Source organism: Tribolium madens, unplaced genomic scaffold, assembly GCF_015345945.1.
Source record: "Tribolium madens isolate multiple individuals breed KSU strain unplaced genomic scaffold, Tmad_KSU_1.1 Scaffold_91;HRSCAF=231;Tcas5.2_LG7, whole genome shotgun sequence".
NCBI classification, from domain to species: Eukaryota; Metazoa; Arthropoda; class Insecta; order Coleoptera; family Tenebrionidae; genus Tribolium; species Tribolium madens.
In genome coordinates, this window is record NW_025401063.1 from 8,930,356 (window position 1) to 8,990,786 (window position 60,431).

General features: G+C 32.8%; 6 protein-coding genes across 9 annotated transcripts; 3 read left to right on the forward strand and 3 right to left on the reverse strand.

Moving 5' to 3' along the window:
* Positions 1-26,308: 26,308 nt before the first annotated feature.
* Positions 26,309-27,111, forward strand: LOC123011311. Its single transcript, XM_044408684.1, has 2 exons — positions 26,309-26,653; positions 26,698-27,111. Exons 1-2 carry the CDS (start codon positions 26,490-26,492, stop codon positions 26,927-26,929), a joined length of 396 nt encoding a protein of 131 aa, XP_044264619.1. The 5' UTR covers positions 26,309-26,489; the 3' UTR covers positions 26,930-27,111.
* Positions 27,112-27,555: 444 nt separating this feature from the next.
* LOC123010586 (MIP18 family protein galla-1) lies at positions 27,556-28,752 on the forward strand. 2 transcript variants are annotated; one of them, XM_044407598.1, is made up of 5 exons: positions 27,556-27,969; positions 28,058-28,126; positions 28,180-28,259; positions 28,309-28,492; positions 28,538-28,752. In XM_044407598.1, the coding sequence occupies exons 1-5, from the start codon at positions 27,936-27,938 to the stop codon at positions 28,633-28,635; spliced, it is 465 nt and encodes a 154-aa protein (XP_044263533.1). In that variant the 5' UTR covers positions 27,556-27,935; the 3' UTR covers positions 28,636-28,752. The 2 variants fall into 2 exon arrangements, with proteins under 2 accessions (XP_044263533.1, XP_044263534.1); XM_044407599.1 differs by having other exon boundaries at positions 27,564-27,969; positions 28,061-28,126; positions 28,538-28,751.
* Positions 28,753-29,041: 289 nt separating this feature from the next.
* Positions 29,042-32,865, reverse strand: LOC123010584 (protein fem-1 homolog B). 2 transcript variants are annotated; one of them, XM_044407595.1, is made up of 8 exons: positions 32,588-32,865; positions 32,326-32,509; positions 31,629-31,840; positions 31,235-31,575; positions 30,247-30,712; positions 29,979-30,196; positions 29,706-29,929; positions 29,042-29,637 (listed from the first exon to the last, which is right to left on the reverse strand). In XM_044407595.1, exons 1-8 carry the CDS (start codon positions 32,711-32,713, stop codon positions 29,477-29,479), a joined length of 1,932 nt encoding a protein of 643 aa, XP_044263530.1. In that variant the 5' UTR covers positions 32,714-32,865; the 3' UTR covers positions 29,042-29,476. The 2 variants fall into 2 exon arrangements, with proteins under 2 accessions (XP_044263530.1, XP_044263529.1); XM_044407594.1 differs by having other exon boundaries at positions 29,703-29,929.
* A 561-nt stretch (positions 32,866-33,426) lies between these two features.
* Positions 33,427-37,158, reverse strand: LOC123010585. The gene is made up of 5 exons (XM_044407596.1): positions 36,929-37,158; positions 36,636-36,875; positions 34,366-34,433; positions 34,008-34,308; positions 33,427-33,953 (listed from the first exon to the last, which is right to left on the reverse strand). The coding sequence occupies exons 1-5, from the start codon at positions 37,111-37,113 to the stop codon at positions 33,722-33,724; spliced, it is 1,026 nt and encodes a 341-aa protein (XP_044263531.1). The 5' UTR covers positions 37,114-37,158; the 3' UTR covers positions 33,427-33,721.
* A 272-nt stretch (positions 37,159-37,430) lies between these two features.
* Positions 37,431-42,133, forward strand: LOC123011062 (lymphocyte expansion molecule-like). Of its 2 annotated transcripts, none has more exons than XM_044408325.1 (5): positions 37,431-37,603; positions 41,106-41,326; positions 41,373-41,682; positions 41,733-41,861; positions 41,907-42,133. In XM_044408325.1, the coding sequence occupies exons 1-5, from the start codon at positions 37,599-37,601 to the stop codon at positions 42,118-42,120; spliced, it is 879 nt and encodes a 292-aa protein (XP_044264260.1). In that variant the 5' UTR covers positions 37,431-37,598; the 3' UTR covers positions 42,121-42,133. The 2 variants fall into 2 exon arrangements, with proteins under 2 accessions (XP_044264260.1, XP_044264259.1); XM_044408324.1 differs by lacking the exon at positions 37,431-37,603 and adding an exon at positions 40,719-41,059.
* On the reverse strand, positions 38,775-39,342 carry LOC123011063 (endo-1,4-beta-xylanase A-like). Its single transcript, XM_044408326.1, has 2 exons — positions 39,108-39,342; positions 38,775-39,048 (listed from the first exon to the last, which is right to left on the reverse strand). Exons 1-2 carry the CDS (start codon positions 39,278-39,280, stop codon positions 38,817-38,819), a joined length of 405 nt encoding a protein of 134 aa, XP_044264261.1. The 5' UTR covers positions 39,281-39,342; the 3' UTR covers positions 38,775-38,816.
* Positions 42,134-60,431: the final 18,298 nt, after the last annotated feature.

Below are 60,431 nucleotides of genomic sequence, written 5' to 3' on the forward strand. Positions count from 1 at the left end.
ACATTAACTAAGAAAGAACACTAAGAATGAATTAACAAAAAAATTACATCAATGAAAGTTGTACCACTAAGTAATGCCTTTTTATGTTCACAAACCTTTAAATTCATTTCAATTTCTTTGATAACATTTTTGGAAATTATTTTAGTTTATACTGTCCAGTCAATAATTAAACTTCCCGGCTTCACTCTAAGTCCGGGAACCATCAGAGCTGATGAAAACACAATACAGAAAATTAAACTAAGCATAAAAGAATATACAGGGGTGTCAATTTTAAAACTTGTAATCAGCAATATCTCTAGAACTGAAAAAGTTATTGAGAATCACTCAAAACCGTTTTGGTGGTTCCTAGGGGGAACCAAATGACTTGGTAAGTGACGCACCTCCACCCACCCTTAAAGTCACAGCTACCTCAAGTTGAAAATTTTAAATGGTACGACTCTACTTGTGATACATCGTTGGAAAGCTCACAACAAGCGCTTTTGAAAAATGTCATACAACAGCCTATTTGGTAAAGCCGTCTTTTTAATTATTCAAAAATGAAAACTTGCGTCACTTACCATGCTATTTTAATTCCCCTTTGGAACTACCAAAACGGTTTTGAGTAACTTTTTCAGTTGAGAGATATTGCCGATTGCAATTTTTAAAATTGACACAGTGTATAAATTATAGTTTCACAAAGTGTTGATTGCTTTTTTTACAACTAATAAGGACAATATCTTGTATTAAAGAGAATATAAAGGGTTAAATTTTTGTGAATATGTGTCGTCAGTAAAAGGATTTAATAATACTCAAAACCCGATTAGCGAAAAACATAACAAATTCTTTGTGTAGCAAACTTTATGTAAGTACTTTAATTTGTTTTTAATAAAAAAAATTAATATGTTCGAAAAATTATAATGAAATGCATAGTTTTGGTTTCCACTGTTGGTTTTATTGAATGAAACGGGTTGTCAAAAACGTGACCAATAGTCAATAGAGATGAATGAAACTATTGGAGCAATTTATGACTGCGTTCGTAACAACATAATGGTGTTAAATCTTGTTTAGATCGTGGTTGAACACATGAAACTGGTGTGAACTAGCCCCGTTCGTTGGTCCATATAGAGTGTTGTTTCCGATCCCCGCACATGATAAAACGAGCAAACGCGAAATTTAATTATTCCAGCAGGGAGCCGCCGAATTATATTCAAAACTAGATTTCAAAGCAATATCTCAATTAAAGTGGATTTATTATTAAATACACATAATCCAAGTCTGTCCGAAACAGTCGTTAATAATTGCTTTTAACCTCGGAAACTCGCGCTGTAATATTTCTAGAATCCTTGCAGCGTAATTAAATTTAAACAAATCGGCGAACAGTATCCAAATGCGGCCACATACTGAGCAAATTCCATATTATTATATCAAAACAAGTACAAACTGGAATTCCGGTTATAACAATTAAATCTACCATTGTAATCAGAGAATGCTTTGATTTACGAATATTCTGGAATCCTGAGTGTGTGCTCCGACGGTTACTGTTAACAAGGATGACCATTCCAACATCCATTCAATAACTTTCAAACTTCCCCAGTTAGCAGTTAGCCTGTTTACTTAACTCTCCTTTGCACAGAACACCCCCAAATATCTAATTGCCAGACCCTCCCGGGGTCCAAAAATTAAAGCAACTTCTAAACAACGAACACGCACTACGCTTATTTGTCACACAACCAAACGCTAAAGTTTTTAAACTAAACCACAATTGGCCACACAATCAAACACTACTTAGGCTAGTCAGTCTCTCTCACAGGGTTTAAATCTTTTCTAAACAACAATTCCAGCAAAGCACCACTTTAAGAATATGTTTTTAAGGTTCTCCAAACAAATAAAAGGTTACTCATGAGTGGGGTATTTCTGATTTTTTGCCTACATATATACCTACATATTGCAACAATTTCTTGATTATAACTGAATCCACGATGGCTATTACTAGTCTTGTCTCTTTGATATTAAAGGAAAAAATCATCCCTCAAACTATGCAACATGGTATTTTAGTGTTTACCAACTGATTGGACACATGTTTAGAAGCCGATAGTAGACACTTCAAACACCTTTTACTTCAATTTTGATTATCTGCTAATCTGACCGTTTCTGACAAATCTATACAACTTACTTTGATTTCTAATTTAAAAGAAATAACATGTTGACTTTGAGATTTTAGTGATTCTGAATTTATTGGTTGCGGCAATAAAATCAGAAGTATTTCCTCTTGTAAATAATACTGTATATGAAAAATACATTAATGTTTTTATGTAAAAGTACTTGTATAAAAATAAAATCTTTTGAAGTGAAAATAAGAACATGCTATTTATGTATATTTGAAATATGATCTGAGTGTGTAAGCAGGTTAGATTTTTTAAATTTTTTGGTAAAAGGTTATGCTACGTAAATCAAAACGCATAACAAAAAAGGTTAATTGCTGGAGGGCAACAAGAGTACACAGATATATGTTGCAAAACATTTCCGTTTTCCATTAAGAAGATTGTTATGAAGTTTGCCATGAAATGAAACCGCTGTTCGTCTTTAGTGTTCATTCCCAATTTTAAATTGAAATTTTACTTTGAATTTGATATGATCAAAGTTGGTTGCTCGTGAAAGAGCCCGTAAGAAAATGGAGAGAAGAGTTTTATAACATATAAACTTCAAATTACGGTATTTCACGAATGACTTGCTTATATCGTTTAAAGTTTTTGTTTTTGGAAAGAAAGAAAAAAACATCATTAACAATACTACAAACAGCTTTATTTATGAAACGGCGAACGCTTAGATAAACTTTACCTTCAGGTTGTCTAAAAGCTACAACGTCAAAGAAAAAAATATAAGAGAAAACTTGTTTATGCTTGTTTGGAGTGTATGCTACATAATGTCATTTGCAAACTTTATTCCGACACTTCGGGCTAACTATTAATTCAAATATAAACTTTTGGTTGCACTGAAAACATTTTAAAAATGGTGGATGCGCCGGGATATTCTCTATTTCGTGCTTAGCGAGCCAAAGTGCACTTGTTATAATCTTAACGATGAAGTAACATGATGTTAAGGTAACAGGAAATGAACATTAACCATGTCAATTCTCTCATCTTGGTTTAATAACAGCAAGAACAATGTAAGCAGCGCAGGCGGAAGTAAACCGGAAGTGTGCAAAAAAGCTAAAAACTGCAGCCGTCAGATCCCTCGTTCTTTTATCTCATCGCACCGTTTCTTCAGTAATTTTCTCTGGCTACAATGGTGGACTTGTTTGTTTATCCACGAGAACACGGCACTTAGCTAAATGACAACAACGGCTTTTAACAATGACTGCCACCGAGCATATTGTCATTCAACACTTTACTTCTTTCTCATATCCTGTTTACGTACAACTAATAGTCGGATCTTTTGTTGGCGCTTGCATTTCGTTAATTTTTTATCGCGTGCTTAAATATTCATAACGCAATTTGTGAGACTTTGCCGAGCACTAAATCATAAGTAAGTAATTAGGCGGCTACTAGAGGATATATTTAACAAGGTCAGTGGCCAGTTGTGAGGGCAGGTCTTCGTCCGGAAGCGGAGCTTCCCTAATGCCATATTGGCTTCGTATCGCGCAAACAATAAATCAAACAGAACGTTATGCTCCCATAACCATTTGGCATCTCTGGCTTACTTTACATAATATCTATTTGTAAAGTTATGACCAGGATCGACGCCACTTTTATGGACTATAAGAGAAATCGAGATTTTTTTCAAACCACATTCAAACTTTATGCATCGAACCGAGCTTTCTAATTTTTACAAAAATTATTTTTTGGAATAGTCTTATAACAGAAAAAAATGCTGGATGCACAAATATTCCAGGAAATGCTCTGAAACATTAATGTTAGTTTTCAAAAGTAATTTATTTTAATTGCGTACTTACTGTTATGTTAGATCGCAATCGGGGTAAATTTGCATACGACTTAAACCCGTGTCGCAAGTAAAACTCTTTTAATCTTGAATCAAAAGACTCGTGTCCATTGAAAGTGTTCCAGTGTTGACATTAACCGATTATTACAGTGACTAAGTAAAGATTTAGCAATATTAAGCTCGAGGAAGTTTTCTAAACACAGAACAAATTAGCCGTTCACGTCTGCGGACGGATAAGCTCGTCAAAGAAAGGTCGTTGCAAGAGTAGATTCCATAAGTATCAGGCGACTAATTCCAAACACAGCACCTCGCCAGAAGTTGGGCCCGGGCCAAAGCCTGGCCAGCAGACCGGGATGATTCATGACGGTATATAAGCGGACATAATCACAACCGTTAAGCGTCTCGGAAATGCTTTGCAGCTCCACTTACACCAGTACACATATCGAGATGTATCTACCTAGCTACCAAATATAAAATAATCTCTAATTACACGGACTGCATTGCTAGAATTATCTTTCATCTCAAAAGGAAGTTTGGAGTATCGTCGGACTCATCTGTATAATTTTTTAAAGGAAGAAGTTAAACTAAAGTCATCAGTATTAAATAATATTAAATAATATTTCATTTTTATTTTGTATTTCTTTACAATTCTAGGTAATACGTTTTACACTCTACAGGATGATTCAAAAGTATGGGTGATAAACGACATCTAACTGAGTTAAAAGTTGCCATGACAGAAACTTATTTGAACGTTTTCTCACAAGGTTCTCTTCTAAGGTTAGATTTTGGTTTAAGTTTTTGACCGTCCAAATCACGTATTCTTGACTTTAGTTAGCGGAAACGGCAGATCTTGCAATATTAAATAGATACCCATCGAAAAAAAAACACCAATTTGTGTCTTATGGTGTACAAAACACTTAACAAACTATAACAAATTCAACAAAAAATTAAATTTGACTACATCAGAACCAAAAGAAGTAAAATGCCTACGTGATAATATGGAAATCAACGGTTCGGTAATTTTTTATCAAAAAGAGGCTTGAAAAATCTCTGCATTTATTTTTATGCTTAGCTAAAAATCTTCTATCAGCATTAGAGAGTTGGCCCGACATTTTTAAATCATTCTGTATATTTACAGGCTCTTTCAAAACTCGCGCCCTAGAAAAAAATTCTAAGTAACATGGAACATGGAAAAAAATGTTTAAAAAATTCTATATGTCAAACAATTTTGACATATATTATATTTTTGACATTATTTCACATTTTTTTTTCTACTTAAATGTTACTGATAAATGATGATCTTGTATATGTGTTTTTATAATTATTTATTAAAAAATATAATATTAGCAATAAAAGCCACAAATAACGTTAACATAGTTATAATTTAGGGTGCAGCTTTCTTGTTTCCTAATAGCCTGTAGCAAAAAAAGTTAAGAAATTATCAGAAATTGTCAAAGTGCAAAATTTGAACTTCCATAATTTCGATAGTAATTTATAGATTTATAGATTTTTCTATATTCCTGGTATCCTACCTTACAAACGAAAACAAAAAACATTTCCTATGGTCCAAAAATGCTTCCTAAGGGGGTTAAAATCTCCTGAAAAAGGGGGAGCAAAAGGCTTTTTTTAATTACCTTAGTAACCGGTAGACACAAATTTACAAAAGTTTGGTTTTGGAGAAATTTTTTGGCGCTGAATCTATTTGTGGTATCAAAGTTATCAAGGTTTGTGATACCTGAATTAGAATTGAGAAAACACTAGTGTCAAGGCGTAAAATCATGCTTTGAAAAAAGTTATTTTTTTTAATAATTTACATTTATTGACAAATTTTCCTTAAAAAACGGCTTTTTCTCTTATTTTTATACGACGAACCGTTTTCAAGAGAAAAAGATCTATTTATCGCTGTGCTAGCTCCTTTAGGAAATATTTTCGGTTCATAAAAACTTTTTTTATGTAGACATAAAGAACTACCCTCCAAAATCTTTCAAGGTTTTTTTTGAACACTCACCAAACATCATTCTGTTATACCTAATCAAAATTTGAATTAAAATAGGAAGCAAAAAATATCAATTGAGTGCTAACTGGAAAATTAATTCGATGAATCAAATCATTTATACCTAGATCCTTGTTTTTACAGCGTGATATGTTTCACAAATAATATCTAACTGTCTTAAAAAAAGCCAAAGTTGCGTGTTTTCGTTAACTGCTTATTGCTTTTCAGAGATTGCCACCGAACTGTACACTTAAAAATCCAACTTTGAAAAAACTCGCAATTAGTAAAGCAAGCAAACTTCTGTTTGCACATCTGCACGAAAGTTAGGCTAGCCAAGTTGTGATCGAGGAAGAGAAAATCAGCGATTTTCAAACATTGTCAAGAATTTGCTCAAAAACGAACTCAGATTAAAACAATACTAAAGAAAGTTCTTATTTACATACAAAGCAGGACTTAGAAAGCAGCGATCGTGCAAAGTGAATTTACTGAAGCGGTTGATGGCTGTTCCTTTGCATGCCCTGGTTTTCAATGGCTCTCGTCTCTTTTTCGACTTTACTGTTTACTGCGTTCATTTCATTAAGTTGTGTGCACCCTTGCGCCGAAGAAATTACGCTTATTTTAAACGTCGGCTCCACATAATGCCCTTGGAAGAGGCTGCTGCGGTTAACTTACTTTTCAAAGGCCGCTTTGACGCCATTCTGGCTCAAAAACATACCTCCGGTGGCGTGCAATTTCGACGAAGTTTTCCGAGCAATGTTATTACGTCGAATCGAAAAGAGATTTTACTGTTAAATGGAGATAGAAGACGGTCTGGTCAGGTTGTTAATATGTCCTTCACAAGCTCTCGGTTAATGTGTTCATCAGGACTAAAGAGACACTTTATTGAGAAAACGAAAAACAATAAAACAAAAAGTCGTATTAGTGTGAGTCGTATCATCAACGATACCCCTCGAGTGTAATCTTCTCTCTTATTTTCAACGAAAGAGGGAAACTTTTGCAGATAAGATAGATGAATCCGACAAGTGTGGACTTTTAAATACGTGCTGTTAACGACCTTAGCTTTAATGGCCGGTTTTATGAAACGTAAACCGTGTTTTTAGACAAAGAAGTAAACGTCAGCAATAATCGTATTATTCAAAAAGTTCTGAAAGGTTTTATTGGAGACTATAATACTTTCATAGATTGGTAGTAGATATTTTCGATTCAACGGTTTTGTTTGTTCAAAACTTTTCAGCGATTTGTTTTGAACTGTGTCGAGCTAGCAGGTCTTTTTCTTGTAAAAGTTTTCAAGTTAGACAGAACCTCAGCTCCATCATATATACTGTACAAGAAATCCACTCGGTTACCGATATTTACTCACGGCTCCATGGCGGCGTGTTTGTTTTCAACTAAATTACGCTCACATGCTATATCCTACGTTCGTTTATTGCACAAAAGATATATTAAAATGTCAACTTTATTCGCCTTTCAGCTACATTAAAATATCGTAACTTTTTAAACGATGCGGGCCATGTTTACAATGTTGCGAACAAAATTAAAATTTCAGTGAAAAACTCATAAAAATTGATTCAGACACTTTGGATAAGAAAAATTCTCAAACAGTATTAAGTTAAGTGTTTTTGAGTTTAGCGAAAAGAAAACTAAAAAAGAAGCAAAAGTACAGTTTTAATAATTACTATTAATAATTTTCAGTCACACTTTTCCAATTTTTATAAGCTACAAGAAATTCTAAACAAGCGCGAAATTGCAATTTTTAATTTAAAATGTTGCCAACAAATAGTTTTTAAGTAATCATATTTTCTACAATTCTGTGAAAATTTTGAAAAACAAAATAGCAACCAAAAAAAAATTTTTGGTGTTTTGAAAATTATTGACCGATACAAGAAATGTCTATTTATGTTTTCGAAATTTATTTGCTGATTAGTAGTAATAATCCTATAATCTTTCTTTATGTAGGTAAGTAATGGGAAAAAAAGTAAGAAACGCAATCCATTATAACCAATAGTTTTACCCTTTATAGCCTCTATTAAGTAAAACAAATAAATAATGATGTTTGGCAATCTAGTGTAGCACATTAGGTATTTATTATTGTCTCAATTTGTCTACCAATTACTACTGAAGTTATAACTGACAACTGTTTATAAGCTTGTAACTCTTTCAAAAGAGTATTTTATAAACCTTAAAAGTATTGTGAATAGGTTAATTCTCTAAACTAAAGAGTAACATAGCCACAATAATTTTTTTAAATTAGAAGAATCAAAAATGATTTTGGTAATATTGTTTGAAAAGGACACTTTAACTGTACAAATAAAAATTTTATATTGTATATTACAAATTCGTTATTTCACTGTTAAAATAATTTCTAGAGTAAATCAATATAAAATGGCTGTTTGAAATAACTCGGCGCATCCACCAATTTCAATTTTTGTATTATATAATTGTGAAATTCATGAATTATTATTGCTACAACAACTACGATTTACATTATTATATTATTACCTTAAATAAACAATCATTTCATGAGAAATAAGGTAGGTTTTTAACAGTTTTGCTGTAGTTATGGATGCTTCTGACATATAACTGAATCCACTATTTTCAGAAACTTAACTTATAATTGAATGTTACTAATTAAAAAAAACTGGCAATATTACACTGTTTTCAGTTCATAGATTTGCTATTTGAAAATTATTAGCTGTGATTATTTTATTAGTATAAAATTTTTAGATCTTAAAAGTTTTAATTTTTAAAAAGTTTTATATCTAAAGTAAAAAATAATGTAAATATTGTCATTAGGCGACAACAAATTGGTTTACTACTAGACCTGTCATGTTCTGATATTCATAAAAACAAATTATCTTCTGTAATATACGTATTAATACTTTTTTTTCGATTTTTTTTGTTTTATTGTTATTGACTGTATACGTAATATATCTACAAAAAAAAAAAGTTTTCAATCACCTTATTTTGAGATTTGTTTTGTGAGAGGTCTAGTGTCTCTCTTTTTCAAATGATAAATTAACATCATCATGCAATCGCCTCAAGAAAAACAAGAAACAAAAATATCAATTTCAATAAATCGTCAAATGACAGAACGTAATTGATTTTCCAATGAATCATTTGTCACCAGAATTGCGCATTTTCCGCATTGACATTTTTTCTTCAGATTCATCACCCGCAATCCGTACTTGGGCAAAATTTAATCGAACATTAATTATCGCTTATTTTGCCATTGTTTAAGTTTTGATTTGGGAAATAAATATTCATGTGTTTACTCATACATGAAATAGCTAGCGCATTTGAATTTTCCTCTTATGCAAAATCAGGACGTGATCGACATTAATAATGTGATGATTTATTGTTCCAATTAGCCGTACGTAAAAATCATAATTAAATTGAGAAATCGACGAAATCAAAGAGTTAACTGGCGCCTTCAAGCTGTAAACAAGGTGATCAATAACGCTACCTGCGATCCATAATTCAACGAAAACACATAAAACATAGTTCGCGATCAACGTTTCCTTAGCATTAACATATTAGTTTGGGGTCGACAGCAGTTCGATAAATTGAGACAGTTTTCTTTGGCAGTTCGTAATAAATTTCCGCGTGTTTGTGAGTAAATAAGTCGGGAATTATGTTATCGGGGTGCACGGACGGCCCGCAAGTCGGATAAACAGACGAGGTTTGATAAATTCGCTAAAGAGAAACGCACGAACGTGTTTGCAGAAGAAGAGAGGGGAATCACTGACATGAGAATACCTTTCTTGCTCTAGTGCTGTTTTAAACCCATTTGCAATTCGTAATCCTATGAAGCCTAAAGCGCCAATTATAACAGATGATTGTTGATGACAGTCCTTTAATTGACCCTCCTTTGAACCAACAACCTCTAAAACAATTACTGCAGACGGGAATGCATGCGGGACATGTACGCGATTATCTACACAACAAATCGAACACCACCATCGACATTATTAAACGTTGCGCTACATTGTTTTTGCATTCATTTAATGATTACCAGCAGTAAACGTCAAGTGATTAAATACGAAGTATGTACTCACACAAACAACTAATTAAAAAAAAAACTTGTAGCAAATCATAAAGACATTCACAATATAAATAAAGTTTCAAACAAACATTGCCACATATTACATTAAAATACTCTGAAAGAAAAAATAACACTAGTTCACAAATAATATAACTTGTTTAATATACCTACCTATACCTAATCAAATGATAATTTTTATGTCAATTTACCTTTAACTAAACAGAAATAATTGTTAATTTTTTATCACGTCACAGTTTTTTGTTAAAAATGATAATTTTCCTGCTTTCTGCACAAATGTCTCCGATTGAATATTTATTTAAAATATAAGTTGTTGCTAAATTATTGCAAAATTATCATCAGATGGGTCTAAACGGGTCCTAAAATACATTTCTTGAACCGCATTTGGACTTTTTCTAAAAATTTAGACAGCATGAGTGACAAACAGGGCGAGCGCTGTCAAAGATCTGAAAGGTTTTCAAAGGTCGGCACAAACCTTTTTGGGATGAAAATATGTTACGTTATTAGGTTACAGCTGAACTGTTAAGATGAAGACTGAAAACTGATAATAAAACAAGGTAGGTATAAAAAACAGAGCAAAATAATTCATTTTTAATTTGTTGTTTGGCATTTTTTGTATTTGTATTTGTATTGTATTTTTGATAATTACATATTTCTTAAACGTGACATGGTACACATTCTTAAATATTTTTTTGTATACGCTCCCAAAAACAGATGTTTTAGGGACTCATTTGAGTCCCTAAAATGAGTCTTTTCCGGACTCAATATAATAGTAGGCAAAACGGTTATTTTAGGTAGAACTTATTCCATATCTGGTGGCGAACTGACGGTGACAGAAAAGACACTTGGAGTGCGCCCACTTGGTTAAGATAAAAAAATACATAGGCGTGCTTTTTTTTCTCTAAAAATTTGAAGGACAAGGATTGTTAGGAATATCATTTTTGAAAATTCTTTTCATGCGTTAACAATTTAATAATTTCTTCATCATTCTTCATCTTATGTACGAGTACCTACTTAATATATTTTTTTAAAGAATAACAGTGGTTTTGAGATATTATTTCATACGACGCCTATGAACAATATTTTTTTTAATAGTAAACATATTTTTAATGTCAAAATTCAGTCATTTTTGACAACGTCAGTTCGCCATCAGATTTGGAACAAGCTCTATGTACTCACTACTCAAAAACAGTTTTTGCGGACTAAAAAATAAAATTGGTGACTATGGTAATGAATTTTTTTCATTAGTAAGAGGTGTGAATTTGTGTTTCGGGAGCTATAACAAAAAAATCTTGTATGCACCACGTACGCAAAAGGTTTTAGGTGACGCCTCGTCATTAATTACGATTCGTCCCCTAAAACCCTATTTTGCTATTTTGTACTTGATACATAAATAGCTATTTTTGAACTCAGTGCTTCAAAATCTTTAAGAAGTTATAACTTTCAGCTAAGGTATATAAAATTGTGTAAATCAATGTAATCAATAAAGTTAATAAATTAATGTAATTTTATTATTAATATTATTCAAAAGCTATTTTGTTTTTCTTATTTCTATGATGTATTTACAGAATATTGTAAATGCCATAATACAGGGGGTTTTACATGATTTACAGGCCTCCGCCTGTAGGATGCAATCAATAATACATATTCCGATACGAACTCGATTACAAATTTTGAAAAATTCGATAATCTTCTCTAGTTTGTTCACCCTTTTAAAAATTACATCGGTTCTAGTTAAATATGATTAAAATAGATAAACTAGAACCATATTCATGCCGACTCTCGATAGAACAAATGATAATTGTTTCTAAAAAACTGCAGTTTATGACAGTGATGTGATTAGTTTGACAACTACTGTTATGGGTTCCCAAAAATTAAATAATTAAACGTGTATTTTTTGTATTTAGTGTTTTTTAACAGATAGAATTTTTTAAACATCTTTCCCATGTTGCTGGCATCTTATCTTACTTGGCATTCTTTGGAGTTCGAGTTCTGGCGCATCCTGTATATAGAGTGTCCTAAAAATTGCGAATTAAAACCAACGAGTTGTTAAATCTTCGCTTCGTTATCATTTTTTTTAGCCGAAATAGCTGCATTATTTTTGGAGCAATGACTTTTTAATTAGTGAAGCTGTGCAAAAATCGCGCTTCCACAGTTGTAAAATTAACTTACCCCTCTAGATTCTGCGGCAATAATTGAATTTAATTAGTAACACTATAAGGTACAATAAAATTCAAATTAAAGTCAGGATCGCTGTTTACAAAAGAGGGTTGTTACATTTTAATTTCATAAAGCGCGGTAATACCTGCGTGCTTTATGTTTGTACCTGGGGAATATTCCATGCGTGTTATTTATGTTGGCAGCCCGTTTGCAAACGTCCGGTCTGATTCAAACTCTGGAACAATAGATCAATCGGCGGATGGTTTTATTATTATTTTATCTCGCAGGTATTGGTGGATTTATGACGTCGACTTGAATATTTATAGCCTTGCGTCCCTTTGTAGCTTAATAATTGCGGATTCGTTGCGGCTTAATGTCGCCCAAATTTGGTAACGAATGTGTCCGGTCCGGATGCGGCAATCGTAACTTGTTTCGCCATCTACCAGTTGCAGGGTGGAGCCAGCCGCCATAAGGCGACGAGCACCAGATTAACCTTATCAGTGCACGTTACGAGGCGTCGGCGACGCAAATGACATGTGAAAAGTACACGTCGAAAGAGCGCCAATTCCTAAACAATGGCTTCTCGTCCGCTGTAATCCATAATAAACGGATCCGCGCGCGTTAATAACGGCATTAGTCGCCTTAAGCGTGTCTTCGAGACAGGGGTCTCTTGCCATTTACACTTGAAACAGTCACAACGGCAAGGATTTATCTGGGGAAGGGGCCCCACACCGGCGTTTAATACGGACCAGATTACCATATTTCCGCCATATCTGAACGCAATGCGGAACGGCCGATCGGCGAAATTATGCCATTCTCATTCAAGGTGGTTGGTAAAAAACGGACTCATAAAACAATGCGTCATTGATTTCGGCCGGGTGTGAAATATTGGCGCATTCCACACGTTACTCGCTGAAAAAATAAACTGTTTTTGCATATTGGTGCCTATTAGCCATATTTTATATAAAAATGTGATAACATCCGTTTTATTAACATTTTTCTGAAAAGTGGAAAGAGAAATAAGTATGTGCCCTCCACGGCAGACTACAAGGTTATTTGTAATCGAGTCGTCTTTGAATCCGTATGTCTGTAAAATGTCAAGTAAAATGACAAGTTGAAAGGTAAAATGGCATGATCAAAAAGGTGATGATTATAATAACTAAATTTATAATTTACCTTCAAAACGGAACGGTCCTACTCGTATTATTATACGTCGGCGACTAATTCCAGCCCATTTTACCGTTTTACCTTACGACTTGTCATTTTATTTGACGTTTTCCGTGAAGTTAGTTCAAAAACAGACATACGTTCTCAGATGCAGCGATGACTCGATTACAAATTATCTTGATTGCTCGATATTGACAAACACATCAGTGGCGTACGGTTTACCTCGAACATAACTAATGAATTTTATTTCGAAAACAGTTAAACAAAATCTTCTTTACTATCTTTTCCCGCATGTACTTATTTGATACTACCAAGAATAAAATTTTGTCTGTCTATTTAAGAATCACCTTGTACACGGGGTGATTTCAAACTATGTGCAAATATTTTAACATGTGATAGTAGAGCTCAAAAGAAGTCAAAATAACTAAACTTGCCTTATCCGAATGATTATAGTTTCTGAGATATAAAAGGTGAAACCTCCACTTTGGCGTCGGAAAAATTGTCAATAAATTAAAATATCAACAAAAGTTTGAACGCTTTGAGTATTTTATATCAAAGTTTACATTGCTAGATGCCGGTAACATAATTATGAGGTAATTCAGTGCTATCTTCAACAAAAAAAATTGTTGCAAAATTTTTAGTTTCTTGATTTTTTCACACCTTTTCTGTGTCTATTTTTGCTAATTTTTAACTCACTTTTTTTTAAAACAATGTAATCATATATATGTTTAAATCATAAATGTTTAAATCTGTAAAGTTAAAAGTTAAAAGCTTCGCCTCAAATTAATTAAACTAATTAAAAGTTTATAAATTTATTTGACGAATAAAACCCTCTGTATCTCAAAAGCTATAGACATTCGGATGAGGCAAGTTGAGATGTTTTGACTTGTTTTGAGCTCTACTATCACGTGTTAAAATATTTGCACATACTTTAAAATCACCCCGTATTTTTTAAAACTCGCGCCCCAGAGAAAAATGCCATGTAACGTAACATACCAGGAACATAGAAAAGTCATTTAAAAAATTAAAAAAAATTCTATCTACGTAGGTATAAAAATTTTGAATTTATCGGAGCTTAAATTTTGCACTTGGACTTTATTTATTACTGTTGAAAAAATAATTTTCCATGTTTTTTTTGCTACTGGCTATTAGTGGAGGAAACAAAAAAGTTGTATCCTGAATTGTAACTAAAGTTAACGTTATTTGAGCTTTTATTGTCAAAATTTTTGTACCTTTTCTAAATAATTATAAAAAAATATATGTATACAAGATTATCAGTAACATTAAATAGACATAAAAAAAATATCAAATGTCAAAAAATAAATGTCAAAATTTTTTGACAGATAGAATTTAAAAACATAATTTCATATTCTTCTTATTTTACTTGTAATTTTTCTTTGGGTCGCGAGTTTTGAAACAGCCTGTATTAGTAATTTAACAAATAATAATTTTTCTGTCATTAGTTTTTCTTTTCTTTTCTCTATAAAGAAATTAATTGGCAGCAGAGGCAATTTGGTTTATTTTGTTATAATCTACACCTTTCGTACAATTCATAGACAGATAGGTATGTGCATCAGCTTCCAAATTTGTTAGCCGACATAAATTAAGACGATTGTACGGTTCTGTCTCGGCTCATAATCAGATTTGGATGTTCCGTGAGCGTGCGATCTTAAATCGTCGTCCTGGCGAAGCAGGCGGCAAAGAACAAGATAAATTAAATCAAGAATGAAAGACATAAATAGTAAAATCATTGCATAAACTCGCTTCGGTTTGCTAACGCGATTTCAGAAATGAATTGAAATGATGAGCTAACTGGATTACTTCACAGTTCTCAATGCATGAGGAAAGAGGAATGTAATAATCAATGTTGGCGGTTGGCGGTATTTTTCCCCATTGATCTGTTCGTTTTGCGGGGGCGCCGCGGTTCCGCTTCCTATTAAATATGGCAGACTCATTACGTTCTTGCATTAATTATTCGATTATTCCTGGAACCGTCCGAATAAATAAAACGCAACAAGAGATGATTCCGGTGCGTGCGGACACGATAATTCGTCCGATATTTACGACTGTTTTATTTTCCGGACTAACATCGGAAATTCGACGATAAAACAATGCAATATAAGAGACATAAAACGGAATGAAGAGGCGACGAATATTTTTTATTGCGCGTTTTGTTTTAGGTGAAAAATCCGGAATAAGTAAAAGAAGGTGTTAACTTTTTAGTGGATGTGAGAATTTCACGTCAAGGCATTAACATTGACGACTTTTAGTAGGGCGCGCGTCTACAGTTCTCATTTATGACTCTGTTGACAAAAATTGCTATATTTTCGTGCATTATCACCGCGATGTTTCGCTCATCCTAGTTTCCAACTTTCGACAATACTTTTTTATTGCTTTTCTGACTTTTTATTGGTAAAGTATGGTGATTTAGGAGTTAAGACGGGAGATTGCAAGGTGGGCGATTTATGCAGCGACCCATTATTACGGGCCTCTTGCTCCTCCCAGAAACATCCAATAAATATTTATTGCCCAAAGCCAACATCTTGCCTCTGTTACATAGAAAGGATATTTTCTTCGTTTACCTTGTGGCATTCTCTCTCTGAATATTTGCTAATTACCCAAGTCTTAAACTCCTAAACACAATAAGAAACATGTAGTAGGTGAATATAAAAAAATATTAAAACTTGCTCGTTTCTAAAATTCTCACATTTGTCTTAAACAACTTTCATCAAGACTAGTAACCCATTCCTGAGTGCGTCATAAGTAGCTGTAATTTTTAACAAAGCTTATCTAAGCCAAAACAAAGCAATTAACCTAAAACTTAAAAAACTGCTTCCTTAAAAAATTAAAGATTTTCATAAAAAGAATTTTGTTTCTATAATGCAATTATTATCCAATTAATTTGAAAATACATTATAATCAAAACTGTTTACAAAAATGTTCAAAATGTTCTCCTTCAGCAACCCAGTATCATCTGATTTGTTCAATATTGACAACTTATTTTGTGTAGCCAGAAATTAGAAATTTAAGTAAACTAAAAAAAAAGTTATTTTCTCTTCGGAAAACGGTGGAGCTTAAGATGGAACTGTTGATAAAAAATGTATAAACAGAGACAGAGCAAAACACAATTAATAGCTCCACAGGAACTGATTAATTGATTGATTGGGAAAAACGACACTGCAGAAATGCCTTGGGACGGCGTGTCGAACAAAAGAAAAGAAAAAGTGGATAATAAAGAAGATGAGAATCAATCCATCAAAAGGAAATCATTGTAGCAATGCAAATTTTTCGAATCCTCAATTTCCAATTTCGCCTCCTAATTAACCCTCTATTTTCTTTTAAGCCTATTTGTAAAAACCAATTTTCTTTCCGATAAAAGACAGCACTACTTAATGCCACCACTTTATAGGTAGAGGATCCGAATGACAGAACGCACTTTACTAGATTGCATCAATGCGTGGCAGAACCGCAAAACTCTATAAACTTCACTCTAACCCCTTTTAAACAATGAATCGACTTTTATATGGAACGTGTCACCCTAGTCCGGCAATTTATCTGTTTACCAACATCTTCGATGCACTTCTTCACGCATAAATCTCTCATTTTGAGCCCCCGTTTTGCATTAACACAACCTCTCCAAAAATTACCCTAATCTTGTTTAAATACGAGCGTCGCGATTTTAAGGTGACTGCGTCTCGAATTGAAATTCAGATTCATGGAAATGGGTTTGTTTTTTATCGATTTTAATTAAGTCGGAATTTTTACATCGGAAAGGTGTAGACAAAGGGTGAAAACAATGAAATAAGCATCGACCAATCACCAGAGAAGTGTGTGATAGGGGCTCATCACGTTGTTTGCTTCCGGTGCGGTAAACAACACATCGCAGAGGTGGAGACGTCTGGTCGGGCTCCCACGCGATTTCCTCGACGACAAACACACTCCCCGAGAGGGGTGACACCTGCACACATGATTCATAAGCCGATTCTGACAAGATATTCTTAGACGGAGACATCTATACCGGAAACACCAAATTTATAGCCACCAGTTTAGAGTGAATCATTGTCTTCGATTGCTGATTCTCCTTTTATATCTCACATCAGAGATGATGCTACAGCGATTATTTCAAAAATATTTTGAACAACAGGGAGAAAACCCTGTCTCTGAACTTAAATTTTTAGTAATGAAAATTAGTATAAAATTTCTTAAACCATTATTTTTTGACTTCAGGTATATTAAAGAAACGTTATAAAAGTCCCTGAAAAATAGCCATTACTATTAAACTACTAAAACAACAGTTTTATGTAAAACTGTTATTTCAGCTTCAACACTCACAGTTATTACAACGCCTTATAAAAATATCGACTTTATTATTAAAATACAAATACGATTTTTGCTTTTTTTTAGTTGCTATAAAACAAAAAAAAATACAATGTACAAAAAAAAGAAAATTCCTACAATAAATTAATAACTTAGCATCGCTACAACAAAAATAATTGTACGACCCTAGAGGGTCAAAAATACTTTTATCCACAATCATTCTATAAAGAGACTTTATTCCACACTTTAGATGCGTATAAAGTACCACTTTATCCACTAGTGGAATAAAGTAACTTTATTCCACTGTTAGTAACCAGCGCACCGCGTAACAGCTTACTACGTTTAACCGAAAGCACATATGGCGTGACGTTTAAATGTCAGTTTAATTTTTAATTAAGTTTGGTGTAATTTGGGCCTCTCATTGTGAATAAAACGTTATATTGCAGTCGTGTGTTAGTCGCGTTTTATCCACTTAAGAAAATTAACCGAATTGACGTTCTCGCGGTTAAACATTCTTGCGTGGATAAAACGTTATCTAACACACTCTTACAATAAATAACTATTAAAACTTCACTTGTAAATAATAAATATTTGTAGTTTTAATAATTATGTTGTATCTTCTAGCGCCGGCCGAACAATAGCCGGTTTTTGTTGATTTTGTTTTAGACATCTAATCACAATAAAAAAACAACAAAATACAAGAAACCGAGCACATGGAGAAGTTGTGTATTTAATTATCTGTGCGAGTGTCTCATATATCCGTGTAATTGGGCGCACAGGTCCGACAAACGAGCGCCTAATTTTACACAAAGCCTCTCAAACGGCGTCGTTTCGACTAATACACTGACATCACCGATTTATTCAAGAACGAACAACATTTGCTCCAATTTTGTGCAGTTTTTCCTTAACAGAAACCACATCGGTTCTTTTGGATCGAGATTGTTGTTGTAAATAAGTGATTTAGGGGCTGAAGAGTAGACTTGTTTGCTCTTCTGCTTCGATGCATTTAAATGCGTGTATCTGCATATCATCAGTGTAAGGCACTTAATACTTGTTTGTTTTAAATTTAGAAAACAAACATAATTTAAAGTTGCAACATACTCAAACTAGAGGTGGATAGACCAATTTCCTTGAGTAAAATTGTTGTTCAAGTCGCACAAACAATCATATTTTGGTGGATAAACGAGACAATTTTAAAAATAGTAACGAGTAGTAGCAAAGGGAAGGAAATAACATTTCAACATTGTCGCTGACAGGCAAACGAAAATACGGGGTTTTTAAAGAGTAATTAGCTACGAATTTTGTTAGGCAGGTATAAATTAAAGTGTAACGGCCTATTCATTATGTTATCATAAATTGTACTTGATTTTATTTCATGTTTAATGTATTGTATTTGTTTTATTCCTATAGGTGGTTAACAGTTAATGTTTAAATGAGTGTTGTGCGAAAACACAATCCTACAATAAAATGTTAAAATTTTCAATCGGGACAACAATTGAATCCGCTCCTAATTTTGTTTTAGAAACAATGTCGAAGTAAAGCTTGAATCTATTTCAGTAGTATAAACACATGTCAGGCCTGAACATTAGTAAAAAAACATAAAAGAAACAATCACATCAAAAATAAAACCAACAAACATGAACACGCCACCAACTTAATTTATGTTTCGGTCAATCGTCAGCAATCGAACAACCCTCCCTTTTTTATTACACAAACATGTATTTTATGATCAGTAATTCCCAAAACATGTCCTTCAATTTCACAATAACAGTGTTTTTCCTTTTGCTATAGACTTTTTAATTGAAGATTGATTATGATGAAGTAAGATAGGTTTTTTCCTTGCTCTCGCCTCCCATTACTGTTATTAATAGTAGAAGATAGGTGATGATCGCGGAGAAACCACTAATTAAAATTAATGAGGGCGCTGTTGTTATTATCCAATGTACGGTTCTGGCTGAACAAATGTTTTCGTGGCAGCTTCGACTAATTGATCTGTGTTCAAATCATCCCTGTGTACCCGGCCTCATAATGCACACACGCTTGCGGTCGCTTGACAAGCAGCCTAAGACAAAGGGCTTGTTTGCAAGCAGGATTGCATATGGGATCGAAGAACAAATTAAAGTAAGGTACTGTACTAATTTGCAAGTACAGCAGTGAGAAAAAAACTAAAATAAATATTTTGATTATTGGTGCTAGCGTACAAAACGGTTAGATATTAAATTAAAGAATTACTATTACAGAAATAACAAAAGTATAATTCCATCGATTAATTTTTGCTTTTCCTTGCTTTATATTTGTTATATGGGTAATACTAAAACACTTACACTTAACTTTAAACAATTGTTTATTTTATCGTTAAACGGTTAAATAAATAACAGAAATAAAGTTCCTAATTATATTTTAAAACAATACAAAAAATTGATAATAAAAAAATTAAACAACTATTTACAATTATTAATAAACAGGTAAAGCCGAAAATAGAAGTGCTAAAACCATACTTGTATTTGTGAATTTTCTTGGGATATACAGGCATGTTTTTACATTTTAGTCACTTGAATTTACTTATAAGATACGTTTATCCTTAAAATATTAGGAATACAATTTTAAAGTGTTAAAACATAATCAATAATTGAAGACCTTGGTGCAAGAACCGGACAAGTCCATTTTTCACAAAAAATAAACAAAATATGGCATCTCTTACAAATATACGTTAGCCATCTTTTGGTGCCAGAATCAGATAAATCTGTGGCATATTTGTGAAGATATAATGACAAAAGACGTGCCTGATGGTCAAAGTTGGCTCAAGCAAATGCGAATAATTTCTAATTAATAATAATTTGAATTATTAGCGTAAAAATCATTGAGTAATAAATGACAAAAAGTAAACTATTGCAAAAGTTTGGTGCAAAAATACGTTCCACTAGTTTATCAGGTGTATTACCATACTATTTTTCTAGGTTTATCTGCCAAAAATCTTTATGAAAATGACACACTTAATGAAGAGTATGAAATCGATTTTTGTTTAATTTAAGGAAAAACACTGTAACAACTAATGTAATAATAAATAAATTGAGTTAAATATTCATCGTTCTTTAATATTTTGGTGCAAGACACAGACAAGTCCAAGTTTTCAAATAATTTTAAAAATATGTCGTTGACGCATTTAGCGTATATTACATAAAACTAGTCAAATAATTCACTTAACTTGTTTTCAGATAAAGAAAAATTCCATTTTCCCAAAATTTTAAAAAGTGGACTTGCTCGGTTCTTGCACGAGTCTTCAATTACAAATGGTGGAGGCGCCGGGTCAATTTTTTTGTATATAATTATAAATAATAATTGCATGTAAATACAAGTAAAAACTAAAACATTTACTAAAAAGCATTTAAGTTTCAATATGTTGAACACTATATTATTTAGTCTTTCATATTTTATGAATACTGCTTAATAATGCTTAAGATTTTTACTAAAAAACCTCTTAAGTCATAACTTCATTATTTTTAAAGATATGACAATATTTTTTAAAACAAAGTTGCACACTTTATTTTCATCTAATTATATTGACCGAGCGTCTATTCCAAAAAATTGCTTACAATAAATTCTTTAACTTTGAACAAAAAGAAGTATTGTCATATCTTTACAAATAATGAAGTTAAGGCTTGGATCGTTTTTTTTATAATATAGCTTGTATAATAGAACACAAAAAACATTCAAAATGTAGTGGCATGTATTAAAATTATAATTTAAATGCAATACTATATACAGGGTATCCCAGGCACGTTTGAATATTGGAAATTAATATGGGAAATGAATTTTAATTTTTTCCGGCTGCAGGAGTAACAAAAATCAAAATCAAAATTAATGGAGCTTGTAGTGCTCCCAAAAGAGCTATCTTATTGACATTTTTGTCGATTCTCTAATTACCTCCATTTGGGCAAAAAAATTTTGCCGGATTAGCGTTACTAAAAACGAACTATCAAGTCAAAGCAAGGGCTTTTAACTGACAAATTCTCTATTAACAACAATGACTTGGTATGTATTCAGTTTAACAAAATTTGCCGTTTCCGCTAACTAAATTTAGGATTACATAATCAGAATGGCCAAAAAATAACCCAAAATTTAATCTTTAAAGAGCTATAAGTAAAAAAAGGCTCAAACAATTTTTGTCTTGGAAACTTTTAACTCAGTTGGATGTCCTTTATCACCACCCACGAAATGGTCCGAGACTTTTGAAACACCCTGTAGAACTGAAATAGAATCGGCACATTACTATAGTAATTCTGAATAAGAGTATATTTTCAAAATAATCTCTGTGAAAAAATTCATTTACACATAACATTCAACTAAGTATAATTATGTTGATACAGAAGTCTTTTTCCAAGTAACAGTTGATTTATAACAATTCATAACTTATGTCATTATTAGAACAACTGTTGAATATTTAAAGAGTTTAGTTATACTTGTGGATTTTCTGCAAAGCTTGATGCTTGCCTGTGAAATTATGTGACAGACACTCCAATTTAGGCTAAGATACTCGTACTCATATTTTTGGGAAAATTTTGTATAAGGAACCGTACCTACTCGTTTATAAAGCTCATAAACTATTAAACCTAATACCATAACTCTTATCTTTTTCGTTCCTCCCCAAAAAAACTAAATAAAAATTCTGAACTAATAGAAGCAGTAGTGGCGTTGCGGTGAGGTAAAGCGCTCAAATATTTACAGAGTGTGACCGCGCCTGTTAAACCACTTAAACTCTTCGCAAACCGACCATCAAATAATTCATATTGAAATTTATTTAATACACTTATCGTCTGGCGCATATCTAAGAGGAACCTCCAGGTCATTCACATTATTCACGATGTTTAGCTTCAGTTTTTAATCCTCCCTCGGTTCTCCCCATATTGCATATCGGTGTTATTTGTTCGAATCGCTTGAAAAATGTCGCAAATACCTGCTATCGTTTCAATAAAAGCGAGCGCAAATGAAGTACCAAGAATTCCGATAAAATTAATAAAGTTAATCAGTTGGGCGTCAACAGAAAAAAACTACAACGAGCCAAGAAAGAACATCGACGCGTGCTTGAATCTTGTTTGGCCGAATCGTTCGTACAAAATGTGTAAACTAGAAATAACTTTAAATAAGTCCAACGAAGTTAAATAAAACTACAAATTGAGATGAATGTTGCTGTTTTGCTCACGTGTTGGATGTTTTGATAAAAAGCAAAACTGCTTCCAACTTTTGTCTATTTGAATTGGAAATTACCCACCGATTTTGTTGCTTTTTAGGCTCTGATTGCCTTTAATTAAGCTCCTTTAGTAAAAAACACCTTAATTTAAAACTTATATACAACTCTATTCGATGTTTTCTGGAAATACGTCTTTCAGTAAAGTTAAAACTTAAGAAACACAACACAGAAGTTGATATTTAGCTTCATATTATTAATATTAATGTTTTTACTCCTTGGTCGAAACGTTAAGTTTTGGTTTTCTCTTATCGCGGCGATTTAAAGTTAGATGTAAATTTAAAATGAGACAATTTATTAGCGGAAGCGAGCAAAATCAAAGCAATAAAACGGTGGAAAAGCGTTCAAGGCGTAGATTGTGTATCCACAGATTAAGACGAGATTATCGCCATTATTCTGAGTTAGTTCAGGATACAAACGGGCGGATTACTTATATCTGAAATTTATCAATTGACTAAGCCCGATTCTTTGAAAAATGGTCAAAACAAAACAAACCAGAGTAGTTATTAAACTTGTTTCCAAAACAAAAGTACAAGGAAACGCAGAGAAAAATTCCGACAGAAAATTAAAAACTGTTGTATACAGTATCTCTCGTTTAAAAGATTACAAAAATTCATTTTAAATCAAAAACAGAAAGTTCCTGCTTAAATTAAGCAAAAATGCCTTTGCACATCTAATTAAACACCTACCTGTTAAATATTTTTTTTTTAATGTTTTTAATAAAGAAGCGATAAATACTACCAAATGTGTACAAAGAAAAAATACTTAGTGTTTGATAATGATTTTTTTAGTAAAAAGTCTATAACAAATGAACAACAACAAAAAATAAAATATTTAATATTGTCTGATCATTATTACTTCCTATGGATTATTTAGAAAGAAAACAACTACAACAAGAGAACAAAAAGTGAGCAGTTTTCAATCAATACACTATTATTAGTACTTTTGTAAAAGTCATTTTAGTTTACCCCAATCTTTTTACAAGTTTTTTTTTCAACTTAGAAGCATAAAATTATAACTTTATTAAATATTTAACAAGCAAATATTTGATTGCTTCTTGTATTATAATAGTAACAGTAAATATACGTTATAAGGAATAAAAATGATTGTTTATGTGGCAAAGCTGAACGTTTATTTTGCCGTATAGTGAGCCAAATAATTCAGCTGAACCTCATAAACTCACTTTTACTCCGAATAACATATACTATTTTATCCGCAAACATATGCAGATCGAGAGTAATAGGCAACACTATAATTAGCAAGTAGATCAACAAAATCATCGAGACACTTTGCAACTATCTATAATGAAATCATAACAACGCTTATAAACAAAAACATCATGCGTCAGTATTTGTGGTGAGATTTTTGAAAGTGTTTATTAATTTAACTAGTGCAGTTAGTAGCGCAAAATGTCGAATAGTTGTGACCTACAATGTACATACCTCTCCTGAAATTGTTGAAGCAGTGAAATAGACAAGAAAAAAACAACATTGGTGAATGTCAGTAAAGTACTGGTAAAAGTAAAAACGCTTATTAGACGCAAAAATAGTATTTCTACTTCACGGCTGAAAGGTAAAACTTTTACTTATGACATAAATGGGGTCACTTATTTTGTAACATTTGCGGATAAATAATTGGTATATTCGCTGGCGAAAGACCTAAAAATAGGTACGTCACCATTTTTTTGGAGATATAAGCAAGAAGCCATACAAAGCAACTTTTTGGTGCTCCCCTGTGCCCCGCTAACCTAAGTTAACTATTATAAAAATGGTGGATGCGCCGGGATATTATAATTGTAATCGCAGATGTATAACGAGTAAGTACGTTGTATGTGTAAACGACGAGTGATTGTGTAGTTACATAATCAAACATTTTCCATAATGATGATCACGCGAGGACAAAAAGCAATCCTTCCCAGGCGAAGGGTTAAAACAGACATTTACGGCCATCTCCGAGTCTCTCTTTCTGCAAACTCATTCTGACTAGTTCATATAACTGTCAGCAGAGAGCGACATCGCTTCATCATGGTCAGTGTGATGAATGATACGGTCAGTAGGAAGGCGCCAATGTCGCGTCACTCACTCGACTTGCACAAGTAATTTTCATTTTCTCCGCCAATCCGATTAAAAACAAAACTGCAAAGCCAAGTTAAAAACTCCCCGAAACAAAAACGAACATCACGCTTCTTCTCTAAATTACTCTTTATTTATCTAAGTACGTGCCTGGAACAGGTCGCATTGGAACCCCATAAAATCCCGAGTACAAGTTTTAATGTTCCTTCCAGTTGTTTGACTCCAAGGAATCCCCCTTAAAGTACATCATTTATAATCGGAATATACGAGATAGGTGCAATATAAAATGATCATTTTATTTCCTTATTAAGTCCGACGTTCCCTCGAGTTCGAAAAGAGATCGAAGTCGTTTTTTTATCATAGTTAATGTCCCAGTGTGGTCTTTTAAATTCGAACATTAAACTCTTCGGACCGAATGGAACTTACTGGACCACAACATCGGCACTGAAACATTAATTTTTGCTCCGCCCAAAGGGGTGATACAAATTATTTCGATTTGGGATCGAGAGTTTTCAGCCGTGGTGTGCCGCCGGCTTAATTAATTTGGAAATCAATAACAACAACGCACTGTTGCACACATTTTTCCTAAAAAGGACTAACATGATGCCAGCAAAACATCAATAACGTCAAGCTCGACTTATTACTACTACAACAAATTATAAAACCAACCAAAAATAAAAACATTGTATTTTCTAGTGTCCTATAGTAAGTAGTATTATGCCAGACATTTGCCGCACAAAAAATTGCCGAAGTCGCTCAGCGACCCTTAAAAAATCCCATCAATTTTCCCAATCGCTCTCTAAATGCATAAAATTGTGTGGAATAAATCAACTTTGTATTCATAAAGCAGACAACAATCAGACAAATAAATACATTCCTGGTGTTCTGCCTTATTCTGGTAACTTCTTCGCAACAAAAAAATGATTTATCGGTCGGCGTCTGGCGTAGTAGACACACCAGGTTTATTCTTGGCCAAAATATCACGTTGTCATTAGCAAGATTGATGTTTCCTCGTATTAGTTCCGATCAAATCGAAACCCTCCACTCGTCCGCATGCAAACATGTCTAATTCGCTGTGAAGACAAGCCGTCCGTGCAAAACTGCACCAAGTCGATGTTTATCTTCTTTATGGCTCCTGTTTCCTGCTTGTTAGAGTCCAGAGTTGAGGATTGTTTGACCAAAGCACCCCCACAAAACATCCTCTCGAGTTCCAGGTGAATCTCCGGAAGTGGTTAATCCATTATGTATGTTGCTGAAAGCATCGGGATTTTGTATGGAAATCATTCCGTAACTTATGAATAGGCGGATAGGGCGCAAGTTTACTTACTTCTTGCTACGGCATTAAAGATGGATGGCTGAATCGGAGGATTCCAAAAGCCACCTATCGACTGTCCGCCCCCTTTAATAGTTTATTGAAACGCGAAGACTTGGGGTCAGATTTTATGGAAAGAACAGATTTATGAAAAGCGCGATTTACACACAAAAAAATCGCTACCTATTGTTGCAAAAATCAACTCTATAGAAACAGCAAAACTGACAAAAATTTGACTATCCTAAATGGATAAATATCACATTTTAAGAAACCCTTCTTCTAGATTGGTTTTAGATGGAACACAAACGATTGTTGAAGCACGCCAACTTAACAAATTTGACGCTCAGCTATGGAAACTGGAACATGTAGATCGTGGAAAATTTTTCATCCACAATAAAGCTGATAAAGGGTGAGAACTTGCTGGTCTTAACAGTGCCAGTAGCGCAAATTTAGAAAAGTTTTAGACATAGAACGTGAAAGTAAAAAAGGGGCCAACATCCTACTATGTAAAAAAGAAAACGGAAACAATAACCAAAATTGGTACATAAATTCTGACGGTTCTATCGTTTGTGCTAACGGTGATAATTTAGCAATTGATGTTTCAACGGACGGAAAGCTAAAACTTCAACCAAAATCAGGGTATGAAAATCAAAAATTTGAATTTTGCAACAAAGTTGATTTGTAGTGTTACTTTACACCTAAGAATTAAAGTAGATGTTTAAACTAAGTTCGTTTCAATAAACATCACGATCACTATTGTACGATCGTGTTCAAGTGTAAAGACCATAATAATAAAATCTCAACATTTACAATCATAAATCCTATGAAGTTTTAATTATAGGAATTCCAGCAGTAGATTAATCTATACTTAGATTAATAGAATCGATAGAATTTTATTAATAATTCCTCCAGTTTGAGTACCTTATTTTCTTATTACTTTATTACCTCAAACATAGGTAAAATTTTGTCGTTTTGAAGTAGACACATACAATTTAATATGTTAGGTACAAGTACATACATAAATACTATCAAAACGAGGATAAAAATATTAAAATTTTGATTTCATAGATGAGAAAAAGGTTAAAATTTTAAAGAATTCCAAAAAAATTCTGCATTTATGATTACGCCTATAGCTAGAACTGGTATTAACAGAATTTATACCTATAAAAAATCAATTAAGTATGATGCATAATTTTAAAAATCAAAAAAACTGTTGGTTTAATAGTGTTCCAATTGTAGAATATTACAGGATGTTATATTATTATTTTTTAAATGTAAGTACACTTTTTCAAATATAATTTTTGATGCAATAAACCCCACTGATTATTTATATTTAATTTGTTTACAAAGTAATAAGAAATTGACCAACAGTTTGGCGTCGCAATACCACCTCAACCTTTAACAAATTCTGCAAGTCACTGCTTTACATGTATTCTACTACCTAATTATAGAATTTTGTTCGGAAATAAATCTATTAAAGCCCCACAACAATTGTTGCACGTCCACAATCAATAAAACCTTCATCAGAACCTAGGTTATCATTACAAGAGCATCAACTTGAGATAATTTTTAAATCTGGCAATCAGTAAGAAAATGACCTCACAAGACGCGACACAATTTCCATTCAATAAAAGTCTTTAATTTTTTACTCTCCACGTCTCCACTAAACAAGTTCTACAAATAAGCACAAAATGCCTGACCTGCTGGAGTTAGTGGAATTTGAAGGTTAGAACAGCTGATCAATTACCATTACTTGTTATTTGATTTATTTGTAAAAATTACATAATGTTTTTATCATTTTTCCGGAAAAAAGCAGATAGTCCACGCAAAGAAGTCAAGGAACTGAGTCAAGATGATAGTGAATTGAAGTACACAGTTTATGGTAAGCGTTTGAGGCTGATTTTTGTAAAAATTAAAACATTGTGCTTGTTTTAGACTTGATTCGGACTATCAAGGACCCAGAAAAGCCCAACACTTTGGAAGAATTAAATGTAGTGTATGAGGAAGGGGTTGAGGTAATTTGTTTCAATATTTTTGTAAATGGCTGAATTTGTGTGATTTGAGGTTAAGGAGCGTACTTCTGGAAATGTTAGTGTTGTAAGGGTTGAATTTAATCCTACTGTGCCCCACTGTTCTTTAGCAACATTAATTGGATTGTGTATTAGGATAAAATTGGAAAGGTGTATTCCTTATAGGATTAAATTAGATATTTATATCAAGGCGGGGGCTCACACAACTGAACATGAAAGTAGGTCAGTTTTACAGGTGTTTCATCAATAAGTCTTTGTTTTAGTCAATAAACAAATTAATGATAAAGAGAGAATAGCAGCCGCTATGGAAAATCCAAATTTAAAAGAAATGGTAGAAAACTGTATTGTTGAAGAAGACTGAACTTTGTATCCAGATATTTAAGCCAAAATATTATTTACTATTTAGAATTACGTCTTTTATCATAAACTTTTGAAATAAAAAAGTTTTTTTTTTCAAAAAAAGTGCAAATTCTAAACCAAATTCAAGTTTTTCGATTTAAAATTGAATTCAAAATATCGCTAGAAACAGAAACGTAAATTTCGATACACTTGTCTTTGATGCGCACTTGGTTTAATTCTGTTGTCCCTTTTAGTGTTCTGGAGAATTTCCCAAAATGTTTCCTGGTTTCGTGTCTCACCAGTCAAAAACACGCTGACGCAGCATTTTACAAATTTTTCAACACTCGTATTCTATTTTTGAAGCACGGTCTCATCGCTGTTTTGTCATTAATAAAAAAAATCTATTTAAGAGTTTTACAAAACATGAGTAACAGATATCACACTTGGTTTATTTTTGCATAGAAAAAATACATAGGTAAAATATAAATATCTTATCTCATCACTATCTCTATTATGCACCATCTTGATTTAATAATTTACAAATTACACCTAAAACCTAACAAGGAAGTCACTTTAGACATTACAAAAAAACGTTAGGTTGTAAGCAAATCTTTGAACGAGCGGCACAATTTTTACAAAAATAACAAAAAGGAGACATACTAATAACGCCTCAATAAACAAGTACAATTAAAAATCTCATAAAAAATCCTAATTAGCAGTCTCAAAAAATAACACCAATTATTGGTAAATGATAAAAACAATTTGTTCATTTGCTTAACAACTTAAAGCTAATAAAACAATCAGCAAAAGAACAAATTGGCAAAGCACGCTATTTACAATAAAAAATTTAACAAAACGATTGACTAGGCTTTTTTCACGATCCCCGGACCGTGTAACTCTATAAACGATTCGAGAGCTTCAGGAACTTGTCCTTGATAAGTAAGTTTATGATGTTTAACAGCATTGGCAGCGATACATTTCAGACTAAGTTTCATTTGAGTCTTTAAAATAATCTCGGCCACACCTGAAACATCATCAATCAAAAAATGTACACTTGAAACCTGGTCGTACAATCATCACAACACTTACTACCTGTAGCCGAGGCTTCCAACGGAGTCTCTCCTCTTTTATTAACACAATCTAAATGCGCCCCCGCTTCCGTCAAATCGGTTATGATCGAATGCAAAGTCAAAAAATCCGAAATTGGTTTATGGTAATTGACAATCACATGAAGGGGAGTATTACGATCATAGTCCATGGCGTTAACATCAGCGCCACATTTGATCAGTAGCCGAGTCGTCTCAGCACAGGGAAACCTGCAAAAACCAAAAATTACACTTGTTTACCACAACCAACGCCACCTACTTGCACACATCGTTAGTGTGGAAATCGTCCACTGGTGTTTCTGCATTGCACGCTAGGTGTAGAAGAGTTTGGCCGTCTCTTAACGTTACATTAAGTTGGTTAAGAGTGAAAACCATCCGATTTACATTAAAACGTTCTTCCTCTGAACACTCCTTCATCAATTTTGTTAATATTGTCAAGAGATATAGAGTCGTAGTGAGATTACTTTCTAGTTCCTCCTAAAATAAGACAAAATAAAAAAAGTCGCCACAACCCCCTCATCCTATACCATCACAGTCTCAGGATCATCCTTAGGCCCCGGCTTGTTCAACTTGTACTTATTTCTTTCTAATTCGGTAATAGCTGCCGCTAAAACCTGCACCACGTGATCATAAGTAACCTTGACATTTACGTGCAGCATCTGCGAAAACACTTGAGCAAACCTGAGCAAGTCTTTAACAACTGAAATATGATTTTTCTGTCTCAGTCTCAAAGCATGTAACCACAACTCTAAACATCTTTCAAATCGAGCATTATCTGCAAAAACTGCACCCCTGTATATCACGGGATGGGGCACTTCAGGGTTCTGAGACCCCAAGATTCGTTCTCGGATGGTCAAAGCTTCCATATGGATGGAGTTATGGTTGTTTTGGATGGCTTCGAGTTCGTAAACTGTTTGAGATTCCACCCAGTGTTCGTAAGCAGGAATTGGAGTTATCAGTTTTTTCTTGATCGGATTGTCCGGATCGCTATACCTGCAAAAAATTTGATTTCGAGAAACTCGATTGATCTATTTTAGATTTCATCTGAATAAAGTTGGCAACAGATCAATTGCTTGTAAGTTGCACAATTCATGTTTTCGTACACGTGTAGAGTGTGTACTTTTGTTAACTAAAATATGTTGCAAATCTAAATATTGGCACTGTGAGATAAGCGAAAAAAAAATTAGTTTCCATGAATTTAATAATTTCAGATGACAAAGTAAAATAAATATTTGTGTGGCAATTTTTTACACTTCCTGGTTCAATGAGCCAAATACCTGGAAACTTTCGCCCTTACTTGCACGCGTCCCTACCGCCCACGTGTCCGTTCCGCCACTGCCAAAAAACTATAAATAAAATACAAAAAACCTATTTTTAGTGTTGTATTACACGCAAAACGCTGATTCCTTTAAAAATGCTAACATTCACCTTGCCGTCTAAAAATACCCTCCCCGTATGTTTATTTCATAAAGTTTATTTTTGATGGCGAGAAATTTTCTTTGTGTACGAACTTACCTCAGCATCATTGACCTGTGCAAGTACTTGTATGCCATGACGATGTCGTAATTTTCCTTATCATTGGCGTACGACGCCCCCAGCAATTCCAGGGCTTCGATCTGCTCCTCTTTACTAATTTCCGGTCTTTCGACGAGATATTCCACCACATCGGCTCTGGTTCTTTCCGCTGCCGCTTTGATAGGCGTCATTCCAGAGTCGTTCGTTGAAAAAACGGCGTTGTATTTCAACAATTCTTTCACTACGGGGAGATGGCCACATTCTGCGGCGAAATGCAGGGCGGTGGCCCCACATAAGGCCTTTTCATTCGGGTTGGCACCATGTTCGAGAAGAAAACTGACCTAAAATGAGGGAGACAATCAGTAATTGAGTCAAATTTTATTGCAGAACTTACGACGTCCAAATGGCCTTTATATGCGGCTATCATAAGACACGTGTTATTGTATTTGTTCGCTATGTTAATATCTGCCCGGTGGTAAGTCAGGTACTTGACGATGTCTAATCGGCCGTCAAAACAAGCGGCTCGTAATGGGGTAGAATTGGAGTGTGTGGGGTGGTTTACGTCGGCGCCGGCCTTCACTAGTGTTTTTACCACATTTAAGTGACCTAGACCGTAATTCCATGTTACACAACTATCTTTTCAAGAACTTGCCTTTATATGAAGACAAAAAATTGAAAACTTGTTAAGAAACACCAAAACTTGTTGTGAAACAGTAAAAGAAACAAAAAGAAGTGCTACAAAATCGTAATTCTGCAGCTAAAAAATACCAAACTACACATATTCCAGTGAAAAAATAAGCAATTTTGTGATTGATATCTTCAAACAGACCTAAACCTTGAAATGATTAATGATTTTATAAACGAAGAAATCGCGCCGTGGCGCCGAAATTATCAATTACGCATTTCTTCAGTTCCCAATTACGTTATTAAGTCCAAATACCACAAATACCAAATTTTAACACAAATTCCTGTTATTTCTGGACCTGTCAAAATTTTGAGGTTATGTTTGGTGCAGCTGTAAAAAAGCCTTCAATCCCCGTTACTGTCTCAAAACAAACTAACAACACAATTAGTGGGTACAATCCGGCTACCTGCACACGCGGCACACCATAAAGCACTAGCCCCCTCGATTACATATCCATCAAACTTCACGGTGCCTTCTTTTTCCAAATCAGGCTTGAACTTGGTCAACATCATCCGCATCACCTTGTCGTGGCCCTGCCGCGCTGCCACAATTAAAGGGGTACATTCCTGCCCGTCATCCTCGACGAACTTCTGCAATGGTGCACCAGGTTAAATTTATCCAGTTTCCATGCCAGCAGCCGGTGGCAATGGCCGGGGACAAAGAATTACCTCGTCGAGGATGGCTTCCACTTCTTGTTTATTAGCACCGACTAGAAGAGCGTACAGGGCTATGGACATGCCGTCCTTGGCGGCATAGTAAACTCGATTTTTCAAGTGCTCGTGAGGTTCTTGCATCGTTCACTGCTTCAACACATACTTCGCGGAATACTATTTTCAACTGACCCGACCGTGGATTGCGATTCACTGGCTTGCTCGGGGGAGCGAAAGCACTTGCTTACTGTTTGACGTAAGATGAGGACAAACATTGACAGATCTGTCATTTGCCAATTTGTGTCACGTGATAATTTCATAAATTAAAAATCGGTTTTTGATTCGAATACAACACAATTACAAAATCTTCACCGACATATACATAACTACATTATTTTTAAATACCTATAAATTCCTGAAACATTTAACCCATAGTAAACCTTTCATCTTCCTTTTTTAAATTGTATCATTCTTAGGTTGGTAGCAGCACGTGCAAATGGCAAAAGTAAAAAAAAAATACTTTTTTATGTAGAAATCTATCTGTATTTATAACAATGAAATTGCGTACATAGGTATCCTTATAATGCAGATTTTGATAAAACATATAATATAACACAAAATAAATACACTCCTAAGAGTTTTTAATATTTTGTACAATATAGGGGTATTCAAGTTTACATTAAAACAGTGTTATACAAAATACATACATTCCAATGTAACATTTTTAAGGCAGCAGCGTTATAACGTTTCCATTTTATTTAATAAATTTTTATAAACGTCTAATTGTTCAAGGGAAAATGATTTTGTTGCTATTTCTATTGGCAGCTCTGCAGACACCAAAATGTGGAAACTTCAAATTGAAAATAATAGTTTTATTTAATTTTCGATAACTAATAACCACTATTAAATTAAAATGACAAATGAAACTGTTTAAATTATAAGATTCTACTCCATTTTAAGGCCTAAAAAACGTAAGTGCGTACAACTTAAAAATATATAACTTTCATTTGACTGCATTTGACATAGACATTTGACTGACCTTAAACGTAATAATAATTTTCCTGTTGTTTGTATAGATTGTAGTTAAAAGAGTAACATTTGGGTAATTACTACAATCCTTAAATATGTCAGATGCAATAATTCAACAAAAACTTAATGGTACTCCAAATGAAATTGTTGATTAGGGCCCCCATGCCTGTCATAGGCTATAAGAATATTCCCTGGGAAGCACTGACCATCACAAACATCCACAGCCAAATTTGCAGCACCACTAGTTATGGTATGGTCTGGATTTACAAACCATTGTTGATTAGGCCCCCCGTGACTCTCATATGTAATCAAATTTGCACCACAATCTGGCCCTCCTTCAATATCCAACACAGCCCTAAGATTAACAAACACCAATTTTTCTACATTTATTTGTGACATAACCTCTTACCCATTTCCCTTGTTTCTAAGAACATATCTATCGCCTCCTACGGGCTCCAGTATCCATTGTTGGGCAGGAGAACCAGTGTAATGTTGCAACTTAACTTCATATTCAGTTGCATCAAGACACAGGCCAGAAGGAGTGTTTCTGATAACGGCACATTGTCCACCTTGGTACGGTGGTGGAGCACCAGATGGAAAACCGGATTGTAAAGTTGCTCCTGGCTGGTAGGGAGGTGCTCCAGGCTGGTATGGAGGTGCTCCTGGTTGATACGGTGGTGGTGGTTGAAAACCGTAACTCATGCTTTTTTCTTGATGAAAAAATGGAATTTTAAAACGTTAGATAACTGGGGTTGGGATTAACGTACCTCTAAAGCGGCGGACCTTAGTTGTATGTGTAATAGTTAGTTTAGTCAGGTTTGATGCAGTGTCGTCGCTGTCGAAAACCACAAGGACACTTATTAAATAAGGCACTTTGCAGGAAAAATGGGTTAGAAGTGGGCGTAACCCACGATCATGGACATGATTACTGTGCAAAAGTGGGAATGTCTACGTACACTGAAGAAAACAAGAAGTTTGAAATACTTAATCGAAATTAAATAATTAGAGAACTAAATATGTAGACGACCTTTGATGATCTTGGACAACAATGAACAGTGGCGTACCTAGAATTTATTGTGTCGCTTTCCTTTGCAGAGTTTTAAAATTATTTTTCCGATTTAAAAACGAAACATGTTCCATAATCAATAATCAGTAAAATCATTAATCATATAATGTATTACTATTACTTATTTATAGGTATATAACATACTATAATCATTTTATTAACCGCTAATAAAAATTAAAACTAAGTCTATTAGACAAAATCGCATTACTCTACACAATGCCACAAAAAAAACGAAGAGACCTTCAAGTGGGTATTATGTAAAAATAACACAAGAAAAAGGTCTTATACTTATTGTAAGTGTTCTAAATGAAAAATTTGATTTTCAAGCTTATTTAAGCAGGCAAGTATTTATTTGTTTTTCGAAATGGCACTCTAGGTATCGTATGATCTTCGATAATAATTTAGGTAATAATGAATCATTGCTAATTATTGCTCTATGTCTTCGATCTTCGATACGTAATAAGATTAGGACCATATTTAACACTTCCTTTAATATTCAATACGTCTCAAAATTAATTAAATACAATTCATAGAAAAATGTTTTAACTAATTCAATACAACAAAAGATGCTCGAAGGTACCACCATTGGCATCAATAGTTCTAGAATTTCTAAAGGCATAAGTAATTTATCATTGGTTTTTAGGGTTTTGCAAAATAGTACAACTTGAAGACGATAAACTATTGTTTTAGAGTTAACTGTGATAAAATTCTTTCAAAAATTAGGTCAAAATTTTAACTACATAAAGAAAGAAAATTATCTAATTTTGTCCTGGTACCTTTGAACAAAGAGATGAGATCATCAAAGTATATAAACCAAAAACAAATAGGCTTGGAAGAAATAAGAAGATTTAAAATGTTTTCTTCTAAGTTGTTCATGAAAAATTCTGCTAAAAGGGGGCTAAAGGGTGAGCCTATGGCTAAACCCGTATTTTGTTTGTGTACTACTCTGTAAAAAAGTATCTGGAATTTTCGATTTAAAGAGTTCACGTAGAAGATATCTTAATAATTCTCGTCTGGTATACTGGTACAACCATAGCCCCTTACGAAGCCAAATTTCACCTCTATAGGTCAAGTGGTTGGTTTAAAATTGTTTTTACCATAACTTGTGGTTAAGTCAGACTTGAGATTTTTATTATGGATTCCACAACCGATCAGAAAATTTGCTTGAAATGTTGTGTTGCCAACGAAAATCCATGTAGTGAGTCCCTGAAAATTGTGCAAAAATCTTTTAAGGACTCATGTATGTCAAAAACACAAGCATATGATTGGTACAAAACATTTCAATTGGGCCGAAAAGAGTTCACCGACTTTCTTTGTTCTGGACGATCGTCAACAGCAAAGATGGTGAAAAATGTAAAGAAAATCAAAGAAATGCTAACTGTAAATCGTCATTTAAGTTTACTCGTAAGAGTAATATCATGCAGCCGTTGTGAAGTGTTTGTAAAAAATATTCCCTGGAAAAGGCCAGTTTTGCTATACCTTCCGCTGTTTTTGAGAATAAGTGTTTTGATGATTGAGTTATACGTTGGCATTTGTGTGTCGCTTCAGATGCAGTTTAGTTTGAAGGGAATCAAATAAAAATTGATCAATAATAACGTAGTATGTACTATTTTATTTAAAATTTTCCGGTAAAGTGATTAAATTAGTGTGTGTAAAGGAGGAAGTGACATTTGATTTACAATTAATTAATAAGAAGTCGAGACTACAAACCAAACATTCAACAATGTAATGAAAATTAAACTAATGAAGATAAAATCGGACATTCAAAGGAAATTCGGTTGTTCAAAACTTGTTCAAAGGGATTGTGGGTGGATTTAATAATTTCTAAAGATTCTAAAAATTCTAAAAGATAACCTTTGTTGCAAATAAGAAGAGTTTTGATATTAGTAGTAGGAAAAAAAGGAATGACCCTAAAAAAGGATATGAGAAGCAAAGGCGGAAAAAATGTTAGGTAGTTTCTATTGTCCTTACATGTTTGTGTACTCTGGTTGTAATTGGAATTTTTGATTTTCTCGTCCATGCTTCGGAAAAGCAATGATATTATTTCCAGGGTAATATTTTCCATTTACAATGTCCAAAACCAAGTTGTCAACAGGACATTGCAATGTACCATCTGCGTTCACGTACCATTGTTGATTAGTTTTGCCATGTTTGTGAAAAGTTATTAATTTGGCACAGATTTTAGCTCCATTATCTATATCCAAAGCTTTTCTATAAATAAAATTGGATAAATCTAAACCTAAAATAAAAAAATTATATCGTACCCATTTCCGACATTTATGATCATGAATTTTCCTTGGTTCAAACATTGTAGTGTCCACTTTTGTGATGGACTTCCGGAATAATGCTGAATCTTTACATGATATTCACAAGCATCTAGGACAAATCCAGACTTGGGATTCCTAATTATAACGGGCTTTTGGTGTTGAGTTTTACAGGAATAAGACATGTTTGATGTTTCTAAGTGTTTTTTTAAACAAAAGTTATCTAGAATTAACTAGTGAGTGCAAAATTCCTGTTTATATACATACATAGAGTTGTTTTTGTCATATTATTGGCTGGAAAACCCAAATGGTGATACTGTAAGCCTTGATTAAATTAAGTTGTTGTTTGATGTTGTGAAATTACTTACATAAAATTAGAACAATACATATTTCATATTCATCAAAACACATAGAGATTTTTAATCTTATTTTTTATGTTTTGTCTATAGAAGCAACTGTTACTTAAAGAATTATTTTAGTACGTGTATGTATTTAGAAAGATTACCTTCATATTGAATGAAATCGAAATAAGTGCACAAAACGTGAAGCAGTGCAACATTAAATTATTGTAGATTATGGATCTAATCGGTTCAATTTTTGGCTAAATAATTGTAATGAATCTTCAGCAACGTTTTTCTTCACATCTTACGTACAAATAAGAAACCGTGCTATGTGGTATGTAGTTAAGACTCCTAGGACTACCGCCATCAACTGTAAGCAGAGATCAGCAGCACTATTTAGGGAATCTGGGAACTATAAAGAAAGACCTGGGCAAGGTCACAAAAAATCTACTAGATATCTATTATTATTTATTTATTATTGATTTTATTTATTTATTTCCTACACATAAATAATAACTTTTGTGAGAGTAGATATAGATACACCTAAAGTATTTTTTATTAGGTTTGCGTTTACCTAAAATTTCCTCATAACTATTTTAGTATTATTAGTATTATTATAGTAAAAATATTAAAGATAAGACTAATCCTATGTTGAGAAACACATCTTACCTACATAAATTTTATTTTCAACTTATCGATATTACATTTGTACAAATTATATTTGTTTAGATATAAAGTCTACATATAAATACAGAGCGATTCTTAAATAGACCGACAAAATTTTATTCTTGGTAGTATCAAATGAGAACATGCTGGAAATAATATTAAAATTTTTTTTTTGTTTCAACGTTCTCCAAATAAAATGTATTAAAGTTATTTTCGAGGTAAAGCGTACGCCACTGATGTGTTCGTAAAAGTATTAGCAGGTAGTGGAAACCATGATATTAATTTGATGAAAATGTACTTGATCATTGCAACAATTCATAAACGCCGTAAGTGACACGGATCAAGGGGGTTTTGCCCCTAAAAGGTATAAACGTAAAAAGGGTACAGTTTGTCTCCATTTATCCTTAGGAAGATGTGATTAAATTTTGCCGGTCAATTTAAAAATCACCCTGTATATCAACGAATAACATTTATAAAAAAATTCTTATACATATTGTAAAAATATTCGTTCTAAACTTCCATGATAAAAAAATCTTACAACTTTAACTTTTGGACTTTTTTGACAGTTGGGATAGCGCGAAACCGACTAGGGCCGTAATGAAATTTGAAATATAAATTTGTTTCTAATAACTTATAAAATTTATATAACACTGATCAAGTAATAATGTTATTGGTAATGTTATTGATGAAGTAAAGAATAAATATAGTACTAATTTTATAAATTCTAATTATGAATTAGATACAATATTTATTTTGATTTATACTTTTATATTTTGTTTTCTATCTCTGGCACTCAATTGAAAAGTTACATCTTTCAGGATATTAAAAAAACTGACAAATCAAATTAAAATTACTTTATTTAGATGTAAAATTACAAATTACTATTGATACTGAAAAGTGAATTGCTGATTGGCTCCTCCATGCTTGCGATACGCAATTAAATTATTTCCTGCCGCATACTTTTCACTACATATGTCCACAGCGAAATTTCCACCGGCACTAACAATTGTTCCATCGGAATTAACATACCATTGCTGATTTAAACCACCATGTTTCTGATACGTAATTAAATTGGAGCCATTGTTTAGACCTCCCTGTATATCCAAAACTTTTCTGTGGAACAAAAAAATACATGACTATTAAACACATTTTTTTTGAATACATTTTTTTACCCGTTGCCTTTGTTAACAATGAAAAATTTACCAGGACATGCTTCTTCTAACTTCCATAGTTGAGATGGAAATCCGGTAAAATGTTGAACTTTGACTACATATTCATTAGCGTCTAAAACAAGACCCGATTTTTGGTTTCTTATTACTGCGTACTTCCCGTGACAGTGGGCCATTTTTTTAACTAGTGATTACGTAGGGCTTGGTTCGTTTATATACTCCTAGCAACTTATTTACAACTTTATTTCGTATGGGAGGTTTGATAAAAAATAATCTCTTGGAAGGGGAGATAACTAAATATGCTGGGTTTTCCCATGTTGGGTCCAAGCTCTCACCACTGATTGCACAAGGAAAAAAGCGTACAAGGAAAAAAGCGCACAAGGAAAAAAGCGTACACGGAAAAAGCGCACACGGAAAAAAGCGCACAAGAAATAAAGCGTACCTGTATACTGGGAAATCTTGTAAATTATTTTTTTTTGCATTTTGCTTTAAGTTTCTAGATTGAAGATATGATTTTGAAAGTTTGTGCAAATGTAAAAGTATGTAAAAAACACTAAAACAATAAACAAATCACGGCGATTTCGGCGCCGTACATAGTCGGTAGCCTGTAGGCTGAGGCGCAGAGCGCCCCAGCGGACTGAAGAGAAGAAAACACCTGCTGAATCGATAAAATTGGTAAACGTAGAAGTCGAAATGTGGGATAGGCGTTTTTATGGAGTTTTTAAAAATGAATTAAATATCACAATTTAAAATTTTTCTTTGTGCGCTTTTTTCCCTGTGTGCTTTTTTCTGTGTGCTTATTTCCTGTGCGCATCTTTCCGGTCACCGGGCAAAAGCACTCTGCTGTTTTCACTGTCTTTTCCTTAAATTATTGCGAATCTGAACCCAATTCGGTAAATCAACAATAAAATACGTTTTTTTTAATTACGAAAAATTTTTGGAGAGAGGAAATTGTGGTAGGTAATATCAGAGGCTTAATTTTATTAAGAAAGTTGTTAATTTTTTTTTTTGAGTTCATACCTACCAATTATATCAACGTCAAATTTTTGAGGAGAAAGTTTTATCTTTTTTGTTTTCTCACTAAAAATTTTGTTAACATTATCATTTTGTAAATACTAACTGACAAGAATCATAAAATGGGATGCAATTTTCGTATAAAACCACTAGTGCTTTGTATTGTAAATTGAGTTGCATCATCATCATGATGAGAAATTTATTAAAATATTTTTTTTAGTTAGATAACACCCAATACACATTATCTGTTATAGTGACAGTATAATATGCACACTGCATAGTTTTCTTTCTATAGTAGCGCCGTTATAACATTTGATCAGTCTCACCTACATAAAATAACCAATGACAGTTAAAGTCTGATTTACTAAGTACAAGTAAAATTAAAAACTAATCAATAATATACAAGGTGATTCACGAGGAATAATGAGCCTGACCAAATTCTCAACCATTACTTTTCGCAAGTTATTTTGCGACAACTGTAATGTTGGTTGCATCGAAAATTTGGTCAGACTCATTATTCCCCGTGAATCACCCTGTATAAAATCCAAATCTTTAAAATTAATGCCAAAATTACTTTCCCCCAAATTTATAATTAAATTTTCCAAAACATTTTATGTCCGTACAACTATTAGAATGTATAAATAAAAAAATAGAAGATTATTCAGTTTAAATTTGACCGCCTTGGAGATAATGGGTGGCTCCACTATAATGAAAAAAATATTCAAAATGACATAAAATGTCAGAACATAAAAAAAATTAGTCCGATAACAAAGAATGTTTAAAAAGGAGGAAAAACCCTTTGGTTTCGGCAGCGCTGTTAACCGCTTTCGCCCTTTGGGACTCCACCCAGAATTAATTACCGTAAACACAACAAATCCTCTTGGTCCCGGGCAGTACAATCCAAAACCCGCCTATTGCAAATACAAAAATAAAGCTGCGAGGTTTTTATGAAAAATTTTGTTTATCTTGTGCTATATAAATTTCCAGTTGGAAGGTTAAATTAGAAAGTGAAGAATTTTCCAAATATTTGGGCTTTCGAAACCCTCAAGTATTATGCGATCGCATGTTTGAAAGGACTCTTGGAGGGCCGGGAACTTATGATCTTTTTGACTATAAAGAAAAAGGCGGAGCTTCCACTTTGGAAAATGTTGGTTTTGGAAGTGGGGAAAGATTCCACTCGGCCATTAGAGATGAAACATTACCACCTGGTTGAAATTAAAAAAAAAATGTACTTTTTTTAATTAAAACTTTTAGGGTGTCACACCGTAAAAACTTTAACAACTAAATTTACAAAAACACCAACATTTGAATTTGACGGTATAACGTCTAGATTCAAAACCACTGAGCCCTCTTATAGAAAAGCTCCAAATCGTTACAAATTACCCGCTTATAACATCACAGATAAAGTTGTATCAAAAAGAGGCCCCTATGACACATTCACTGGACCTCGTGATGAAACCACAATCAAGAATCATTTTGCACCCCCTCTTTTCAAATCACCTGACACTTTTTATACTATACCTAGCGCAGTTGACCACCTTTTATATCATCCGAGCAAAAAAAGGTTTGCAGTTTATACTTAAATTATTTTCTTTTAATTGAGTGTCAAATTAGGAATGGCAAATTTTTGTTAGAGGAAAGGTTTCCAGAAGGATTATCAATAACAGCAACTAAAAACGGGTTCAGCATGTATATGAGAGACCCAGAATATCCCAGTCCGGCCCAATACGAAGTTTCCAAAGGGTAAAATTTTGTTTAAATCAATTGAGAATTTTATAGGAGTTTTAGGATCAAAGCATCCAAAAAGAGTTTGTATCCTTTTAATAGCTCCAATGTGAACGCCAGACCCCCACCAAACTGGAAAATTCATCCAGGGCCGGACCGTTACAAAGTAAAATATCCTACATGTCACAAGAAGAGTATCAAAGGCTCTTGGATGTTTTTGTCTACGACCGAGCGTGAATTAGTCAAAGTGGAGAGTTACAGCAATTTTATCTATTAAATATCATTGGAAATTAAACGATTAACACGTTTCTGCAAATTTCCGGAAGTTTCCATCCCTCTAGGAGGCGGAAATAGCCGACTTCCTCAATACAACGTCTAATCTGTAGACAATTCTCATTAAGAACCAGCCCAAAAGGCGCATTCGTAATTCGCATTAATCGCCAGCCAAATATTGACTTTCGCAAGAACAACAGGAAACGCCCATTTTTCCATACAATGGACATCGAAACTTTCTTCGCTTGAAATTTCTCTTGATTGACGATGTATCTACGAAAATTCAGAGGACAAAACGTGTCACCAAGGCGTAACACGTGCGAAAGTAATCTAACGAAAATGTCTTATTTAAATTTCTATTACGTCTTCTTGATCAACTGTGAGATAATGTCACTTGATGAAAAAACCATTTAACCGCACGAAATCTTCCCATCATCAACCATATCAAACTTTCTTTCATCTGAGAAAGTTATCTTGAAAAATCAATTCTTCTGGTAGGTTCCTTTCTGCAAGTTCGGTTATTTCCCGCATTTGTCAATTCATTATAAACACTTGTTGTTATGCAATTAACAATTGAAAGATGTTTCTCTGAAGAGGAAGCAGTAGGCACACAACGTGATGTTATTGAAACAATATAAGACCAAACGTGACCAGCGTACGCTTTCTCACAGGTACCATTTTCATTTCCTTCCAACTGCTGCGATTTTTGAGTCAAGGTTGGATTAACTATTGCAGAAGAAAATCAAGTTTTTCTTGATGGAAATATTCGCAAGCTCAATATCGCAACAGGTGTTTATCGAGAACTTGGAATGCCGCGTGCTACTAATTAGGTAACTCGTTAGTCATCGGAAGTAGGGGAAGGTGGGGACAAGATACGATTACCAGTACATGTCTTATCCTATACCCCAGTAAAACCACATATTGGTGGGACAAGAGTTTCGAAGCCATTTTTATTGAGGCATGGTTGATTTTCTCCTTTTTTTTATTAGTGTTTCTATTAATGTCTACATAGAGAATATTTAATACACGCGTATAACAGTCCCAGTGAACTAAATTAATTTAGCTCTTCAATTCAGTGTATTGTACATATTTTTTTAAATAAAATTTCAAGGTTGTAAACACACATCAAAGTTCATGAAAGAAAATATGCGAAAAAAATTGCCGTAGAAATGGGCAATTTTACGAAAATATACGAAAACATCTGATGAAAATAAATGTGTTTACTAAGCAAACGACTTTTGAATTCACTTAACTAATAATGAATAAAACAGAAACTGGTAACCTTATCTTCCTTGAGTACTGCTTTAGCAACGAGAAATGACATGTAAACATGACTGATTATATTGCAAAAAAATATGTTATGGATTTTTTACAAAATTACAATTCAAATTTAAAAAGAAGCTCAAAAATGTTAAGTATCAGTACTAGTTCACACTTTTTGAAACTGTGAGTAGGTATTTAGGAGTGATTAAAAGACGCAATTGATGCGGAAATGAACAAACCACAACGTTTAGTACTCCGTGTTCAAGAAACCGCAACATATTGCCATTTAAGAAGAATATTATTTTAGTTGCGACGTGGCGGAATTGTAGACGGAAATGTGAATACTCAAGTAAATCAATTAATTTTGCAAAATTAAACTGAATCATTTTGAGATACTATCTTGCAAAAAAATCTAAGCAAGACTATTAGGTAATAACAATTAACAAAATTGTAATATAACTGCAGATAATTGGATGCTATATTTCTTAATGTTCCAATATTTTGAACTATTATATTACATAAATCAATTAGTAGCAGTAAAAGAGGAGATTATTTTAAAAGACTGTAACCTAGTCTTAATGTTCGCTAAATTTGTCAAAAAAAAAAACACAAAAGCTAATAGATTGGCTTGCTATCTCTGACCCGAATTACATATTCTATTATATAAAATTTTATAGCCACAATTACCGAATATACCACTCACACGTCCGTGTGCCACCGCAATAATTATTTTTACGTGAGTACCTCTTGATTTTCTTACAACACCCATGACCATCTCGAACCGATGATATAACAAATTGCACGAAGCAATGAGGGGTGAAAACCTCCGAATTTTTGAAAACGATGACGCAATTTTTACGATTTTATTATTGTTTTTTTTCTATGCTGATCTAATTTGCAACTTTCACGTTGCTGTGACAGCAATTTATTTTTGTGAGATGAGGTCATATTTTCCTAATGGGAGCATTTCCGTGTTGATTTCAAAAAATGAATTAGCAATAATTACTAACCCACTTGAAGGGTTTCATACAGGTGGAAGTTTTCACTTTCTACAAGACGAATGCGATTAGGATTAAAAATAATTGATTAAATATAAACCGGTAGAAGTGCACATAAGGAAAGTCATTTGGTTATTCCAATTGATTTGATTCATGTTGTTGCAACGTTTAAGGTAATTGATGAAAATGTGATGAAACCATGAATTAAGGAAAAGGATTGAAGATTCGGTCACCAAGATCCGGTAAAGTAGGTGGGTGGCTGCAAATGAAATTTTTATTATACATGCTTGTGAGAAAGCTAAACGTATTTATTGCATTTTTTTGCAAATGTAGTATTAATAAAATCAATTTAAAGAACGACAGACTTGGAAATCAAAAAGAAAATTTCACATTTTTATGTACAACATCTAATATGGCAAGTAAAGTTTATATTTTAATGAATTTTTTAGGGGTATTAAAGGTTATGCGTTTTTTATTCGAAATTGATTACTCTATCTATTTGGGCAATAAAAAATTGGTATTAAGAGAGCAAAAAAATGGAAAAACACAGAAAATGTGACCTGCAACTGCTGGAACCGGAAATTGAGTGGATGTATCCGGTTTTCGTGATATTACCAGTTCAAAGGGTATGTTGTCACAGGGAAATGTTCCAAATTTTATAATATTTGGTCAAATAGTTTCAAAGTTACTACAAAAAAATCAAATTTCCATACCCACATTCCGAGGGCTGTAAAATTCTTATCAGTAGAAATAGGACACGAGTTATTATTTAAATTAACATCATTTTATGGGTCATTTTTGAGGTTCAAATATTGCTTCATATTTATGAATAACCCCGTATGTACAAGTATGTACATTTTTCTAAGATACACTTGACTAGTTATCAAATTATGATTTCTTTATTTTTCTAATCTGTCTGTCAATACAACTTTGAGCTATGAGTGAGTTGTAGGTTTTTTATATAAAATTATACCTAATAGAATTTGTGCAGATTTCTTTAAACTATAAAAACAGACTGCTTTATAAATATTTTTAGACAAACATTAAAAAAATTAAACAAAAATCAAAGTCACAAATATTATACCTATTAATTTATTGTATTCTGCAATTAGGTAGGCTTATGTTCCTAGATTGATTCTAATAGCCTTAGTAATGTCCTAAAACATATTTTTTAAATACTGCAAAAAAACTTGATGTATTGCTAATATCTTGTTTCTATGATATAACAATGTTCTTAAAAAAATAAATTTTATAAAAGTCAATAAAATCTTTGCACTATTCGCAAGTATGACTTAAATTAATATACTCGTTTTGTTTTGTATGTATACCCACCCTGTCATTTTGTTATACCGTGCGATCAAAAAATAAATAAATTAGAGTAGTCAGTGATTAAAGTCCTTCTGATGGCAATCCTGATTTTGATATCAAATGTCAACGGAAACTTTGACAAGTTTGCGTTTCATTCATTTTGAGTGAAATAATGTTCACTTTAGTGTAGACAATTTTTATTGTTGCAAGTTATTACAAATATACTGTACAAGACGAAAACGGTGAATGGTAATTTTCACTTTCAGTTTGTGTGGAAAATTTCCACTCTAGATTCCCAGCCAATTTGTTGCCAACTGTAGAATTTAATCGACGCCTACTCTATTTTTATTTATTTTTTGATCTCTGATGATTAATCAAGAAAATGTTTTTAAATATTTGGGCTTCTTTATTACAGGGCGATTCAGATAAGATAATGAGCCTGACGATCTGGCGATGCAACCCAAAAAACAAATTTCATTTACGTCTTTGATCCAATTTAAATTAGGATTTGATTTGCAAGTTGAATCCAAGTTATCATCTTATGTCACTCTGACATCAACGCAGAGAACCATTATTAGTACCATTCAGTTCTCGCGGAATGATAGCGAAATTAGAGAAGTCTTTTCGGTGTAAACCCAATACAAAATGTAGGAAAGATTGAAACATTAAAGGTAGGCAAACAGTTTTTTTTTATAAATCATAAAATGCTTGTCAAAGCACTGTCAAAGTAACATAAGATAACTTAGATTGCAAATGCAAATAGGAATTAAAATTAAATCAACACGTAAATGAAATTTGTTTTTTGGGTTGCATCGCCAGATTGTCAGGCTCATTATCTTATCTGAATCGCCCTGTATAAATCTTAAACTTCGGGTTTGCAGAAATATACTTACTTTAAATTTATCACAACAAGTTAATAAATCAAAGAAGATAAAAACATGTTTTTGGCTCGGTTTTTTATAGAAAGAAATTTTTAAAAAAGTAAAAAGTGCAATGCAGCATCAGAAAGCATACTTTGAAGAATTATTTGAGAAACAATAAATAGTTTTTTTAGGTACGTTATAAATAAGAATAAGAAACCTATAGCTAAACTGATATGAGCTTACTGGTTAATGAATGCTGAACTAGATATTACTGGGTTAATTTAGTAACTGTACCTATCAATAATAAACAAACCTTGTAAAAATGTAAAGCAACAACATGAGTATAAGTATACTTAAATTCTCCGTTTATTTTATTTGATATATTCTTCTACGTGATGTGCTTTCAATGCCATATACGATGCACAAATCTCCCCAATCCCCAGAGAGCAATAGTAATACTTTCATGACGTTTATTATCAGCCTAATTAATTACTGTCCGGCAACCTTTGAATGCATTAACAGTTGTTTATATATAACATCCAGACTGGGTCAGTAGATAATAGTTGCTCTGACATTTTGACTGCTGGGCATTTAGCCACTTTGATTGATATACCAGTTTTGGCGAATGCTTGTCGATTTCGTAACGATGAGCCGTGAATACACCTTAAATGCGTTTGATTTATCGCACTTTGCCCAATTGTTGATTTCAATCTTCAAAGTCTTCAATCGATTGTGACTGGTTGTGCAACGAAATTCTAGTCCAAGCAGGCGCTGACCTAAGACAACTAATTAGCGGCGGCTAAGCCAATTCAAGTGGACCAAATCGCGCGTACCTGGCGTCAAAAAAGCCCGATTTGGAATTTGTTTCTTAACGAGATAGTTGCAAAATTCTCGAGTCATGGAGGAAAACAGCGGATTTGTGCTTGTGATGGGGTCGCTGTTATTACTTTATAATGACTAGAAATTCGGACGGGTCACGTGTTACTTGAGGTGTGAAAACAAGTTCGCATTCTTGGTCGGAACGGCAATTTGACGATCTTTTATTTGCATTGATAAAACACCTAAATGGATTATTATCAAGCGAAAATGTCACTTTCGACAAATTATACTTTTAGATCCTATAGCTTAGATGTGCATGTTGCAATCGTGTATGAGCTCTGACATTCAGAAGAACAATAATTCATCACTTGTCACAATAATTTCTCCCATTTATATTATTACTAGTCAATCACTAATGATTTTGTTATATAATGTGATAATTGTGTATAATAAAAGTGTCTTCTTAGTTTTGAAACAATGTGTCTAATTAAGTTCGCAATAACGCTTTTGCAAAACTTAAGATATAATGTCGGATATTACGGCGATAGCAATCTGGGATGTGTTGTCATTAAACTATTATTGTTAAGCCTAGCACTAAGTGACTAATTTCAAAAAATCGTAATCTAATGACTGTGTTAGCACCAAGACAATATCTCTAATTATATTAAATTCTTGTTACTCTCTTTTTTACTTAAAAATGTGTTTTATTACTTTTTAAAATAATTTTGTTGGCGGCCACTTGATTTTTATCAAAATGGAAACGTCATAAATCTAAGAATATACAGTCCATTTCTTTTACTATTTGTTGTTGCGGAAAGTGTGAATCAATATGATATAGAAGGCATAAATATTAGCCTCAAATCAATTTTTCTCATTTAAAATAAAATTACAAATGTAAATGTAATGTGAAATTACAAAAATCCTACTTGACGAAAAGATACACTTTTGAGGTATAGTCTGTTTTTTTTAATGGAAATGCCAAACAGTCTTAACGTTGGCATCACTAGTAAATTCATTCATGGCAATTTTAATAAAGGAAGTTGGCAGTTCCGGTTTTTTGAATTAATTTGAAAACAATGTCATTAAACGTCAACACAAAAATCGTCTAAGAAAATTTAGAGACGAAACACCAAAAAAGGAACAAATTCGGTACCGCTAACAGTTTTTCGAAATTTGGAAACGAATAGTTCGCAAGCAAGAAGTTAGAAAAGGGCCCGTTAAAATGTAGACGCAATTTGTAATGCAGGTTTGCTAAACATTCTCAATTTTTAGCAAGAAATTTACAAAAATACAAAATAAACATGGATGAGAAAGAACCTTGGAAAGAACGCAATTAATTTAGTGTCTTGTGCATCGTTTTTGAGGAACGAGTTGAAAAAGTAACAATTTTGAAACTAAAGCTGAAGAAAAATTCATAAAATGCATCAACTTTGAGCTCATTTCAATAAATTACACAAAGTTTATTGCTAATCATCATAATACCCACTTGTATCTTTTGCTAAATAACTTTTTTCTGTATATACATCCTTTTTCTTCAAAGTTTTTGTAGCAAGAATCTCATTTTTGTCCACAACACTGTATGTACTTACTTGCGGTGTGTTTCTGTGAAAATTATTAGCACTGAATTCTGTCTTTAGACCTTAGGTAATGATGTCTGTCCTCAGGTATTCAATTATAGCGCTTTCAAAGAGCAAACAGGCACACAAGATTCATAAAAGTCAAAATTTTGACAACATCTTAATTAAACAAAACAAAGAGCAAACAAAATTTGTGGCTATGGAGACAAGCTGCTACCAATTTTTTCACCAAAATTTTGACTTGGTAATTTCCATTTAAAAAAAAACAGACTTTACATACGTCACTAGTCCTGTGTTACTACACATCTAACAATTAAAAATTTTAATTAATAAGAAATAAAACAGGACTCTGTAGAAGCACAAAAAAGTAATCTATGTTTTGATTGCATTGTTGCTTTAAATGAATGTCTTTTTTGACTGTATTTTTGAATTTTTATGTTTAATTCGTTCAATTTAATTTTGTTGAAATTAATAAAACAATCTTAGACTTACCTACACAAAAGTGTGAGGTGTTATTTGTACAATTTCTTAAAGTATATAAAAAATTGTTAAAAAAGACTATGAGAAAATACTTATTAGTCCCTAGCACTACTCCTAGAACCTTCATTTTTCCGTGTTATAGAAAAATAATTTACCTATACATATTTTATAGAAACATTTTTTGATTAATTTTTGAAGAAAGAAGATACTTTTTGTCTTCTTTTGATTTCTTGAATTTTGATAGGTATTACGTATCAATAAAAAGAAAAGATTTTTTCGCTTAATTGCTAAAACTATTTATTTGTTACGCCATAAATAATATTAAAAATCAATTAGACTTAAATAAGTAAATTATTCTATCTGCCGCCTAGGTACAAATTATTAATTGTTAGTTATATTTAAGGCTGTCAGATGAACAATAATAATATGTGTGGTTGCAGCACAAATTTGTTTTGGTGTTTTGATGAAGCAATAAGTATTTTGGTTGAATTAATTTAAACATGTACTTGTCTTGTAACTATGAGTATCTGAAAAATAATTATTACTGATGTTTTAAATGTAGGTTGTACGATATTAATGCATCAAAATATTTTTTAATAAAAGAGTTTTATTTAAGTATAAAAATATATTCAAAATTTGACCTCTATCCAAAAACATATCGTATCCAAATTAAAACTTGTGCAATATCGAACAGCGCACTTTCACCCAATCAACTCCCGGTGTTACTCGTACTTTGTAATCTTCAGAACTTGTACATTATCAATATCATACACTCGCAAATCTTCAATCTAGATTTGAAATAAATCGTAATTCAAATTCTCAGAAGAACCTACTCTTGCAATCCTGGTTTCACAACGCCCTAGATGATGCTCTTGTTGATGTTTAGATTAATTACATGTCGTCATTGAAACTGATTTTGACATGTTGAAATCGCATTGTTCACATCTTAGCAAACTTCTATGTACAATTACCACTGTCACTAAAAATTATTAAACGGGAACAAATTTTATGTAATTATATTTGGCTCTCGAAAATTTTCAGTAGTATGCAAAATTATATTTTTTTGAGCATGTTCTTAAATTTTATTTTAATGTACCTAATATTTCACTCTCATCCAGAATGAATTTGCAGAATTTTCTCTGCGGTTGTAGGTCATGATTTGCGCTGTTGGCGACTACATTTTTAAAGTGTTCTAAACTTAATTGATGTATTATCTAATAAAATGTAAAGCAAATTTTTGAGAACATGTTGCAATAGTTTTATTAGGTTATGCAGTTGTTATATCATTCAAATTTGACGAAAAGCATCCTGTTAAGTTTCCACAGTGCTCCCTCCTTTTGGGTCCCAATTTTTTCACTGCTTTTAGCGTAGAAGAATAGACCCAACGAGACATAAAATGTCACTCATGTGACTTAAAAAAGTATCTATTATGATCGCATCTTACTCAACCGTTCCGGTCTGAAAAATAAAGAAGTCAGTCGAGTATTGTCAATGTTAATTTGAAAATCATTAGAATCAGAAGAGAGCCCTGTACTGACCTTTGCCGATTGGGCAATGTGAAGAATTGCGTTTCTATTATTAGGAATCACCAATGGTCAGCCTTGATGCATTACGCAATGTTTATCATGAAGTCGTCCTCAGTAGTACTGATAATCAGACCGTGGCTAAGTATGCATGGTCACTTGGGCTCTCGACCCAGCGGCGTTCCAAGGTGTTTTCCAGTTGATAAAGACCCCAAATGTCCGTTACACGTCACTGCTTTGCATACGTGCATAGTAATCACGCCGACTAAGGGCAAAATCAACCAAGCTTGATAAAAAAAAATAAACAACCTCGTGGAAGGATCATAATTTGCCTTTGTAGACAGTCATCATGAAAGGAAAGGAATCCTGGGTGATTTACTGTAAATAAAACTGATCTTTGATGAACAGGAGGTGCGATTGGCCAATTAAACACTGGTTGACTTGTGCTCGCTCGTGACATGCACTAATGGTCCTTCAAGAGCTCGCGCTTTAATGATGGCTTTGTTTTGTGGATAAGTGGTCACGCATCTGGCGCTAGTCGCTCATTTTTTCCACGAATCTGAAATCGATTGCAAAATTTTGACAACGAGGAGATTTAACTGATTGCGAGTGGCGTCCCGCAGGGTGCCAGTTTGGGAACAATGCTGTTTTTAGCACTTCTCGGCCGCATTCCTCACGACCCGGTGGTCGATTAATCAAGTGTCAAATGGCATTGTTGGAAAATCACGATCGTTTGTTTGGACATCACACTAAATCCGATTTGAGAAGAGAAACACGAGGCTAAATATGGAGGTGCAGTTTGCAAGGTGATGTCTTTTGGCAACTAGGTTAGAGTCTGTTGTTTTAAACGATTCAAATTATACGGTTTTACTAAAGAACATAATTTTTTGTATTGCGAAACGTCCACCCGCATCAGGTGGTATTATCTGTGTACTGGCCAATGGGTACAAGGGCACATGTCACTGCAGGTAGTCTATTATTGCCTGAATTGCGAAATTCCCGCATGTCACACTGATGCGATCATAATGCACATTAATGAAGACACTGTGATCGCACGCAGGTCAAGCTTCGATCTCCTGCTGATTAGATTTCAGTAATATTAATATTAATAATTTTGATTAGTTACGCATTACCTATATGTTTGTACGCATTCGATACATAAGAATTTGTTCTAAAATTACCTACTGAGAAATATTTTCTAAATAAGTGGATGTACTCTTCAATTTCAACTTTTTGTAAAAGTTTACAAAACTATCCATTTGCCATGATAGTACTTTTTTGGCGAATTGAGGACATAAAGGACTACAAAAGAACACATGTATACGTTTAGGTACCTACCTACTTTTACTCCAGTATTTTTTATTAAAACAGCAATTTTCTCTATCTTAAAAAAAAACTTTTACCAGCTAGCATGAGGATTAATTTATCAATTTTTCATAAATTTAAAAAATACAAAAACCAAATCTGTGAGAAGACCCGTTATCTTAGTTTCAACATTTGAACATTCTTTATTATGCTAAATACTTTTAAACATAGGTATATAGGGCGTGTTTTAGAATTTCAAGTATTAAAAAACACTTTTGTTGTGTAAATTTTCACTACACAGACTAAAACACAATAAGCTTTTTATGTCTAAAGTATGTAGGTACACATAGTATACGTATTTATTAATATTTATGAAAAGCAATTACAAAATAATTTTTTGTTTAATTTAGTGGGACACTACTGCTGAAAGCACTTTTAAGATATTGACACAAAAGAAAATTTTGTTTGGTTGCTTTTGTCGACTGAAAATAGAAATCGCTTGTTGACTTTTCTTAAGCCTTTTCTTCACATTCGCTGCCATTTGGTGTTTAAATAATTATTAAATTCCAAATGCGCTTCAAATTCCTTTGGCCACTCTCCGGCCTTCCTCTAAATCTATTTTTTCATGTGCGGCGCGTGGGAGTTTATTGTTGCATGAAAATTACAAGGTTTCAGCTTCAGTTCATGTAAGTACTCAAGATCTCGATCTCTTAAACGTAACAATTATCATAATCACTCCGATTGTCCTGTCCTTATTAGCATGTCCTTATTTGCGGATGCGCCGATACTGACGTATTTAAAAATGACGTTAAAGTTCTCGTCAAGGATTATTGACCAATCACTTACAGAATTATTAAAGTTTAACCAAAATCCCTCTTGTTTGAAAATTTACAACGTGTTAGAGCTGTCGCCACTCGTGCCAAATTTGCGCCTTTATTTTCTGTATTGCATTGTGAAAATGTCTTATTATTATAATTTAGTTGTAATAGCTTGTAGTAGCATTTATAAATAATACATTAGGAGCCAATGTCGTGATAAATTAGAAATTCAATGAACGATTTTACATAATTTATAAACTACTTGCTCGGTTTATAGCCGTCGAGCGAGATTAATGTGACCCAAAATATTTTTCTGGGGGTTCGTTTCGTTGTGACCTATTATATGCAAATTTATAATTATTGAGTAATTTTGTCTTCCAAAACACAAACAACTAATTAACCACATTTTCACCAACAGTTAGTTTCATAGATTTTTAATATTTTACAGAGTTGCACGAATCGACAACATTTATTTTGTAAAATTATTAAAGTTGAGGCAAAAGTTTTATGAATAACAAAAATATTTATGTTTTACTGCAAGCTTCTTGTAGTACCTTGAATATTCTACAAACCATGAAGAAATTCTACAAATTAAGAATAAATTTAGCCAAGGCTGAAATGACAATCAAATATTTGTGATTATTTTTCAGAATCGAAATTTATTGCGTCTTTAAAAGCATCTCTCGATTAAATTTTATATTCAAATTATTGAAAAAAAAAAAATACACTTTTCTAGTATTTTAATCAAACTTTAAAAATATACAAATTTAAATACAAACATACTTGGCATGACTTTATATCTTCTTCAAGTTATTTTTAGGCTATGTCCGTTGAAGGTTATTAACACCGTGATGGACACCCGGATCCTAACAAACAACAATAAATAACCAAAAAAATAATTGCTGAAAGGCCGTTTGTAATTAGAACCAATTATAAGAAAAAAATATTGGAAAGTGTTACAAAGGATGTTTGCAACAATACAGAACTGTAACACCAGTCTCACATTACCATATTCCTTGCAAAACTAACTAATTATCAACTTGAACGAAAATAATTTCCAATATATTTTATTGCAGAAATTAGCTGGTCATAAATCACTGAATAATACCGAATTTTGACAAGTGTTGAAACTTGGCGGTCAGGAACTGCCATTTACTGGCGATAAATCAGAATTAGTGAAGAATTATCTTAACTGAGATTGTTCTTTAAGAAAAAAGAGAGGCATTCCGAAGTTGACCTGTTGACCTGTGGTCACTGCAAGCTGCCAACCTTGTCCTGTCAGCCATTCAGGTCAAATTGCGAAACTTGATATAACTATATTCGTCGCTGATGGAAATTTAAAAAATGTGAAAAGTATTATGCGAAAAACGATATTTAAAGCTGAGAAATTTAATTTGGTTTATGATGGATTCAATAGATGGTTAAGGTCAGAGAAAAGTAAAAAACAACCTTTATAAAATTATTACATCATTTTTGAGGGAAATATATTTGGAGTTACTGGAATCACTGGTCGTTGACGCTTATTCTAATTTACTCTGAAAATACGGGCGCCACGAGTTATTAATTGTAAGGAGATTTATTTATATATTATTTCTTGGATTATTTATTACATTTAAATAAATTAGCATTTTAAAACATATTTGCATATTTTTAATAGCATATCTTATATGTTTGTACTTCTCATATAACAAATGAGGGTTTTAAGCGGCAAATTTATTGCAAGTTGCAAAGATTATAAAAATATTATTCTAAGAATAAAAAAATAATTAAATATGATGGTGGGTTAAACTGTTTTTATTTTTAATTCACAATTTAAAATTTAAAAATATTTAAGATACAAACATTAAAAATTTTAACAATTAATTTTACAATAAAAAATATCACGACCACAAATAGAGCGGAACATTTTAAACACTGATAGCATTTCACAATTGCAAAAGGTTGAATAGGTACTATAAATACAAAATTGCGTCAGTTTCGCTCAAATTTTAATCTTTATAACCACATTTTTTCAATCAAAATTTTCAAATTAGGCGATGAAAAGTTCTAAATGTTGTTTTAGGTTGCAGTTGATTGAATTGATAATTAAAAATTTGTTTTTTCTATCAAAAATAGCAAGGCCAGTTTTGCAATAATTGTTTTTTTGTTTATCATTTCGCAAGTCCGCGTTATTTATTAGTTATACTCCTTTTAATCCTCTAGTTCACGGATAACTCCGGGAAATATGCAGGGACCGCCTTGATAAATAAATTAGTTTCAATTAAGATACACATCGAAATCTTGTTTTGATTAAAAATATTCCATCTGTCACACAAATTACCATAAAATTTGCATTATTTTTGTCATAATTAAAATAAATAATTAAATCGCCGATGTTGATTTTATTATTTATTTATTAGGAGTTGTGTAACTCGAGACACGAAAAAATCTACAAAACCTACATTTCGCAATGCACGATCCTGCATGCACCGATTATCTAATCTCAGATGCCATAAAATGGTCCACCGAAATACCAGCTCCCTCGAATTAATCGGCTTAATGAGCAAACGGTCACGTCAAGGTCCGGCCCTAAGCCTTGAACCCTCTGACAATTTAGAACAGATTAAACGCCACCTAGTAAAAGTTGTTTGCCAAAAAACGGATTTTTGGGTCTAATTGTTGCAAAATATTAGCAACGAGGAAGTGATATTTTGAGCTAAATTATACCCAAGTCTAAAATTATTTAGGTTTGTGTATCGCACCATTTTTTTAAAAATGCAACTTGCCCGATCATAAATTGATGATATTGTGCAAGAAAATCAAGAGTTATGTGGTGTTATTCAACTTCTGAGTTTGACTAAATACCTATTGGTTCTAATGATGAGTTGGCTTAATTTATTGGTCGCCAAGAGAATGTTGTTTCTTAACATTTGATCTTGGTTTATCTATTTCTTTTTCTATTACTGGTTTTTTGTTTCTTCTTTTATTTTCCTTTTCACAAAGTACCATTCTTTGAGATGTTTATATATAATAAATTTTCTAAAATTTTTATCAAGATTTAATTTTGAATATTATTTTTATTATTTAGATATTATATGACAATATGAGAAATTGTCCAAGGATGAACCCGAGGAACTACTCTCTTAATTTATTTTCTCGATATCTAACAGTAGGTACTGACATCCAGGATATCAATTTAAAAATGTCTATCATGTTCCTACAACCTGTGCTATGTTTCAAGAAGCCAGCATCTGTCGAAACATTGTACTAAGTAACCTTTTAGTGCATGTGTGACTGTCAATCAAAACACAATGAAGAATAAATCTGAAATTTTATAATCTGTCCAAAGCAATCAGTGCGATTGCTTAAAAATAATACCGTTCAAATCGTGAAGCAAGTTTGAGAAATCCCTTTCGGAAAAACCTTGACTTTTTAAGAAAACACTTAGTAATATCAAGGTCATTGATGAGTGTAGGTGTGACATTCGTTAATTTGTGAAAATTAAGTCATTGTCACGTAATTTATTCACTGGTGTACAATTAGTCATGTCGAAAGGAGCGATTTATGTAACAGCAGGAATTTTATGGAATGTTTATGTGAAAACAAGCAAAAAACCAATATAAACAACAATAATAGCGCTAGTTGAAGGCAACTACCGGAGGAGGAAATTGATTGCACAACAACTTCGTAAGATTTTTGTAATTTTCTAGTGATATTTAATAATGTAGGAGAAAAAGTGGTCAATCCATAGGTTTAAATTAATTGCTTAAAGTATAAAACAGCCGTTTGTAAATTATTATCAATTAGTCGATTGTACGGTTGTAAGTAATTAGGCGCTGAAACGAATTTAACATTTAAGAAATGTATGCAGACATAATTGCACTGCAATATCGGATAAATAGCAGACTTTCGGATTCATTCGATCAAAATAAGAACGGATTATTGGGTCAAAACGAACATGTATAAATAATATGGTAAGTCGTAAAGTGTAATTGATTGTAATTGAGATTTAATTTATACACACAAATTTTCATATCTCAGTGTAAGACTCGAAAGGTGACAGACGTTGTTCTGGTAATAACTCAAAAATTGAACGGTATTTCTGGGTCTTATCGATCTTTACAATTTCCTCAAGACCTTAGATATAAGTGGACTATAAGCAGGTTACCTACATAGATTTAATTAGTGTAAATCTTAATTTGACTGCCTGTATCTGTCGCAAATTAAGACTACTTCTATACGCATGTAATCAATTTAGCTTGAATTATGAGCACTATTTAAATGTATTGATCTGACATTATTTGTTTTATTGCATTTTTCTCAAGCTATAACAAAATCAGTATCTGAAAGAGAAAAAATAATTTTTGATGTAATGTTTTGTTAATTACTTATCCACATGATGTAGGAGATTATAAATTATAAAAGAATCTTGCTTCATTCCTGTCTTGTAATTTTTGAATTAAATATAAATTTCAGTTCGTTAAACAATGTGTGAATTTTAATTAAAAAAATTACAGTACAATAAGTTATGTTATTTGGTAAAAGAAAGCTTTGTACAGTTTTTTTTTATAAAAATTGAAATTGAAATTTTTATAAAAATAAATGCGTAATATACTTGCCGTTTATTTGAGTATGCCTAAGAAAATGTGTAAAATAGTTTTTTTAATTTTTCAATAATAATCCTTCTAAATAAATTGATTTCAATAAATTTATAATGCACGTAATGTACGCTATAAGCGTTTAGTTTCGAGAACACTAATTTTTTGTGCACAAAAAGGAAATTTCGAATTTTTACATTTAGTCGTACTTGAGTAAAACAATTAGTTAGTCAATAAGAGAATTTTGTGATGGCTCGTATTTAGGACAGCAACGTATTATAAATCTCTTTTAAATCACCCTTCTATGGTTGCAGTCACTCAAAAGATATAGTGGTCCATAAAAGAACCATATTTATATGAACGTATTGGTGTAATAACTGCAGTGCCCCATTTAAGGATACCTACACTGTGTTATGCTCCCGTTAAAACCTACACGAACAAGTTTCAGGGTTTTTCAGACAAACTATGCCAATCTGTCGACTTTTCATGTCATTTACGGCCAACTCTAATTACGTACATTTAAAGCAATGAAAGTAATCGATAGATCACCGACTTCTTCAGTAGTCGCGACGTGACACCTCGGGAAAACGTTGCAACGACCACTCGCAACCTTGGAACAACCGTAAACCGACAATTCTACAAACTTAAACATCATGCAGTAAATCAATCGGATCCTCCAAACAATGAAACAAATAATTGATAGGTACTATCAGGCCAGACCTAATTTATGTCCATCAGCGCCCTCAGCAAATGTTTTATTGCCTCGTCGATAATAATAGATTGAGAAACGGCAATTTAATGTGAAGCAACAAAGATAAAACAAATGCGAAAATTGGTGGATGCGCCAAGGCCATCCGCATCCACCACTTTTCATTCTTTGTGAAAATGACGACCTTGCATGGCACGCGGCGCCATAAACAGGTTGGGGTCGTGTGTTGCGTCACTGAGGAATTCCAATAATATGCTCCGTGATGAGTGCGGTTTTCAGGGGCTCATATGATGGAGGGAATCGAGGTGCAACAATCTATTACAAAATTTTAATGATTGAACGGTTGGGAAATACACGACATATGGGTATCGGCCAGTTTATGACATTTCACTTTTGTCTAAAATTAGGTAATAATTAATTATTGACAGCATAGTTGTTTTGTTGAGATTCTTGAAGAAGGACAAATTAAGACAAATCTGTTCTCATGAATTTGTTGAGTCATTCCGTGGACTCAATAACTACCCAATGCTTAGGTTGAGGTGCAAGCAACAACATTTTTCAAAATTTTTACACACAAACAAAATATTTGCTGTTAGTAAAATAACAGTGTAAATGAACAAAAGACATGCTAACATAACAGTCGACGTCATGTAGGTATGCTTGTAAGTTTGTGTATTTTGTTTTGCATTACTTATTCAAGTGTTATTTGCGGATATAAAATTACATAGCAAAATTCAAATAAATATAAACCAAAATTAGAGGAAGTAAAGTTATGTAACACAAACAAAGTGAATTTGCATCAAGTAGGTACGAACAAAAGTTCCGTTTGCGCGTTTACCATTTATTTATTTATTATCTATAAAAGAAGCCCTTTGTACTTATCTACTTATTTCGCTCTTTTTACTGTTTTTCAAGTATTATTTTTCAATAGACGTACCCCCAAAATGATTATCTAAACAATATTACCAAATATTTTTTATATTTATTATTTTATATTATGATTTGCATTTGTCTGTATTTTTTACTTATTTTTCATCGATGTCAGAAATGTATATGTTGTAAAATCATGCACACAAAATTTATTAAGTTGCTTTTCGTTCTCGAAAAAAAACAGTGATTCTTTTTATTAGCACTTCTTGGTAGATTTGCGCCAAAATACATTGATTTGAATAGTTAAAATTCTAGAACAACATCGTTGATAAATATAGGCCCAAATGTAACCTCAATAAAAATTGTATGATGAAAATATGGATCAATCCATTGTTTGTTAAAAAAATACTTTAAATGCTCAGAAATCTGAGTGGTGATTTGTTACGCTTTCTTTAATACTCGGAAAACTACTTAACTTAATATCTAGAACTTAAGCGATCTTGAGTTGATCTATTGTTTATACAAACTTAAAATGCACGAATTTGGAAATGTCGTTTTTATAGTTTGCGTGATCTAAAACCTGACTTTCATTTTGCCTTTAAGTAATTGTTTAAAAGCGCCTAAACGACGCAATTATAAAAATTTACTACTACTTGTAGGAGATACTCTTGTAATCAAAGCTTAAACTTTTTCGACAGACATATTTTATGATGTATGATGTATTGTTAAATACCTTTGTGTAATTTTCACGTCACGTTGCGGAAACATACATCGTTTCATTTACTTATTGATCAACTCTGTCAACTAGAAATAGGTATTGTAATTAATTGAAGTGTATGTAATTTACATGATATAAAAACTAAGTGTATGTAAAATGTAGAATAACCTAAAAGATCAACTGAACAAAATGTAAAAAAAATTAAAAGGAATTTATTACCTAAATGAAGTGTCCCAACGCTTGCAAAAAGGCAATCATTTATTAAACCCTAAATATTAAAATGGTCGTAACGAGTCAAATAAGTTTAATTTTTGTTGCATATAACTTTTGTGGTAAAATTTTTGATTACCTGATATCTAAATTTTGTACAAAAAAACTGCAAGTAGTTACGTGATCATTCTAATACTCGTTAGACACGAATTTAATAATTTCTTAAAACTTTAAAAATGAGGCTGACCATCAAAACCAAATATCTTCGTTCACGTTG

Bases quoted from the DNA above. Each gene is read 5' to 3' on its own strand.
- LOC123011311 (XM_044408684.1), top strand. From the start codon at position 26,490: ATGGATAAATATCACATTTTAAGAAACCCTTCTTCTAGATTGGTTTTA. The intron at 26,654-26,697 runs GTGAGAACTTGC...GCGCAAATTTAG, and splicing joins CACAATAAAGCTGATAAAGG to AAAAGTTTTAGACATAGAAC.
- LOC123010586 (XM_044407598.1), top strand. From the start codon at position 27,936: ATGCCTGACCTGCTGGAGTTAGTGGAATTTGAAG. The intron at 27,970-28,057 runs GTTAGAACAGCT...TCCGGAAAAAAG, and splicing joins GGAGTTAGTGGAATTTGAAG to CAGATAGTCCACGCAAAGAA. The intron at 28,260-28,308 runs GTAATTTGTTTC...GTGTGATTTGAG, and splicing joins TGTATGAGGAAGGGGTTGAG to GTTAAGGAGCGTACTTCTGG.
- LOC123010584 (XM_044407594.1), bottom strand. From the start codon at position 32,713: ATGCAAGAACCTCACGAGCACTTGAAAAATCGAGTTTACTATGCCGCC. The intron at 31,576-31,628 runs GTAAGTTCTGCA...CCCTCATTTTAG, and splicing joins ATAAAGGCCATTTGGACGTC to GTCAGTTTTCTTCTCGAACA. The intron at 30,713-31,234 runs GTAAGTTCGTAC...AATTTTTTGCAG, and splicing joins CACAGGTCAATGATGCTGAG to GTATAGCGATCCGGACAATC.
- LOC123010585 (XM_044407596.1), bottom strand. From the start codon at position 37,113: ATGTCTTATTCCTGTAAAACTCAACACCAAAAGCCCGTTATAATTAGG. The intron at 36,876-36,928 runs GTACGATATAAT...TTTTATTTATAG, and splicing joins ATCATAAATGTCGGAAATGG to AAAAGCTTTGGATATAGATA. The intron at 34,434-36,635 runs GTAAGGACAATA...GGTTTTCGACAG, and splicing joins CAACCAGAGTACACAAACAT to CGACGACACTGCATCAAACC.
- LOC123011063 (XM_044408326.1), bottom strand. From the start codon at position 39,280: ATGGCCCACTGTCACGGGAAGTACGCAGTAATAAGAAACCAAAAATCG. The intron at 39,049-39,107 runs GTAAAAAAATGT...TTTGTTCCACAG, and splicing joins ATTGTTAACAAAGGCAACGG to AAAAGTTTTGGATATACAGG.
- LOC123011062 (XM_044408324.1), top strand. From the start codon at position 40,893: ATGTTTAAAAAGGAGGAAAAACCCTTTGGTTTCGGCAGCGCTGTTAAC. The intron at 41,060-41,105 runs GTTTTTATGAAA...ATAAATTTCCAG, and splicing joins TACAAAAATAAAGCTGCGAG to TTGGAAGGTTAAATTAGAAA. The intron at 41,683-41,732 runs GTTTGCAGTTTA...GTGTCAAATTAG, and splicing joins TATCATCCGAGCAAAAAAAG to GAATGGCAAATTTTTGTTAG.